This window comes from Bicyclus anynana, chromosome 9, assembly GCF_947172395.1.
Source record: "Bicyclus anynana chromosome 9, ilBicAnyn1.1, whole genome shotgun sequence".
NCBI lineage: Eukaryota > Metazoa > Arthropoda > Insecta > Lepidoptera > Nymphalidae > Bicyclus > Bicyclus anynana.
The window spans coordinates 5,765,017-5,837,105 of record NC_069091.1 but is presented as its reverse complement, the minus strand read 5'-3'; the positions used below and the strand labels follow the sequence as shown (position 1 = coordinate 5,837,105).

Below are 72,089 nucleotides of genomic sequence, written 5' to 3'. Positions count from 1 at the left end.
CCATGGATTTTTCCGGGATGAAAAGTAGCCTATGTGTTAATCCTGAGTAAAATCTATTTCCATTCCAAATTTCAGCCAAATCGCTTTAGTAGTTCAGTAACATCCAAACAAACGTACATCCATACAAACTTTGGCGTTTATAATATTAGTAGAATTAATAAACAAAAGGAAAAAAATTGAGTAAAAAATGTCTTATTATATATATTTTATTAGTCTTTAAATAAAAAATCACCCTCCTGCTACCACTTCTGAGCTCTGACCATACCTCCGATTTCGGTTCCGACTCCGTTAAATTAAATTTAAAAACTCCGACTCCGCCTTCGGTTCCGATAAAACCTCCGTCACATCCCTGGTCTGTAGTCCCACGCAAGTAGTACAAAAGCTGCACAATGGCTGAACATGTTTGCAAGTCGATAACCTGATCAAGTTTGATTTATTAGATTACATACCTGCATTGCCATTCAGCGCGCAGACTGTCTGCGAGCGCGATTTCTATCAAAAGTTGTACCTACAGGATATGCGATGTTACTTTGATAACATTTTTAACGTCTTTTTTATATTCTTCGAATAAGATAGTTTTATATTCTTTTCGAAGACAGCTTGACGGCAGCTATTAAAGTAATGTTGTCACCTTACTAACAATAAGAGTGTCATTTTCAAATAAAAGATATACCTTTCGGAAATGAAAAAATAACCACATTTTTTTTGGTTTTCTTGATTGAACATATAAACTGATGATATAACATCATCATCATCAAACAAACAATCAATCACTCACTCATGTTAATGATAATGGTAGGGAATATAAACAATCACTGTCGCATATTATATAATATCACATATTGATAATCATATGAACAAACAATTACTTACCTACACATGTTTTTGATAGTGATATGTACAAACAATCACTCACACATGTTAATGACAGTGATATGGATAAACAATCACTGTCAGATGTTAATGATAATGATACAGACAAACAATCATTCACACGTGTTAATGATAATGATATGGACAAACAATCATCCACACATGTTAATAATAATGATACGAACAAACGATCACTAGCACAAGTTTATGATAATGATATGAACAAACATCACTCACACATGTTAATGATAATGATGTGGACCAACAATCACATGTTAATGATAATGATATACTCTAAACGTCTACACATGCTCTTTGAAACTCTGGACCTGGAGTAACACCACCAATTTCCCCACACTGAGCTGAGAATTATCACTGATCATTTCTGGGAACAAAGAACCTCAATCCCTAGTCCCTAGTCACATAGATGCGAATAGTCCCTAGTCACATAGACTACTACTATCAACTTTAGAGATAAGGACGCCGTTACACCATTGTTTCTATTTTTACTTGGTTTGTTTTTGTAAAATTTTGTAATTTTGTTTTTGGTGTAATAAAGTGTTTTTATTATTATTATAGACTTCAATCCCTAGCCACACAAACTTCAATCCCTAGCCACATAGACTAACCACTGGACCAATGAGGCAAACTAAGTACATTTATTATATTGGAAGATACGTCATACTTAATAAATACACAAAGGCGAGATTTATTTATTGTCTGGCATCCATCGAGATAGCAATTAATCTCTCTGTGGTACAGACTGCACTCGTACATTATATCAGACGCGTTCGTGCGCGGAGCCAAAACGCAATAACTTAGTCTAAAGGATATCGAGAGCTGCTGCAATATATTATTCCATTAAATAATAAAATGAGATGGTTTTCTAGCTTACGAAAACATTTTGTAGGTATCACAAATCCTACTAATAATATACACGCGAAAGTTTGTATGGATGTTTGGATGTATGTTATGATGTTTGTTACTCTTAACGCCGCTACTACTGAAGGAATTTGGCTGAAATTTGGAATGGAAATAGATTTTACTCTGGATTGACACATAGGCTACTTTTTATCCCGAAAAAATCCATGGTTTCCCGAGATTAATTAGTAACACTTCTTCCTGTTGTTTCTGCCCGCGTCACCACATGGCTCCACGGAAGACCAGCGTTGCGCTGGTGCATCCATCACTAGCGTAGCACATGCTGAGTGGTGACCATTTTGGTACCACACACATCATTTTTTTGGATTTAATTTAATCATGAGTTTAATATCTTTAAATTATTAGTTTACTATATTTTTAAAATTTCTTTCTTTTGTTTTAGGTATTTGTTGTCTTTTGTGTATTATATGTGTGTGTCCAAATAAAATAATTTTCTTTCTTTCTTTCTTTCAGATTTGCGAAAACTGATGATTTAGATGATATGAATGAATATTTGTTACTCTTTCACGCCTCGACTACTGAACGAATCGAATTAGCTGAAATTTGGTATTAAGATATATTATAGCCTGGAATAATACATAGGCTACTTCTTATCCCGGAAAAATCCATGGTTCCCGAGGGATTTGTGAAAAACCAAATTCCACGCGGACGAAGTCGCGGACGTCCGCTAGTATAATATAATTTAAAAAATCAAATATCTGTAAAATCTGTCTGTAAAATCAATATATTTACAGACCACATTGTGAACATTTTTAAAATGAACTATTATTAAAAAATGTTATTTTTCTGCTCTAACATAAAGCATAAAGTGTGGTACCAGACATATAATGAGAAGACGCTACATTTTTCTACGTATGGTTTCGTAAGCCGGCTATCGACTACTTTTAAAATCCATCACCACTACATTATGACCGAAGAATTCAAGTATGTACTTAAGTTAAGTGAATTTGAGTCCAAACAAAGATCTCAAAGTGGAATTTAGTTTCTACAAGATGGTCTACGATATTTATGAATCTAATACGTACGTTTTACCGGTAATTAGCCGGGGCCGAAGCCTCCTACCAGCTATAAGAAGTGCTTTTCTGAAGTCGATTTAAAATAGGGAAAAGCGAATTACAAAGCACGCTGAGCCATAAAGAGACAGTTTCAAAAGTACTCTATCGGTGCAAATTATAAAGTGCAAGAGCTATAAATTCTTGCAACTAGTGCGGAACTCACTCCGAGACTCTGAAGTAATTATCGAACACTGTCAAACTTTACTATCAACTATGGCGGGAATAAATTATCTTTTACGGCTCACTTACCTGTCTAGATTAATGTAAAATGCACTTCGATAATACCTAACTTTAGTTTCAGACATTTTGAGGGAGATAGCTAATGGTATTTACGGTAATAATAAATGAGTAGATGATAGTCAAAATTAATTTGAAATTTTATAAAATATTTGTTTGTTAGTAAAATAAATAGTAGTTCGTGATCATCATGGAAGCATAAAACTGTTTTATGTTCTATAGTAATCATACGTATTGAAAATAAAATTAATATTAATACAGGGCAACTTTTTATACTCGTCCTCATCAACCCATATTCGGCTCACTGCTGAGCTCGAGTCTCCTCTCAGAATGAGAGGGGTTAGGCCAATAGTCCACCACGCTAGCCCAATGCGGATTGGCAGACTTAACACACGCAGAGAATTAAAATAATTCTCTGCGTGTGTTAAGGTTTCCTCACGATGTTTTCCTTCACCGATTGAGACACGTGATATTTAATTTCTTAAAATGCACACAACTGAAAAGTTGGAGGTGCATGCCCTGGACCGGATCGAACCCACACCCTCCGGAATCGGAGGCAGAGGTCATATCCACTGGGCTATCACGGCTCTCACGGTTTTTTTATAATATTTTCGCTTAATTACATACATAACAAGTGTAGAGACGAAATCATCATTAACACAACCCATATCCGGCTCACTGGCGAGCACGAATGTCCTTTAAAAATTCGAGGCTAGTCTACACAGACAATTAATTAATATAATACGGCAATTTCTAACGCAATTCTCAACATAACCAGTGTAGAAACGAAACTATCATTAACAACCTATATTCGGCTCACTGTTGAACACGAGTCTCCTCTTAAAATGCGAGGGGTTAGACTTATAGTCCACCACGCTGGCTTAAAGCAAATTGGCACCTGAGGAATTCCTTCACCGTTTGAGGCACGTGATATTTAATCACTTAAAATGCAACTGAAAGTTGGAGGTGCATACTCTGCACCAGATCAAATTCGAACCTGCGCCCTCCAAATCGAAGCCAGAGTTCATACCTTCTGGGCTATGAATTATATTACACAGACACGAAGTAAATTACCGTAATTCTAAATTCTAATCTGCAAATAAACATCGACCATTAAGGTAATAATTTGGACAATTAATTAGTATAATACGGCAATTTCTAACGCAATTCTCTAACTTAAAATGACTTATGTTTGTTCTTAAAGAGTTAGGCACCTTATGAACGCGGTGATAAAATTAAAGCATCCTCTTGTCGCACTTAGTAGTACTTAAGAATTTCAAAGTTGGGTGATTATATTTTTAAGTTGCGCAGTTTAAAACTTTTTTCGGTATCTTTATAAACTTTATACGCGTCTCTATGAGTATTATCTACTTAATGAAGTGATATTACGATCCCAGTAGAAGGATAAATAAAGGCTTCTAAGTATATTAATATGTTTTAATAACTTAAGTTTTATTTGTAGATCATCATCATCATCATATCAGCTGATGGACGTCCACTGCAGGACATAAGCCTTTTGTAGGGACTTCCAAACATAACGATACTGATCCACTCAGGTGGCTCAGTATCGTGATGCGAAATCGCCCTGCGACTCGCTTGATGTCGTCAGTCTACCTAGTGGGGGGTCGGCCAACACTGCGCTTACTAGTGCGGGGTCGCCAATCCAAACTCGTTGATCTATGTCGGTGACTTTGGTTCTTCTGCGATTCTCCACATTTCTGATTATTTGTAGATATTTAGAATGTATTGTAAAAATTGGCTAATGTCAAGCAATGTTAAGCATGACTTACCTATTATGTATTCTGTGAGCGCTATATTATGTATTCGCACGAAAGCCTTTTTAACGAACGAACGAAAAAAGCGTTCATATACAACAAATACATTTCAAAGTATATGCTCACATGACAGCGTTTTTAAAACACTGAGCAATTCGAACAACATCAAATCAGTAAGACGTATCTTACTTAATCTTTCACTCTTGACAGAGTGGTCGTGGTTGCAGCGATGAGCGACGCCTTCTGTGCAATGTTCCTCCACTTTTGGCGATTGGCTGCATTACGAGTACTGCACTCCACTAAGGATGATTGTGTAACACGTATTACTGGGTAATGACTAGTTATATATATACGTTAGTGTGTACGCCGTGACGTGTAGTATACCAGCCAATTCTCTCTAATAAGCAGCTTAAAATCCTTGAGCTCACTAGATGCAGCAAGATATATATGACTGGGCCGGTAGAACACGAACGGAGTGTTAACAAGTTAAGTAAAAACTCCTTAACTCTATTTTCGTGGTCACAAATCACGGAGTCTGCTCGTAGGTTTTCTTTCTGTTACACGATGGACCCGACAGCCGCACGGTGATTCCACAGAATGCTAAGCTATTTATCTCTATAAGCTAAGGTATTATGAGAAACTTCTTTCTCAGCAGGTAGTCATAAGACGAAAAACACCGCATTGACATAGGTAAGACGCCTATATTGTATACCTGCTATTGTTAAAAGAAAAGTCAAAGTAATTTTCGCGTGGAAAGTAGTATTGGAATATTCTGAATGAAGACGGCATGCCCTCTCGTAATTAGCTGTCCATATAACAGAGCCTGTACCAAAGACCACGCCCCGTGGCGGGCGAGACATTAAGTTTTTACGAGCTGAATAGAGGCGAAGATTGGAAAAAATTCAAAGCACTTTTTGTCGAAATTCGTAAAAAAATGTTTTGTATTGTGAGTAGCGTACAATGGTGGATGGAGGAAATGAGAGTCTGGGATCTGGGCGGCGCTCAATTTAACTCGCACGCGTTCCCCCCCTCGCGCCTCACCCCGCTGCAGTGTTAGGGCGCCCACAAACAACGCTAATTATTTTTTTAATTGACCACCAGGGCGGGCGTTTCGAAACTAATCTCCTATAACAGCTCTGGTGGTAAGCTAGGTCTGACATAGTTTTTAACAAGAAGTTCTTTTATATGGCTAGCAATTGAGTGAAATATAGCTAATTATAGTTTACACGGAACTTTTTAAATATAACTAAGAAATAATACATTATGGAGCTTAAGTTAACTTATCCTAATAACTATACAAATCATACCCACGTGGAATAGTGGCAAGAATACTGGCTACATTTCCGCGCTGGACAGCCAGGCTAGTCCTTTGCGCAAAAAATGAGCCAGCCCTTCAATCACCAGTCGAGATAACTAGCCGCGGTGAAATGATTCGGTGAAAAAAAAATATACGACTTATAGTTCTTTATTTAGAAGCGATCTAATCTAGTTTCTTCCCAAACACTTGTTCTAACGACAAATAAAGTTTCAGTACGATGTCCCATTGAAATCAATTAAAGGTATCAAATACTAGTCTTATGAAAAGGTACAGCCGATGTATATCAATAGACCAAAATGTCCCAGAGAAGTCGTACATGAGCCTATCGCTCGTTCGTGCATTACCTATTTACTTTTTTATATTTTGAATTGTTATCTGCTCATAATCAATAATATTGTTTTTTATTTGAATTGTTTTTTATTTGAAAGCTTCTTAATATTAAATAATAATATCTAGTAAAATCATGTGTAGTAAAATCTGTGGCCCTCATAAAAGGCACTCACATCAGACGATGGAGCGAGTTATGCTTGGGGTTTCTCTGCGTGATCGAATCAGAAATGAGGAGATCCGTAGAAGAACCAAAGTCACTGATATAGCTCAGCGAGTCGCGAAGCAGAAGTGGTAATGGGCAGGCCACATTGGCAGAGCACCGGAAAGCGTTGTGTTGGTCGACCTCCCACTAGGTGGACTGAGGATATCAAGCGGGTTGCAGGGAGGCACTGGATGCTCGCGGCTCGAGATCGTTTTGTTTGGAAGTCCATGCAAGAGGTATATGTCCAGTAGGGGACGTTCATCGGCTGTTAATGATGATGAGTAAAATCATAGAGTATGTACCGAATTTTTTTTTTTTTAATAAATTAAATTACGTGCAATACATTCACGTCCACGAAAGACCTTAGTAGGGTTTGACTATGCACTCAATAACCACTAAAGATATTCCCGCTCTAATTTGAATACGTCGGTATTTCAATAGCCAGAACTAATTTCGTTTTAATATAACTAACAGATGTACACAGCTTTAAAATTATACTACATAATACAAATTTACACGTAAATAGCCATTGTATCTGAAGGTAACTAACAAAATAAGTTGTTTAAGGTAATATCTAATTACCTTAAACAACTTATTTTGTTAGTTACGTTCTTAACTTACTAAGAATATAATTACCTGACTTTTCGAAAGTCCTTGTAAACTAAGCCTCATTAAAATCAATGAATTTTGACTTTGACTTTCGACAACGATATATATTGGAGGTTATGTTAAACTTTCAAAAGGAATCGTACCAAAAATAGGTTCGATTAACAGCTCGGATCAATTCACGATTATTATTTACTAAATTGGCTCAAGTTTGCAGTCCAATTCACGAACTTTGACGTATGTTAGAGGACATATGTTTTTTAACTAAAATGATTGTTTTAATAATTCTAACTATTTGCATATTTTATGTTAATTACATCATTTATGTTACTGTACCTATGTATATGTACCTAGGGAAGTCTTGACTGGCCCTTAAGACAAATGGTGTAATTGTCATTTGAATCATTAAATACTTAATAAATCATTTGCATGCCAAATTGGCAAGATACATTTACCATATACATCTACCGACCACCTGTATATATATAATGCATGTATCTGCAAATAAATAAATTGATTGATTGATTGATTGATTGATTGACACGGGATTACCTAGTTTAAGGGCCAGGACGTCATTGTAATGTGTGTACTGAGTTTTTTCAAATAAACTATTCTTATTCATATTCTTCTTATATACTAAATTTACCAACTAGCTATTATATTCCTCGAATTCTATAAAACAGAGACTTTTATAGAATTCGAGACAACAAACAAAACTTCATCCAGATGAACCCGTGAGCAAATGTTAGTCTAATCTATTCATTTTGCACGGGCCATGCGAGTATACGGTGCTGTATAGCACACGCCTCGTTGAAATTTAATGTTTCGCCCCCACACAACCCTTTGAAGGCTTCCATATTAGCCGGTACCTATTAGCATAAAATCCATAATGGCACAACCTAAGCTTTTAATTAATTACTGACCGGGTGCGGAAGCATCGGCAGCGTATGAAAATTCTCATCATCTTGTCTTTTATTTGTATAGCAACGTATAGAAGATAAATTGCAATCCATTACCAATTTTCAAAATGAAAATTTCTTATGATTCTTTTTTGTAAACGTATTTATCTTATGGGTTGCATCACTAACCTGTAAATAGTAATATTTGTAGCAAAATCGTACTTAATTAAGGTCACACATCACGAAATCACGAAAACCACTTGACGGCATATATTTGGCAGGGTGGTAGTTTATAGTTAATAGACGTCCGCTAAGAACGGAATTTGTGACAGGGCCGGATTAAGGAGGTCTAAGGGCAGACGAAGTCCACTTATTTATAGTCATATTTAAAATATCTAACGACGGATAAGATGTCTCGCAAAGAAAATTGAATTCTTTTTTCATTAGATTTTTTATGTTACAATAAAAATCTTAACAAACAAAACATATTTTTAAAAAATATCTATACGCATGTTATAGTATATTTTAACCCTCGCCCGAGCAAATGTTTCACCTTTATTATAAAAAGTGAAATGTTAATTATAATTTAAAATTCACACAATTTATAATTTTAACACTGCCACTAATTTAAAAATTAAAAGCTAGCACTATTATTTTTCAGAATATAAAGTAACTGAATTCAGTCTCTACCCTAACTTTTGGTACATAAATAAAGTTGACTTTTAAAACAGACTTTTGTAAAAAGTTCGTCAAAAATGCATTAAATTCTCATATCGTCCGTACGTTACTGTTGAATAACCAAACAAACGTTTTCCACTAGAGCAACAGCGCACGTCGAAAACCTCATAAATGTTAACGTAAAATAAATAAAAAGGCATCCACTAGACAAACAATCTCCGGAAAAACTAATTTATGCGGCGCATTCGCTGAGCGAAAGTAAGACGCGCCAGGAAAATCTCTCTTTTATGTTTGAAAGATTTAATATAAAAAATTACTTTCCGCATTATCATGTGAGCCTGGTAGGTGGGGCCGAGGGATCGGTAAGTCGTTTTGAGGGCACGCTTTCCGCTTTTGAAAGATTATCTCATGCGTGACAGTTGCGCTGAGCTCTGTCGCCCTGGTACTTATATCGGGATTCATGTCTTTATTATTTTTTCATTAATCCAAAATCATTATTATTATTTTACTTCTTTGGTGTCTATGATGTCTTAAGTATTAATATTTTTTCATTTGTTTTAGTATAATGTTATATATAACTTCTTAAGTTAAACTGTTTCAAGGCGTTCAGTAGTAGTCGAACATCATCACCCATAATGTTCGACTTTGTAGCAATCATTACCAATGTTAATGATAATGATGACCAGGAATGACGGATTAACGTGCTCTCCAAGGGTAAAATTAAATCCCCAAATCTGCTTCAGAGAAGAAAGAAATTGTCAATAATTTAAACCTTGACCAGGCTAATCTAAAGCTAACTGGATAAACAAGAAGAATACGAGTACCTGCATTAAGTAATCTTAAATAAGATTCATTAAGAAATTATACAGACAAGACAAACGTTGAGAGATCAGATTATGTATTTATTGTCAAAGTGATTGCCGTTAGTCTTTATATCACACCCTTATACGACCCCGATTTCTCGAGAGCTTGCTTTCTTTTATCGCCATACGCATATGTTTGATTCTTGTGGAGCCCCTCATATTCCTTTGATTATTGTATTAGGAAACGAGGGCAGGCGGAAATGTGTACTGTGCACTTTTTTGGGACTTGACGTATAATCTATATTTAAGGTAAACGTAGACTCTAGACAATTCTGTCGTAGCAACTTATTAAACGAGGTTATTTATGGTAACGTTGTCAAATGTGTAATACAATAACGTTTAAATGTTTATTAGATTCTCGGAAGGTAAATACTAAAGAATTTTGGCTGAAACTGAAGGTAATAGTAATGGGCCTTGTGCAGATTGTGATTAAAATGGCCTTGACTGTTTTACTCATTTATCTTGTATTTTCCAATGATATTATCTTGATCTTGCTATTCGCTTTTTAGGATTACGCTCCAAAAAAAGATCATACTTACAACGAGAAGTTGACTTTACAACGTTCACTTGTGATTTCTAAGTGATGTCGGAATTGATCATTGTGGATAATAAAGCAAAATAAATCTATAATTCACTAAACACAACCAACTTACACAAAGTAACGCTGGCTTCGAATTATTAGCGATATGTCACGTCTAATGTCTAATGTTATGTTATGTCTAATGTCTACGTTGCACATTTTACATTTCATGACGTTTAATCTATTTATTGTCAGCGGGCGTATAATAAATGCTTTGCGTTGTTGACGTTACGAGTGTTTCTGCTTGTTAAAAATCCGCCCCGGATATGAATGGAAGTACGCACCCACGTAGAGTACACGAGATGAAATTAAAATGCAATTGGAATATTTTTTAGGAGCACAAAGCTCAAATGTTTTAACGAAATTGGAAACCATAAATGAAACTTTGGGCGCTTTTAATATATCTATATTCCGTTGCCGCTGGGAAACCAAATAACTAACTAACTAAAAAATCTATTATAAACGTAGCTGGCTCATTCACTAATTTGGTATTTATTAACAACCTATTAAAAAAACAGCAAATCAACTGAGAAATGTCTTCTTCCTACCATCTGATATCCACGAAGAGTTGCCAGTGGTAGCGGGTGACATCTGTTATATAGAATCTCAATTTTTATCTGTCAACTAGTATACGTCAAAGTTAGTGAATTAGCCTGCAGGTCAACTACAGTTAACAGTGTTTAAAAAAAATTTAATAAAAAAAATTCAACCGACTTCCAAGTCAAAAAATAACTAACTAAAAAGCAAAAAATAACATCTTACCTATGTGCTACCTTCTGATCAGTTTGAAGGCGGTGCCAAGCCAGTGATGTTTTTATTCAACACCATTTAACTACAAAATTTCTGTGGTTCTTTCAGAAACAGCTTTAATTAAAACACGACACTGGCTTGGCACCGCCTTCAAACTGATCTGAAGGTAGCACATAGGTAAGATGTTATTTTTTGCTTTTTAGTTAGTTATTTTTTGACTTGGAAGTCGGTTGAATTTTTTTTATAAAAATTTTTATTTTTTTATTTTTAGTGTTAGCATACCTACTGCGTGTGTACCTACAGTCACAACATATCTAAGTGGAAAGTTCCAATCAATACAAAATTATCAAGTCCAAACCCAAGGTAGCTACTGTGAGCCGTCGAGGAGTTCTCTTCACTGTGCTTCGTCTTTATCACCAGACCCTTAATACAGTCACAATCCATCTAGGTGGAAAGTTCTCATCAATACAAATTTATCAAGTCCAAACACAAGGTAGCTACTGTGAACCGTTGAGGAGTTCTCTTCACTGTCCCTCGTCTTCATCATCAGACCCTTAATACAGTCACAATCCATCTAGGTGGAAAGTTCTCATCAACACAAATTTATCAAGTCCAAACACAAGGTAGCTACTGTGAACCGTCGAGGAGTTCTCTTCACTGTCCATCGTCTTCATCACCAGACCCTTAATACAGTCACAATCCATCTAGGTGGAAAGTTCTCATCAATACAAATTTATCAAGTCCAAACACGAGGTAGCTACTGTGAACCGTCGAGGAGTTCTCTTCACTGTCCCTCGTCTTCATCACCAGACCCTTAATACAGTCACAACCCATACAGGTGGAAAGTACTCATCAATACAAATTAATCAAGCCCAAACAAAAGGTGACTGCTGTAAATCGTTGACGAGTTCCATCGTCTGTGTTTCGGCTCCATCATCAGACCAACTCCAAACCTTCATAAAGTTGTAGTGGTTTAAAATACCTTATGGAAACACTAACAAACGCACTAGCCGTCTCTACAACTTTCGAAAGTTCCCCTCAATTTCTCCAGGATGCCACCATCAGATCCTGACATGAAAAAAATGGGACCACCCTGGAAGTAAACCCTTTAAAACAAAAAAAGAATTTTCAAAATCGGTCCATAATTGACGGAATTATCGCTGGACATACATAAAAAAAAAAAAAAAAAACATACATACAGCCGAACGTAGAACCTCCTCCTTTTTGGAAGTCGGTTAAAAATGAAAAAATATTTATGTTTCACCAACATCTTATACCCATGTAGATGGTAGAAAGCGTAATGCGAGTTCGTCAATTTTTACAGGAGTATGCTTACTTACAGTGAATGAATTATTTTTACAATCGACAGCGCTTTAATAATTTAGACAAAACAATAACTACTAGGTTCTAAGACTTGTGTTTTCTTTTCATGCCTGCACATCACAGTTTCGGGAAACAAACTCATCTGCTGTCAAGAAATCGACAACTGAGAGCCACAGATTAATCAATAATAGGACGGTGTCGTACCTGTCACAAATATGAAATTCAAAAACAAATACATTCTAGAGTCAAAACGACACAAAGTGTCGCATTAGTAATTTTCGATATTATTCAAGAAAAATAGCATCTTATGTTTCTTGTAAAGACTCACTCTGTATCGTCTTAACTAAAGTCAAAAAAATCAATAAAATAAGCAAGAAAGAAGACTTATTTAGATTTAAAAACGTTCAATTAAAGGAGAGAAGCCTTCAATTAAATAATAAACTTAAATAAAACCTAGACATTTGACAAATACATATAAACCACTACATCAATACATGTTTCACGTGTAATTCGTATATAAAATGAAAATATAAAATATAATGAAGACGAGAACCGTTCTTAGACAGGCAATTTCGCCGTGAGCTAAGAACAAATAAATGTCAATCCTTAAAAACAAATCAGTGTTCAAAAAAACGGCACGCATGTTTTTATGAAGGGGGATAACGTACAAAGGAAAGCAATTTAACAAAAATAAAAAATGCTATATTGGAATTGGGAGGAAACAAATGATACGGGAAATACTTAAATCACAGCTATTGATGCGAAATTGGAAATTATGGGGAGGAATCATTTGCGAGAATTGTGGATCGAATACTAGAGTCGGCTGGAAAGTTAAATGGTAATTTTTTGTTTCTATATTTTTTGGTACTTTTCGGCTTCTGGCTTTTCAAACGATTGGTTATTCTACAATTTTTTTATGTTTCATAAATATTGCTACTAGTAGAGTAATTTAGTAGAAGTGAATCTGAACTGTGTATCTGCCACAACTATTTGCGGAGATACAGCAGATACAGCAGATACACAGATTCAGCGTAAGCCGTGATAGCCCAGTGGATATAACCTCTGTCTCCTCCTCCTCTGTCTGTCGGAGGGTGTGGGTTCGGGTTGTGTGCATTTTAAAAAAGTATCACGTGTCTCAAACAGACAAGGAAAAACATCGTGAGAAAACCTGCCTACCAGAGAATTTTCATAATTCTCTGCGTGTGTGAAGTCTGCTAATTCACATTAGGCCAGCGTGGTGGACTATTAGTTTAACTCCTATCATTCTGCGAGAAGACTCGAGCTCAGCAGTGAACCGATTATGGGTTGATAATGATGATGATGATGATGATGATGATGATAATGATGACGATGATGATGAATGAGTGATAATTTTAAATGACTCTGTAACTTTCACTGGTAATGATCCGAGGCCAAAGGCCGAAACACCACCAACATCCGCACTATGGCCTGCTACTGATTTGGTTATGAAACACTAGAATTACTACTAGAAAACCTCGTGACTGAAGTCCCATAGGCTTTCCACTTCCAATAAAACAGACTCCTTCAATAATCTTCATAATGCCGCAAATATTTTATTTTAAATCAATAGGAAATATTACATTACTTATTCGAATCAACAAATACATCCATTTCAATCTATTGACAAACGGCAAATGCAAACCAATTTATGGAAATTGATTCAAGAATCGAAAAATTACTGCTTCCATTTTATCTCGCTTAAGAGCACTATCGAAATTGGTACCGATAAATATTTACGTTACATCCCCCAATCGAAGATATATTTCACATAATTGCTTCTTTAATGCGACGCCCTTAAATAAATGCTTTGTTTTTTGTATACATCGCATTAAATTACAATTTTTATCAACGAATGCTGTTTATTATTTTTATGAAACTGCCACTGGCATATGATAATAAGGCGCCCGAACGCTTTCATCTTGTTCAAAGAACTTCTCACATTTCTAGACAACTCTGAACGAAACTAAAGTCATAAAGTCTTCATAAAGTTTATGCAGTGACAACATATTTCACAAACATCGGCCCTTTTATTAGACGCAGCCAGATGATCGTTGGATCCCTCTTTCCTCGGAATTTAAACTTGAGCCGGGCGCTGGTATTGCAAAAGTTTTTAGCTCAACAAAAATACACAGGAACGCTTTCAAAAGAGTAATAGTACTGGGAGGTTTTTTTTCCAATTCAGTCGCTAGCGGATTACGTTCACATGTCGAGCGTTTACCAATCAGAAGCCTTTCAGCAACTTTAGAGAATATTAAAGGTCCATCCTTATGTGACGATCATTGAAATAGGATACGCAGTTCTATTGTAGTGCGAATCCCTTTAGTTTAAATCCTTTAACAATGCAATGATAAACTTAATATGGTTACGTCTCGTAAGCTTAAGTTATATGCAAAGGACATGTAAATTAGTTGGTATAAATTTATGTATTAAGATGATCCTTTATAAGCATTACAAACTAATTATCTGATTACACAATTTTTAAATTATACTTTTTACTGATTTAGTGCACACCAGTGATTAGGTACTGAAACACTTTAATTCAAATAATGGATATAAAAATTACATCGAAAAACGCATCGTATTTACGCAAAAAAACAAATATTTTAATTGATTTAAAATCCCTTTGCAAATGAAAATGAGAAAAGAAAAACAATAGACATACTTTTTCAATACGTATAATAAAAAAAATAACTGTTATTTCTTAATTATCGTTCCACAACATCGTGAAAACAACGAAATGAAGTCATACAATTTAAACAAACAAGTAATACGAGTATTTACGATTCGAAAAAAAGACGTGTACAGCATGTTTGCATTTTATGATTGTAGTGAAACAATTTGTATTCCACATCGGCTTTGGCTGTAAAATACGCTAGACACGGTCTGCATTTGTCCAGGTGTTACAATCAGCTGAACAAGCACTAGCTAATCAGATGGACTTTGTTTGTGATCTTTTACGATTCTTTTGTAAACAATAAAGTTTATTTATTCGGAATAATGAAAATATATCAAAGAATTTAAGAAATATAGAAGAACTAGCGGACCCGTTCAAGCTTTGCTTTGACTTATAGATATGCACTTTTCCCTAAATCTACCTCAGCCCTACCCTTACCCTTCTCCTACCCTACCCTACCCTTACCCTACCCCTGAATTCATTTGTTACAAAAAATGTGACAAATGAAGAACCGCTCGACCGATTTTGTGCAAACTTCACATAAACCATCCACTAAATAGTACAAACAAAGCCTTAAACATTTGGTTTTGATAGAGCCCGTTCTTGAGTTATAAAATTACAACGAAATGTGGCACTGATTTTATATAAAAGAAGATGTATCAAAGAATTTAAGATAGATAAAAAACTGTCAAATTTTCATATTCCCTTCCGTATAAGAAGGGGTAACTTGAAGCCTGTAAAATAATTTTCAAGCGTCATTCTACAACTCGTAGATCCTATAATACCTTTATATTTCAAAAGCTCAAAGTTAAGTAAGTAAGTACAGTACTTTAGTACCTATTTTGAACGTGGTGACTTTGGGAAGTGTCGTAGTAAGTAGATACTTACCTAATGTAAGTAGACTTGAAACCTGATACTTCCCAAAGTCACCACAGATTTTATTCAGCTAGGTAATATAAGGTATGAATCAATTCCAATGTTTTAATCTCTAATGTTAACATCATCTTCTTCATTATGAACGCACTTTTCTTCTGTCTTGCATTATAAAGGCATTACACGCAATCACAGTTCCAAAAATAAAAAGAACGGATACCAAATGTATTTTACAAAAAAAATCAAGTTAAAAACGTATGAGACGGATGTCACATACTATTTTTATTGAAGAAAAATCACAACAGCGAAAAATAATGAAAAACAAGACATCTTGGCAACCGTGCGGCGCCTTCATAGTTCTCCACGATAAAGAAACTGCCTCGCAAATTGAAACTTTCTCTTAGACAGTTTCTAGTTTTAAACTGTTCTATCTTCAGGATTTATTGTACGCCAAACTCTTTCGAGCTTTTTCTGAGAGTTTCGGTTTTTTCGCCTGTTGTTGGCATCAAAAAAGATGAATTTAATATTTTTTGTTCGGTGTTTGTCTTTGTCTCAGTAATTTGTGCGATCTCTAAGAAAGTTGGACTTGTATTTCAACATTTACGAATACATAGTTATCTTTTTAAGATTTACGTACCTACTTATCTTCTTTCTCGCTATACTATGTTGATTAAACGTCTACGGTAGCCAGACCTTCGTCACTTTATAAAAGTTTGTCAGCTCATGTCAACAATGGAGTGGGTGGTAGACCCAGTCCAAGTATTATTATCATCATCATCATATTAGCCGATAGACGTCTACTGCAGGACATAGACCTTTTGTAAGGACTTCCAAACATCACGATCCTGAGTGAATCCCTGCAACTCGACATGATGTCGTCAGACCACCTGGTCGACCAACATTGCACTTTCAAGTGAGGGGTCACCATTCCAACACGTTGGGATCCCAACGTCCATTAAGGGAGGATGGCGAAAGTGGGAGTCACACTCAGAAGTGTCGTACACTCATACATTAATTGCATTAATTAAAACTATTATTTTCTAAGATGCTTGTAAAAAAAATATTGAGATTTTACAGAACGGGAATCAAAATTACTTCTATACTTAGCATAGTAAAGTTGTTCTTCTTGTTGCCTGAGACCGAAACGCCTTGTCGTATTTATAAAGCAATCACGCAGTTGTATGTCAGCGTCAGTGTTTTACAGTATAAAGTTCACATTTATTCGTATGCATAGATAGGTTACCTTCTAATTTTGAGGTATATCTTTTTTCTCCCTGCTTTTCAAGATTGGTTACCATTTGCTTTTTTCTTAGTTAAATCACGATTGATTACTATTAATGGGTTTCCACTATGTACGCTACTTCTGCTAGTCCCAAAATTCATGCAACCTCGCGATTCTCCTTTAAAACATTGAGTTTAAAAGTAATAAATGAGAGAAGACCTGGACTTTCATAATTTTAGAGTTTTAAAGAACTTAATGGTTGGCAAGTACCCTAATACAAACGTCTCGTAGTTTAAGTCTAGACAAAGCGAGGAAGGTTCGCTGCCAATTGCACACCCGAGAATCTCCCACAATTCCTTCACAATTTAAATATTTCCTTGCAATTAATTTAATTTAGTTAACAAAGAAACGTTTTACGGTCCACTTTGTAAGCTCTCACATCGACTGTGCTATCCAAATTCATGTCTTTAATTAAAGAAGATTTTAGCACAACACTGAGAGAATGGAAAATTAAAAGTGATGCTAATTAGATTTCTTTAGTTGTAGTTTAATTTATTAATACTTATATTATAGAGCTGAAGAGTTCGTTTGTTTGATTGCTTGAATGCGCTGATCTTAGGAACTAGGTCCGATTTGAAATATTATTTCAGTGTTAGATAGCCCATTAATCGAGGAAGGCTATAGGCTTATAGGCTATATATTATCCCCGTATTCCTACGGGATCGAGAACTACGCGGGTGAAACCGCGCGACGTCAGCTAGTCACACTAATATTAAAAAGGCGAAAGTTTGTGTGTGTGTATGTTTGTTCCTCCTTTGCGCTGCGGCTACTGAAGCGATTTGGCTGAAATTTGGAATGGAAATAGATTTTACTCTGGATTAACACATAGGCTACTTTTCATCCCGGAAAAATCCCGCGGGATTTGTGAAAAACTGATTCCACGCGGACGAAGTCGCGGGCGTCCGCTAGTTTATAATAAATAAAATGTTTATACGAAATACATACGATCTAATTGTTCACCCATGGTCAAGGTACCCAATACGCTGGCGCTGTTACTTCTCTGGATGGCAAGGCCTTATAAACGTCAACTCTTGGGTCACCTGTCGCATGGATCAATTTCTCAGACATAGAATTGAAAAATGTTTTGCTATCAGGGCCTAAAGTCTAAAAGCAAGCGCCGCATATACATAGTCATTAGATATGACTGAGTATTTACAACTGTTCCTTGCATTTCAGAAAGCGTTATTTAAAAAAAACAACTAGGTTTAGTCGAATTTGGATGAATAAGAACTTCGAAACATTACTCCTAATCTAAGAGAAAATCGTACATATCGTAATCGTATAGTTATTACAGAAATAACTGTTATTATGGCGATATCTTTCACAACTATAGTTAACCATACCAAGAGCATTGTCGAGCATACTCAAACAATAAACCCGAAGGTACAACAACGGTATACAAAAACCGATGCTGAAAATGTGCATGCATTTCAAAAACTCTTTATCATCATTCCACTTCAATCGTAATTCCGGTAAAACAAAGGGGAATTGGGAAGATCAATGGGTGGCCGTCGGCGCGTATTTACAGTTTACTGCACCGTAAATCCAACGATATCGCGATGCCTAGGGCGGGCGGTATTGCCTGGATGTTTCAAACATGCTTGTAGCTAACACGGTTTGAATCATCATAATTACGTTTTCATTATGTTATCATTCAGTTAGCGATTAGAATAAATAAAACATAAATTTGATTTGGAACGAAGTTATTGCATGCGGTTCAGTGGATAAAATGAGCTCGTCTCTGTAGAAATAGTCATGTAACGCTAAAGAGTCAAAGTAGAGTTGATATAAACACTCACTACAATGTTTTTTGAATAATATTAGGGAAACTTTTATGCGGCTTACAGTAAATAGAATGAACTCGTCTCGGCAGAACTTGTCATGTAACGCTAAAGAGTCGAAGTACCACGATACCAGCGAGTCTTAGAAGGTTAATTTATACACTTAATACAATGTTTTTTTAATAACATTAGCGAAACCTTGACTTTCGGAAAAAACATTGTGGCGTAAAGATACGTTATATCCGAAAAATCAAAAAGTTTCTGTGAAGTCTTCTTGGGATTTAATTTTATCTCCAATATTATTTCCTATTTTATGAGATATGATGAACAAGGTGTCAATAAGAGCGTGGCTCCAGTCATCTACTTAGTTTGCCTGAGAAAATGTTAGTTTTCTCAGGCAAACATATTTTATTTTTTCATCATCATCATTATCGGCCGATGGACGTCCACTGCAACGGTCTCGAGCCGCCAATCCGCAACCTGCAACCCGCTTGATCTCCTCACCTAGTGGAGGGTCGACCAACACTGCGCGTTCCGGTGCGGGGTCACCATTCCAGCACCTTGAGACCCCAACGTCCATCGGCTCTTCAAACTATGTGGCCTGCCCATTGCCACTTCAGCTTCGCGACTTGCTGATCTACTTATATCAATGACTTTGGTTCGTCTATAGATCTCTTTATTTCTCTTTAGATCACGCAGAGAAGCTCCAAACATAGCTAATTTCATCGCCCGCTGAGTGACTTTGAGCTTATTAATAAGGACCACACTGTTCGAAGACATCCATCTTCAGGCACTGAAGAATTTTGGATGCAAAGATGTCGCGGAGTTTTCCTAACGTTGCCCAGCTGAGCTGGATTCCGCGATACGCCTCTTTCTCGAAAAAAAATATTTTTTAATAAATTAATATTTTCATTTCCAAAATACGGTTTGCCGCTTATAATTTTGAGCTCATAAACTGTAAGATTTACAGGTTTATATCAAACAATGCCCAGTTATCAACAGGATACATAAAAAAAATGTTTATGCCCGTGGTAGAAAAATAAAAGCATCCAAAATATAGGCGGAATACGCTCAGTAAAACTTCTTGCAGTTAAAGATCATCTATTATAATATTTTTATAGACACAGTATTTCATATCTTTTTATGACAGATCCTTTTCATATTACGATCATCCCCATTCATAAAAATCCATTCACAAGCCAAACAATGACCGTCTCTAGCAACTTGGTATCATATTACATTCCACAGAAACACTAATTGCTTTTCTTCTATTGTAATGAATACAATCAGCGCTTTCTTAATACCGTTTTTATTGTCCAGACAATAAACGCTGTGACGCTTATTATTTTCCCGTCGTAAAAACAAGAAAATAATATTGTAACAATCATCTGAACCCCTCTAATCTCGATGCGGCGTATTCACATAGTACAACGTTTTATAGCGCATTGTAATTCAACATTATATACCACACGCGGTTATTTTATCGTCGAATGAAAAGGAGACGCAGTAAAATTATTATGTTCGGATTCAGACTAATCCGACGATGTACTTATATGAAACACAATGTTGACTGTTTTGCGTCATTGCTAAGTTATGGGCGGTTTTCACAGGGGTCTGCTCTTGCTTTTACAGTCTTGATAGTGAACTTCAGGTTTATATAAGCTGCTATTTCTGTCTTGCATAAAGTACAAAAATCAGCATCCTAACTAATATTATAAACGCCATTTTTGTGTGCATTTTTGGATATATGTTTGGATGTTTGTTACTCTTTAACGCTGAAGGAATTTAGCTGAAATTTAGAATGGAAATAGATTTTACTCTGGATTAACACACAGGCATTTTATCCCGAAAAAATCTATGGCTTCCCGAGATTTGCGAAAACTGATGATTTTGGTGATATGAATGTTTGTTACTCTTTCACGCCTGGACTACTAAACCGAATTAGCTGAAATTTAGTATTGAGATATATTATAGCCTGGATTAATACAGAGGCTACTTTTTATCCCGGAAATATCCATGGTTCCCGAGGGATTTGTGAAAAACTAAATTCCACGCGGATGAAGTCGCAGGCGTCCGCTAGTAAGGGTTAAACAATATTTATTTGGGATAAGAAATAAACTATGGAAAATACTCACACAGTTAATTGCGCCCGTGAGTATTAAATGATTAATATTTTATTTCGTCGTCTTCGTATAATATACCCAACAGAATTGAAAACGTAAAGGTTGCCTGCATTCACACTGCAACTGTGGGGTTGCCAGTTATAAACAGTAAATTAATGTTATACAAATATCTTCATCAATTATTTACTCGTATAACATGTCAAATGAAAGCTTACATTTTATTTTATATATTACATTAGTGGTTTTTGGTATAATTATACCAGTGTCGTAATTAAGAAGATAAGCTAATTATGCAAAACAACAGTGCTCTATATTTACCTACCTTCATCCGTAATTCGGTTACGGGCGATAAAATTTTCTCTCGTAAAAGTATGCACGGAACCCATATACCGTAGACATTTGGGAGGAAAGTTAATGATGCCTAAAGCTTGGACTGTCCTGTAATTACAAATTAAAAAGTTCGTCCGCTGGACCCCGCTTTTTTCTCATCTATTCGAATGAGGAGGATATTATTACACCCCAAATCTGTACATAAACTTCAATTATGTGCTCTATGATGTGTATAGTAGAGTTAATTTCCGTTTGCCGTCTTTAGCAATTACATTTAAAGTTATCTTTTCATATACGACATGTTTATACCAAGACTATTTATTTAAAGTACCTGCACATACAAATGTATATTGTTAATGAAATTATTTTTTATGTTAGTGTCCATTTTTATAAAAATCTAAACGTTAATTTAAAATCAAAATCAAAATTCGTTTATTTTAGGTACCTACGCTTAGATTACTTTTGAAACAAGTGACCCTTTGTAGGCAGGTTCTGCTGAAAAGAGCCGGCTAAAAATAAATATTGGAATCAAAATTAATTTCAAGATTTCAATTTACATCAAAGACTAGTTACGGAACATGAAGATCCTACTTACTATGCTTAAAATAAGAAAACAATATTGTGAGTCATAAGAACATAAAATATAAAAGGTTAAAGACCTAATAAATCTTTTTACTCTAGGAGTAGGTACGCTCCTACCTAAAATGGCGTCAATGTATAAATCAACTTAGAGCGTCCCAAAAAGCTAATATTAGCAACTATGTAGGCCCAGTGATTTCACTTGCGGAAATATTATGGCGTATAAATGTTCCTTTCTTAATTAATAAGTTAACGAACACTGAAAGAGTTTTTAAATTCGAACTAGTAGTTCCTGAGATTAGCACAGTTTTATATTAGACTAGCTGACGTCGCGCGGTTTCACTCGCGTGGTTCCCGTTCCCGTAGAAATACGGGGATAATATATAGCTTATAGCCTTCCTCGATAAATGGGCTATCTAACACTGAAAGAATTTTACAAATCGAACCAGTAGTTCCTGATATTAGCGCGTTCAATCAAACAAACAAACAAACTCTTCAGCTTTATAATATTAGTATAGATATTAGTATAGATATTAGTATAGATTACAGCCATGAAGCTTCAAATATAGCTAGCAACCTATCAAATTTGCAGCAGGGATTCGCTGGATGCAGGCAGTTCAGAATCGTGATGTTTGAAAGTCCCTACAAAAGACCTTTGTCCAGCAGTCGGACGTCCATCGGCTGATATGCTGAACGAGTCATTTATACTCCTACAACTCAGAGGGCGATTTCCTCGAGCTTTGCTTAGGGTTTCTCTGCGTGATCGAATCAGACATGAGGAGATCCGCAGACAAACCAAAGTCACCGACATAGTCTCAGCGAGTCGCGAAGTTGAAGTGGCAATGGGCAGGCCACATAGTTCGAAGAGCCTATGGACGTTGGGGTCCCAAGGTGCTGGAATGGCGACCCCGCACCAGAATGCGCGCTAGGTGTACCGAAGACATCAAGCGGGTTGCAGGGAGCCGCTGGATGCTAGCGGCTCTAAACCGTTTTGTTTGGAAGTCCATGCAAGAGGCCTATGTCCAGCAGTGGACGTCCATCGGCTGACAATGATGATGATGATGATCAAAATGTTTCTGTAACGTACGATATCCTGCCAAACAAAGAAGTTACATTATTAAACATTCAAGTTTCAAACACGTAAAAGCACTTTTCTACATATTCCGCACAATCCGACACACTCTTTATCAAATTTTAATCCGCCGCATTTAACTCCGAAACTCAAATCTCGAATTTCAAAGTGCATCGTTAGCAGATCTCTTCTTGACAATTTTATTGCGGACTGGCGGCATTATTGGAGGAGTCGAGTGCTCTTCACACCTCCCTTACGCTAGTTATCACATTTTTTGATGCGTGCGGCTTTTTCTGTCCACTTTCCAACCGTCTTTTTGAACGTGTGTACTTCATAGATTATGTTTCGCTTCGCGTGTAAGTCTGAACAGAGAGTAACAGAGACATTTAAAAGATTACATCCTTGATAACATCAAAGTCATTCATCACATTTTTTTAATAAAAGATGTGTGTAGATGATGTGATGATGTGACTTTTGACTTCATTACGTAGGCGTCGCTCGGTGTACGAGTCAAAATATAAGACACTAATTTAAGTGGCCATGGTTTTTAATCATTTTATTGAAATAACCAAATAAGATGATCGTAAAATTGAAAATTTCCTGCCACTTGATGCAGAGATTTAGAATACGTATTTTTTTCATAATGAGTTCTTAATAATAAATAATAGTTCTTTTGTACGTTCTTCTAGGAAGATATTTCTATGAAAATAACTCGTCTCATCTACGAGTAAAGTCACTAGTCGAATCTTTGTAAACACCAAATCCCCAATTTGTCAAAGGACAAACCTTTCCGAGTGCTCGCTTTGATTTTTTCCTACGACATTTGGAGAGCTGTCCAAAACATTTCTTCTTGAGAATTTCTTAGTAACTTTTAGTAGTAGCTTATTAGATGGTGGCTTTATACTTTTGGATAGAATAATAAAACTAGAACGACCAATTTATTTCAATTTCAATCAATCATTAATGATAATATGTTTTCTAATTATTTATTGAACAACGGTTGATTCCAATTATATCGTTAAGGTGATTTTATAAGAAAAATTAAAATTTAAAGCTTATATAGGTAAATACTTATTTATCTTACAGTCTAAATAAATTTCGAATTCATCATCATCATTATCAACAGAATGTTAAGTTGAATTGAACTATAGTATCAATAATATTATAATCATTATAATATAACCAGCTGACTTCGCGCGGTTTCACTCGCGTGGCACCTGTTCCCAAAAAAATACTGGGCTTTATCTAGCACTAAAAGAATTTTTCAAATCGGACCAGTAGCTCCTGAGATTAGCAACCAAACAAACTCTTTAGCTTTATAATTTAGTATAGATAACGGTAATAAATAAAGTCGTTACGTAAACGAAACAAAAAATATACTGAAAAATATTCTTGGTAGGTACCTGCCTACCATCTTATTGATTTGATTGAGTCAAATGTACAGCTAGTAAATTAAACCATAAAAATACAGTGAAACTATAACAACCCTAAGCGTTAGCTTTAACGTTTTCTATATTCTGTGATAACAACGATTTTCTTTATAGGACCTTAAATTTAATAATGTATTTTCCAAAAAAAAATAACTCCACCTAGTTATTACAATCATTATTTGTATACGAACACTTCAACAAAAATACAAAGTTCTTTTAGGATTCCATCATACTCAATCGTCCAATATTTAGAAAGGTCAGTAACTAATTGCTCTCTCAATGTTAAAACTCAAATAATACGCCACGTAAAAATAAAGAGTTATTTGAATAATATTGTAATTTGAAAACGTCGGGTGTTATGCATTTGCATATTTTTGATTCACTCTAAATTATGACCTCTGGTATATTCTCGAATCTCGTAGATAAAAAGAATATATTTCTAACTTTGTTCAAGTAATACTTACTAATTGAAATTTATCACAACACTTTTTTTCTAAATTATGTTTAATTTTTTTAATACAATTTTTGATTGTTGTGGGCTCTTCTCGAACCAAGGCGCTTTTGGATCCCTCGTAACTTTAATTTTAAATTTTCGACTATTATTACCACCATTATTATATATTAAATTATGACATAACTTGACGTTTCAAAAGTGCTTGTAAACTAAGCCTGATTCGAATTTTAAAGCTTTTATTCTAATTAGAATTATGTTTTATTTACGCAAGCTTATAAAACAATTGTATTAGAATAGGTAAAAATCTTGGGAATGAACTGTTGTACAGAATTAGATACAACGTATAACAGTACAAATTAAGAAGTTGTGATGTCTCCATCTTGGTTTGTTGATGGCTTTAGACCTGATACGTTTGGGATACTCTTAGGGTAAGTTGATGTTTATTTCAATTGGTTTTTAATAAAGACCAAATTAGAGAATGGGCCAGCAGCTGAAACCCGGTTGATGTCATCGGTCAACTTAGAGGAGGATCGACCAACACTGCGCCTTCCACTGCGTCGCCATTCCAGCAACTTGGGATTTTAGGTTTCAGTAGTTCATCAACTCTTGTAACTATGTGTCACTTCTGCGTCGTGATTGGTTGATCTGTGTTAGTGACATAGGTTCTTCTGCGAATGTCCTCATTTCTGATTCGATTCCACAGAGATACTCCAATCATAGCTTGCTCCATCGCCCTGAGTGACTCTGCTTCCTTATTCTGACTTCATATGGTATTTATATTCGAAATGAAACAATACAACCAAACACAATCAATAATTAACAGAACATTTATTCACATGATACCTCTTCAATTGCTACACCGATTTCATAACACGAAATGGGGGTTTCAATCGTTCCTATAGATACTTCCACGATGTAGTCGCCACAAAATTCATGATTTAAAACATTTTTTGCAAATTCAAGAGACATCACCAAGTTTTCCACAGGATAGACTCCCTGCAAAAATACAAAAATAAAATTTATTGATTTCAAAAAACATAAAAATATGACAAAAATAAACTTCAACACAAGATTTGAATTTAAATTGTAAAATAATAAGTATTTATTTATATACTAAATCGTCTTACTACTGTATGTATATATACGGTATATTATAGTACAGAGTACTATATATATATCCATTCTTTAACCTCACTTTGTTATTAATATATACAGTAATTAAAGAGACAGTTGTGTTACAAGTTCCTCAATTGCGGGTAGTATTAACATTAATTATTTATGTTTTTGTAGAGGGGAGTTATCAGGGTTGGTGTAAATAATAGGGTATATGATGACTTGAGCTCAGTTGTTTGTTAGGCTGCGTAGACACCGTCACGCTGCCAGTCGCGTTAGTGATTCTGTGCAATAATGTTCTGTGTTTTAATTATTGATCATAAATTGTTTAGAGTGGGCATTGAGAACATCTCTGACAGGGGAGGTGAGTGTTGATGCATTCTAAAAGGATCCCTTAAGTCCACTCTCAAGGTCAAAAGTCCTGCAACTTACTTGAAATGTTTCCTCTGCCACAAAATGATGGTACATTCACTGTTGCTGCTACCCGTTACGTCACACTTGTGAGCTGTTTATGATTAATTTATTATTTTAAACAATAAATGTTACAAGAACATTATTACCTTTTTAACAGGACATTCAGTATGTAAAGCTTGTACTAGAGGGTACCACGGTGTGTCATTCCGTTTCATACTTTCACATAAGTTACCTTCAATGTTGTACATAAATTGTTTTCCAGCTCCTATATCCTTCCAAATATTCAATATAACCTATGAACACACATAAAACACCTATACTGCAGCCGTACTCGATGTTTACTGTTTACCAACATACAATAAGTTAAGTTTAGTAATGAAGGTAGAAAACGCATGTCATTTCATTATCTATTTATTTTAAATTATGTTTTGTTTCTTCTAGTTCTATATCTAATTGTTCTAAGCTTATTAATAAAATATAATTTTATTAATTTCAGAACATGTTATTTTAATTATTATTAGGTGTACTTACAGTAGCGATTTATATATACCCTCATTTTAAATTTGTTTGTTGGTAAACATTACACATCGAGTACGGCTGTAGTATAAATATTGAATTTTATTCCATTCTTTATCATCAGCCTATTTTAACGGCTCACTACAGGGCTGGGAAGTTGGTAGTGATACATCTTCGTGCTTTGGAGAGGACGTTAAGCCGTCATAACTTTCAACATTACCACTCTAAGCCCGTCAACCCAAAATGGAGCAGCGTCGTCGATCGAAAGCTATCCATATCACTTCGGCTAAGACTAATTCAACATAAGAACTAGTATCGCACCCAAATTAACGAATAAAATTGTGTGTTTTTTTTTTGAGGAAGACGAGCTTAGTTGAAAAGTAAAGTGTAACACGGGGCTAAACCCATTATACACTTGGTTTCTATTTATCTAAAAATACCTCGTATATTTTGGCCCCTTGTATAACAATTTATTATTTTACGGAGCTCTTACTATGAAATATCGATACTATAGTATAGAGACAGTTTATATATTCGCATTAGATCGTTGATTTTTTCTCTTCTGTAGGAGTGCGACCTCGCCCTGTATTAGGCCGTTAAAATAGGTTATTGTACATTGAAATTATTGTAAACAAGCGGATGCATGCGACGTCGTCCGCGTGGATTTCAGTCAATGTCAATTCCAAATTTCAGCCAAATCGCTTCAGTAGTCGCAGCACAAACATACACACTTACACACAAACTTTCGCCTTTATAATATTAGTGTGATTTTATTATACATTGAAAGAGGAAATAGTATTGAATAGATTGGTTGAATTAACTCACTGCGTAATCCTCATCAAAGTCTTCCACCACCTCCATTTCACCAGATAGTATCAAACCACTCTCCGAGTCCTCGCTTTCAGGGGCAATATCGACATTTAAATCGCAGAGAAAAGCCCCATTTTCAAAATCGCTGCAACCTTTAGTACCTTCAGTAAATATCGCTGCATAGCAGTTCTGTTAAGCAATGACATTGTTTTAGAGGTTCTTTCCCATTTATTGATAACATGGCAACGAAAAACTGTTTGTTTTTATTTAACTACAACTTTGGATCATCCCTATTGTTGTTAACTGATGCTGCCTTAGATTAGTCTTAGTTGGTAATAGTCTAACTTTGAAGTTGAATGAGTACACAAGTCATTGTACTACTTCTTCTAACAAATTTTAGGCAACCCAACACAACTTTTGGGCGGCAAATTTTTATCTGTCGATAGGGTACCTTTGATTGACCCATTTAAGGCCGAATGAGAAAAAAAAGTTTCTTTATTTACATGATATTAGGAATACAAATAAACATAAAAGAAGAAAAAATAATTGACAGGACATATTTCAGGAATTACAGGCATGTATTCAAATTGGCACAGTGGCCACTTATGAATAAAATTTGGCAAAACAAGTTTTTTCTGTGCAAATTTTATTGCTCTTTTTTCAACCCCAGTGACTTCTATTATAGTAGATAACACAACGTACTCCTTTCGGAAGCTTATCAGGAACATATTCAGCACACTCTAGTTGTACACTCGATGTCCAATGAAGAAGGTCGAGCAGTTACTCTTTGTAAAGTCTGTTTTAGTTAAAATCTTGTAATGTTTCGTCGAAATAGCAACTGTTCCATTACCTCATCTTCTCTTGGATTGGGTTAATTTGCAGGTTGTATTCAGTGGCGTGCACTTCATAGATGCAATAATTCACTGCCTACCCTGAAGACTCATTACGAACATAGATTAGTAAAACAATCATCAATTTTGTACAACTTGTACGTATAGTGCATACCCTAGTTAAACCTAGTGCACGCCACTGTGTATTAGATACTTGTATGGTATACTTACATCATCGTCTACTTGTGCTAAGACACCATATAAACGCACAACGCAAAACAAAAATATTTTCAATAATAAATTAACATCTTCCAGTTCCATCATTATTGTATGTATAATGTAAATTGAAATGGCTACTGTTGATTTTCCAAATGATTTTATACGTAGCATGATAAGAATCTGGATCCTCATGATACAATAGGAGTGTTGATAGCATTCTCATCATAACAACATCGCGTGTAATTCATTTATATGAAAAGTCAACACGCATGTCATATGTTGTTGCATTTTTATGTTTCCTATCAATGTTATTATCATATAGAAAACCTGCAACGGCAATTATCTACAAAGTATGCTATCTACTTGGTTACAAGATTTGATCCGTACAACATCACGATCCAGAGACGCCTGCGTCCAGCGAATACCTGCGACTCGCTTGATGTCGTCTGACCACCTGGTTCATAGTGCGGGATCGCCGTTCTAGCACCTTGGAACTCCAACGACCATCGGCTCTTTGAACTATGTGCCCCGCCCATTGCCACTTCAGCTTCGCGACTCGTTGAGCTATGTTTTCTGATTCGATCACGCAAAGATACTCCGAGAATAACTAGTAGTTACTTAATACTTAAAAGTAAATCTTTGTAGCAAATTATTATTTATTTTAAAAGAAAAAGAAATCATCGGGATTTATAATACGAATATCAATAAAACAATTGAAATCGTAACTATTAATCAATATTTTAGAGCGTTATATAAATAACTACTTACTAACTATCATATATAAATATAATAAATATTGAATAACAATTGAAAATAGTCCAACATACCTTCAAATACCTAACATGCAAGCGACATGCGTTTCAAAAACCAAAAAACAATGAAAACATGAAAGTAAATTCAGGCGATAATTTTGAAAAAATTGAATAACAATAAATATGACTTTCAAATTAGTCCAACCTACTTTCAGATATGCGAGCGATATTTTTCGCATAAAACAAACAAATGGGCCGCGCAGAGTGTATATCATGTCGGAAATAGTAGTTTTATGTAAATGCTGCCTACTTTTAAACTGCCGTAATTTTTAGAATCCGATTGATACTCCCCCTTTTCGTATATGTTATCTCTCGGGTGAAATGAATGAATGTATTCCCAGTTGTGATTTACTATCTGTTTTTTTGTTCAATTCATAACGAAAAATATTTTCTCCTAAATACTGACGGAAAGTAACTTGAATAAAAGTTTTCTGTTTAATAGCGATTGTTTCTGTTAATTGAAAAATCTTGTTAAATAAAACTATTTGCTATCACAAACTATCACAAAAGCTGTGTTGAAACTATTACGCAGTTATCAGAAGCAGTCACTTTACAAGTACATCGGAATACATTAATGGGACCTTAGCTGCGTCACTGGGGGTTTTAGCGAGCCCAAAAGCATCGCCTGATGGGGCTCCAAGAAGTAGAGATTTGAAACTTGGACGATTAAAAGTCTTCCTTCTGTAGTGAAATCAACACCTCCTGAGGAAGATCCGATTTCAGAGTGAAACGTACGTAGAGGATTTTCTGTCCAATCTGGATGACGCTGTCGCTTGGATTCGTGTATTTTTCGGTGATACCATAACTAATTAGTCAATATACAATTATATTTAATTAGATTCATAATATAGGACGATAATATCCAAAAAAAAATATCCTGTCCTAGTTTGGATACGTATGTCACCCAGATTTTAACTATCCTATGTGTTGTATATCATTTAACTGTGCATATGAGCTTAATTTTAACAGAAAGACTTTTAAAACCTATCCAGCTTACTTGATGTTATCCAACCTGATCAAGAAGCCGAACCAAAACAAAGGACTGATACCATCAAAAAGGGTCCCGAAACAAATAAAATTTTAGACACCCATATACGTTTGAAAGGGTAAATGATTTAATTATGCGCATAGAATTGTCGGTGATCCACTTAATTTGATTGCCAGCGACACCTATGCAAATGATTCGCTACGACTAATTGAATATCTCTGTACAGGGTATGGAAACTTCAGATGACTGTGGAGTCCCATGTGGTGTTACTTAAATTTCTCATCTACCCATTTAATTTGTTTACTTAATTAATTATTTAATCATCCATCAAGTTGCTCAGGAATATGTTTTCTGTGCTCAGAATGTAATTTTTACCCAACTACGGCAAAGCCAAAAGGAAGGGTAATAATTTTGGCAGTCTATGTATGTATGTATGTATGTATGTATGTATGTATGTATGTATGTATGTATGTTTGGTCCACCGTAGCGCCGAATTCAAACCCCATATTCTAACCTTGAAAAAAATTAAACCGAGATAATCACTATGTGTTTGGTATCAAACAAAAGGTCTTGACGAGCACATTACAAATCTGTATCTATATATCATATTGTTTAAGTCAAAATATATCTTTAACAGTCGCACCGACTGTGTAGGGTCTAATGTGATTATGCCAGGAACACTTGTATTTTAAACATAGGTACTGGTACAAGTTAGGTAGGTATATGTATAATGGGTGCGACCACGGGTATACCATGACCATTTTTGTTCATATGCATGTCTCTATTTAGATCTGAAATATTTTCTTGTTTCGTTCTTTTTAGACCCCTTTTTACGTAGTCGGTTATAGTTCTTGAACTTTATTTTTTATTACTTGCATGTAGGTAAGTTACATTTTTGTTTGGGGAAAAGTAGATTCAAGCCGAATTGAGAGAACATTATGTGCATGCAGTTATGTGTTGTACTAGCAAACAAATGATTTATATACTACTCTTTATTAGTGTAATTAGACATTCGTGTCTTTCCTTAATATTAATAAATAAGTAGATATATCGTACACTTAAGTTGAGTGAAACATCACATACGTAGATATAAGAAGTAATATTTTATAATATATGTCCATTGAATTGTCTGTTATAAAAACTATTTTTAGGCAACTTTGGAACTTGCGCTAATGCGATATTTTTTTTAGTAAAACAAATAGGCAAATAATACAGATATATAAGCTTAAAGGTGTAAGAAATTAAACAAAAATTTAAAATATGTAATTTGTTTTATTGCAGTGTATTAATTGCAAAAACTTTAAAGTGTTCTCTCGTTATCTTTTAATTATTGTCGATGAAAAACATCGTTCAATTGCAAAAAATTGTTTACAAAAATAGAACTTTTATTACATTACTGCGGCAGATTTGTTTTTATTAAGTAGCAATATTGACTGCTGATAACAAAAAAATTATGCATATTTCGTATTGCGTCAGCAAAACAATTCAATTTATAACTACAGGCAATGAAACAGTCGAAAGTAAAATTATGGCAATAGTAAAAATCTTAACATTACATAATATGTAATAGGTCTACACATTGGATCTAAGCATAGTGTCCTTTATCCAGTCGGTATAATGTGATACTGAGGTGTAAACGCCTGGCCAACCGTCTCTACCACAACCATAGCCAAAGGAGACAACAGCCACGGTTTCCCAGATTCCTGAAGGAGTCTTCCTCATCAGAGGTCCACCCGAGTCTCCTCTGCATGCATCCTGAGCGAACACTCCACCAGCACACAGCTGATTTTCAGTCAATTCTGCTCCAAGCGATCTGTACTTCGTTGTGCAATCGGATTTTTGGAAAATCGGTAAATTGAGCTTCAGCTTGATTGGACTGCTCTTGCCTGAAATGGAAGTTAAAAATTAGTTTCAACTATACGTAAGTTAAAACAATTTATTACAATCACATCTCACTAATATCTATTCTAATATTATAAAGCTGAAGAGTTTGTTTGTTTGTTTGATTGATTGAACGCGCTAATCTCAGGAACTATTGGTCCGATTTGAAACATTCTATATATTATATATTATTCCTTCGGGAACGGGAACCACGCGGGTGAAACCGCGCGGAGTCAGTTAGTTATGTATAAGTATGATGTTTGTTACTCCTTCACGTCGCAACTATAGAATCGATTTGGCTGAAATTTGGAAGGAAGATAGATTGTATCCTGCATAACACATGTTTTTATCCTGGAAAAAATCCATGGTTCCCGCAGGATTTATATAAAACCTAATTTTGATAAATCGAAAAGTCATGTTATTTACGTACGTTACGAGTTGTGCCAAATTCATTAAGATAATGTTAAACAGAATATTTAAGTGGATTTTATTTCTGAAGATCTTCTGTAGGTACATGTTAACTATATGTTGCTATATTTGTAACTGGACTGTTAAGGAAAAAATAACACATAATAACGCGTAATCAAAGTCACGGTTACACGGAAGGTCAAAGGCGGAAATTACGTATAAATTATTGCAACAACCAACAGCTATTGATAACTTCGTTAAATAATAACATAACTTTTGATCACAAACAACATGTTTTAGTTTAATTTTATGTTCTCGTGTTAATAAAAATCAAAAACCGAATGAATAAAACGTATCACTACAACTATATAATAAGACTAGACAAGACGATTTTTTTTGTATATTTAAGTGAGACATCTCCTCCCGAGAGGTCAGGGTATGGGCCTCGAGCCTTGGCCTCCTTGCCCGAGTAAAATGTGGAGAGCCCACGCTGGAAGCTGAGGCATCTTGGCCTATGAGTCGTGTATGCTTGTTCACTACCCCTGCGCGGACTGCGATTCCTCGCCATTCAGCGCTGGGGCGGTGTCATATCCGTTAGTATGTCCCATGCTGGTAACGATTTTTGTGAGCCTCTTCGTTAGTTTTATGCAATAGGACCCGGTAGGTGGCGTTGTAATCAGATTCACGTGATTTTAAATTTAAACTTGCTGTTTACAATTAACTTACGGAAAAATATGGTTTTTCTATGAATATTTGATAAACTGTTTATTTATATCATTGTCATCAAGTTTTGATAATTTTTTGTAGATATGAGCACTTTAATTACTATTTAAATATGTATTTTAATAGTTGCGTACTTCCTAAATCTTTGTTATTAAATAAGTTAAATTTCGTAAAAATATGTACCTTCTTTAGTAACTTAAGAATTGTAACTATTTTAAAGCTTTTATTTTCAAATAACGATAGACACAATTGTTAGTTGAAGCTAACCCTCAATGCGGTATTAATAAATAATGAACGTAACAGGTTTCTTAGAATTATTCACAGTAAGGCGTAAAATCAATAAAGCAGGAATCGTACCTTCTAGGGTTTTTCCCCATCCAGCCACAAATACGTCATCACCGGCACTCAAGCGGAGTCTGTTATCTATAAGGCAGATGGGTTGGACAAAAGCTGAAACAAAAATAGATTCCTACTGTAGGTACGTTAACATATAACTGACAATTTGCGGGGCACACAGTTCGAAGATCCGATAGACGTTAGTGTCCTAAGATTGACCATTGGTTGATGGATTGGAATGACGACCCTGCGCCGTCAAATATAGTTTTAGTTGAATTAGCAACATCAAAAAAAGTCTCAATCGTCGACCTCGCATAAAGTTGAACGAGTTACTGGATGCAGACGGTTCAGGATCGTATTGTTTGGTTCTATCTACAAAAGTCTATGTCCTGCAGTAGACGTCCATCGGCTGTTGTGATGATGATGTTAATGATTATTATCATTCTTACTTTGTTGTGTACCTGCTACCACTTGTTTGTGATGCAGAACAAAGGATCAGATTATATTGTAAATTGGACATGGCCAATAAAATGGTCTTTCCCAATCCAATGTGCTAATCCCGATTGAAGAAAAACTTATGACCAAAAAATAATTGGTTATGTTTTTAAACGACTTTAACCAGCTTTTAAACATGTATGCCAAATTTAATTTATGTCGAGATGAGTTAGTTTTTATATTATGTTATATTCTGTAGTAGTTGATTATCCACGAATATCTCAGACTGTAAATCAAATAATAATTTTTTGGAGTTTACTTCTTAAGAATCGATTTTTCATATACATATAGCCACGGTACGAAATATGGGCAGAAAAATTCAATGAACGAATAACAGCCTTTTGCCGTGCTGTGCCGCCAACAGCGTGCACGCCGCGGCCTGCTCCTCGGTTGCGCACCTTTCACTTTTCAGGCGTAAGTATTGAGCCGCACATTGCTGCGAGGCGACATACACCTATTTAGACGGTCGATCTGAAAGAGTAAACTCCATTCGTGCGTCGGAGCTGACACACACTTTTTTTAAATGGTCTTTTTTTAAATCTAGAGACATTCCAATTTAGGGAACAGTGTAAGTTTCATCAGAAGCGATTCAGTAGTTTCAGATATACAATTAAGTGTGTTCGAAGTTTTTTTTTTATATTATGCTTGTTCTTGGCTTACTTGTATAAACTGCTCTTCTAGCGAGTCTAATAACTGCAATGTCGTCTTTCCTGTTCTTGTTTCTGTCTGAGAATCCAGGGTTAGGGTATGAGGAGTGCACCAGGATCTCTTGCGGTGGGTCGGCACAGTCGTTGGGTTCCGCGCAGTCTATGTCCGTCTGAGTATCGTATTCTCCCAAACGGGCTGAAGTTCTATTATGGAAAAAAATAGAATAAGAATTGGAATTACAAGCTAATTAATTTATAAATAACTGTTTTTTTTAATTTTAAATGTTTATTGAGCGGTCCCTTAATACATACTATAAGATAATAGGTATGAAGTCTTTTTTTGAGATTAGTGAACAAGAAAGTTTTTAAAAGACATTGCTATTGTGATGCACGAAGAACTTCAACACATAACTTCGAAGAGAAATTTCGTTTATTATTTTAATAATGAATAAGAAGTTACGAACTACTTTACTTACAAATTGTTTAGACAGAGTTTATTTTCGGTTTTCAAAAAATCATTTTTTGTGTATTAATTTGCTTGCGGGCATAACGCATAAGATGCATGATTTTGTTAAGGAAGGTCAGAAAGCATTTGAAAAATCGCTTTAGACGGTGGGAAATCTCTACCACAAGCGATGTAAGTCCTTTAGGGACTGAGCTTGAGATGGATAGACATTTTTCTCCTAAAGCAACACTTGAGCACTTCAGCAGTAGGTTAGGAACGGAACGGAGAGACAAAAGAAGTACTTTCTCTGGTCATTAGTATGCGAGTCGAGAAGCTCATTCGACTATCAAATGCACCTAGATATTTGGTTTTGGGTTACCAAGTTTTGGGTACTCCGTAAAGGTCAAGAGCCAAACAAAATACTACCATCTTAGAATTGACATCAGTCATGACTTAAGATCAAATAAGACCGCAGGCAGACGTTTAACTGTTCAAGTATGTATGTCGTACTGTAGTCCTTATATATTTAACTTACAGTTTTCCAACAGCCGTTTCAATTTCTCCGACAACGCAGTGAGCAGCTGACAGTATGTAGCGATGATTGATCAGCACTCCCCCGCATTGGTACGTCAGTGGTCCATTGTTGCCTAAAACATTCAATTAAAAATATTAAATAAAAAATAATCTGTATTAATTATTATCGACCCATATTCGGCTCAATGCTGAGCTCGAGTCTACTCTCAGAATGAGAGGGATTACGCAAATGGTCTTCTACGCTGGCTCAATGCGGATTGGTAGACTTCACACACGCAGAGAATTAAGAAAATTCTCAGGTTTCCTCACGATGTTTTTCCTTCACCGTTTGAGACACATTACTGATAAACATTCACTTCATAAAGTAACATTTTGACAGTGCTATAAAAATCCGTGTCATCAATTCATCACCAATAATAATAATTAGGGATAATGTTTACCTCTATTAGTCCTCTGTTAATGATAATTATAATTATGGATGGATGGATAAATAATCATTATAATGATAATTATGGATCCTGGACCCACCACTACTCATCATCAACAACCCATAGGACCAAGTTAAGGGCTTACTCCAAACCCCCTATCCTATAAGGTGGAAGGCCCTGTAGTAGGCCGGTAAAATCAGCGGTTTATGATGATGATGAATAATAATAATTATATCTGTTAAGACTTCAAGACAAAAGTTCCAGGTCTCCTAATGAAGTAGGTATGCAAAAATCTTACGTGGTCGGTATCCTAGTAGTGCCATCCAGGGGAACTCATCCAGCTCCGTAAACTGACCGCCATAGATTCGATCAGCACCAGTCTCTTTACCACATACGTCACGAGACTCGGGGTACGAATCTTCATCATATACAGGGTCTTCGCCTTCAATAGGTCTGGCGCTAGATGATGGTCGTTTTGTCTATAAAAATATAATAAAAACATGAATAAAATTCAAGACTCTGTCTGTGATTTCAAAAAAGCTGCCTTTGATCAGGTGCTTATAGTTATTTACACGACACTAAAAGAAACAATTAAGTTATATATAATTTATTAACAAAATAACTGATGTTACCTAGAAATGAAAGTGGGCAGGACAATTCGAAGTAAGAAGGATAAATGGTCAAGAGACATAACAGCTTGGTGCCCAAGGCACTACAAAAGAAACAAAGAAAGACAGCGTCGTAGATGGAAGGACGATCTCAGAAAAATAGCAGGTGTCACTTGAAATCTCAGACCAATTATTGTATAGGACCTGCCTCGCTAGATGTTACTTTTCTGTCAAAGTATATGATCAACCATCTAATGCGATTATAAAAACTGACTCTATATAATCGGTGTTAAATAGTTGTAATCGTGTTCATCGGTTAAAGAGCTCCGTAAAAGCTCCTTTTTGTGTAATAGAATTGTGTAAAAATCGGACAAAAACTTCTAGTTTAGTATAAGATATATACCAAATCTAAGCTCGTTTTCCTCAGAAAATGACAGACAATTTTATTCGTGACTATGAGTGCGATACAGGTCCTTCTATAATTGGTCTGAGCTTGAAATAGACAGACAAATACCGTTCAATGTGGCGGGCTCTAGGGGAGGCCTATGCTGAAAAGCACGACAATCTCAACACGCCAATGTCAATGAAATAAATTTATAAAAAAATATTTATAAAATTGTGCATCTTGTCTATGTATTTATATATTATTAAAGTAATGTGTTTGTGTGATACACCCATGTCTTCGTCAAAGATAAATCAATTAATTTTTGTTGTGGATCTATTGAAACTATATGATGTTTTGCGTATTTCTGGCAGGTTGGTAAGCCAGGTGAAGATACAAACACGATGTAGAGCCTATGAAATGTTTGAATGGTTTTCCTTTCAAGAAATTCTCAGTAGTAACCCGGATTTGGGCCGCTTAGCTGCCAGTTCCAGTCATCATGATTAATATGTGATAGTCATTATTATAAAGTCAAACATATTTAACCTAATTTCGATAAAAAATTAGTTTGGAGCAGACCTACCTACTCCGACTATCATAAAGAGAGAGTGAAAGTTTACATAATATACCCTGAAGAAGGTCACTATAAACTATCTACGAGTATAGGTTGGTTATAATGAATGAAAAAAAAGAATGCACTAAAATATTTATAATAATTAAGTATATCAAGCAAAATGGTTATTTATGCCACTGTCATTAAATGAGAGCCATCGTAACACGAGTAACTTTTGTGCAATGAGGCGAACCCGAATAGACAGAACGAGTGCTACAATGGCAAATTACGTGCAGTGGCATACAATACTTTTCTACGACCACGATAAAAGAAATAAAAAAATTAACAAAACTTGTTAAAAAAATTAAATTACGAAAAGTAGATTACGAAATTGGAGTAAAAAAATGTATATTATACATACTGTTGTTTGTCCACCAGGTGATGCCGATGGGATGGGACCACAGCACACCCTTGGTATGTACCCCTCGAAACCACATTGCGACAGCCTGAGGAAGTTGATCACGTTACTTGGCAGAGGCCTCTGTTCAAAGGCAGTAAGTAGAGGTGGGCAATCGTAGATTGAAACGCAGTTACTTTGCCTTCCCAATGGAGTTCTACACGACTCTGAAACTATAGAAACCGAAGTTAAATCGAAGTTTTTCTCACACAGCACCATGCGTAGAACTAATTCAACCCCCCATTTTCTGGTTGTCAAGAACAGGCAGATTTACCACGTATCAATGCATGGTTTGCAACTCTAGAAGCACTTTCTAGAGTTGCAAACCTTGAACATGGTTTTTTTTAATCAACCTATACTTATACTAAATATTATCACTATCTATTCTTCTAATAAATTCTTTTTTGTCCACGACCAGATGTATGTATTGTATGTTCTGTTTGTTTATTTTCATTTCATTACTTGTGTGTGGACAAATAAAGAGATTCTATTCTATTCTATTCTAATAAAACTGTAACATTTTTTTGTTCCATTATTTTCAGATATTGAAAAACTACATTGAGTGCATTTCTGGTTTATCAGAAAGAGTAGCGCTACTAAACCTAAACTTCAACAACTTCAAGGTTAGTCTCATACAAGCTTATGCTCCTACGGACTCAGCAAGTGACGAAGATGTAGAGAAATTTTATAACACTATCGACGAAGCTTTAGCACTCTCAAATACGAATAATATAATAGTAATGGGCGATTTCAATGCGAAAATTGGCCAGCCAAAACCAGAGGAATGCATAATAATGAAGAATAATGGCTATGGAGAGCGCAACAGTAGAGGTGAAAGACTTGTCGAATTTGCATACGAAAACAAACTGGTTATTGTCAATACATTTTTCAAAAAAAATGCAAAGCAGAGGTGGACTTGGAGGTCACCAGATGGTAAAACCAAAAATGAAATAGATTATATTTTAACCAATTTACATAAAAATGTCTCAAATATAACAGTGATAAATGTACCCTACCCTTCAGACCACAGATTAGTCCGGGCCACATTCGGACTGCAGAAGATAAAGCCTAGTAGAAAGCAGTATACCAACAGTTCAAAAAGCATACTTAAGTCAGACGTAGAAATATCAACGTATAGAGAGCTATTAAATATTGCCAATATCGATTTACTTCCAGACAAAAACGAGGCTGTCCAAACATACTATGACAGAATAATCGGAGTAGTTGAGGACTGCCAAAATAAGGCAAAGACGCCCAAGACTCAAAACACATATAACTATATTATCTCCGAACACACAAGAAATTTAATTAACCGAAGGCAAAAACTACATAGTATTAAGCCAAAAACACGCGCAATAAAAAACCAAATTAAAGCTCTTTATAAACTTATAAGTAAAAGAATCAGAAACGATTATAGGCATTATCGCTCAAATTTATTTGAAAAACACTTAAACGCTACCGGTAGTCTTAAAAAAGCTTACAGACAGCTTAATTCACACAAAACCTGGATCGAAGGACTACAAGGGACAACAAAAGCCTTAAAAACTAGATCAGACATACTACACGCAGCAACAGCTTTCTATAGAGATTTGTATAGCCTACAGGGTCAATCACCAAACAGTGTTGTGTGTGAGGATAATGATGTAGCGATAGAGCTGATTGACGAATTAGAAATAATCAGAGAAATAAAGAAGCTAAAAACAGAGAAGAGTCCAGGCCCTGACAAAATTACCAACGAAGCTATTAAAACAGCAGGGGAGCTTCTGACTACACCACTAGTTCATCTATTCAACATGATTTTAAGATCTGGTAATACTCCTAGACAGTGGTCTCAATCAAACATAATTTTATTATACAAGAAGGGCGACCCTAAAAATATTAGTAACTATAGGCCAATAAGCCTACTCTCCACAATTTATAAACTTTTTGCTTCACTTTTAGAGAAAAGGATCAGTAAATCGCTAGAAAAACACCAACCAATCGAACAAGCCGGATTCAGGAAGGGTTTTTCAACGGTCGACCACATACACTCATTAGAAATGATTATAGAGAAATATCAAGAGTTTAGGAAACCAGTGTACATGGTCTTCATAGACTACCAAAAGGCGTTCGATACTGTACTCCACTCGGCAATTTGGGAAGCTCTACATTCTCAAAATGTAGAGCCCATATATATTAGAATTTTAAAATTTCTATATAAAGAGTGTACTAGTAAAGTGAAACTAGAGAGACTAGGGCAAACTATACACATTAGTAGAGGCGTAAGACAGGGCGACCCTTGCTCCCCTAGAATCTTTATAGCTGTCCTTGAGATGGTGTTTAGTAAGCTAAATTGGCAAAATTATGGAGTAAAAGTAAACGGAAAATACCTGAGCCATTTAAGATTTGCTGACGACATCGTATTGCTATCAGAAAACAGCAACGAATTAAATTTAATGCTGCAAAGTTTAAATATAGCAAGTAGAGACGTTGGCTTAGAAATTAACCTTAGTAAAACAAAAATTATGACAAACTTTGCTGAACACCCTATATATCTCGATAACATGCCTATAGAATACGTAAGCAGGTACATGTACTTAGGCAAACAAATTTCCTTTCACAGCCAAAGTAATGATCTAGAGGTAGAAAGAAGGATTAAGGGTGGATGGAAAAAGTTTTAGACACTTAAGGAAATTCTAAAAAGTAACATGCCGATGAGAATTAAAACAAAGGTCTTAAACACTTGTGTGCTGCCATCAATAACATATGCTTGCCAAACATGGAAGTACAATGTTCGTACAAAAAACAAAATTAGAACTTGTCAAAGAAGTATGGAGAGAAGTATTATGAAAATTAAAAAAATTCAGAAGATACGACATTCTACCATACGTCAAAAAACCAAGGTTACAGATGCTCTTCAATACTCTCTAAAACAAAAATGGCGATGGGCAGGCCATGTAGCAAGGATGAGTGACGATCGTTGGACAACAAGACTGACATCGTGGTCAGGCCCCCCGGGTTACAGGCGAGTTGGCCGACCACTTGGTAGGTGGTCCGACGACATCGCAAAAATCGCTGGCAATACATGGGCTAAACTAGCCAAAGATCGGCAGAGATGGTCTGAACTGGAGGAGGCCTTCACCCTCTCCTAGAGGGGTTCTTGTACCTATTACTTTTATTAATCTGTCTATAATATTATATATTACTTGTAAGACAAGAAATAAAAGGCTTTTTTATTTTATTTTATTTATTTAAAACTGTAACAGGTCAAATTCTGTACATTGAAGCTATTTTAAAATTTTCAGTTCGAACTAAAGGTAAGTTTACATCCAGCTTCACGCGGTCAATGTCGCGGGCGTCTGCTAGTAATATTATAAATATGTAAAGTTTGTGAAGTTGTAGGCAGTAAAATCTGGATCTACTAAAACGATTAAAAAAAAATATTTTACCTACAAAAAGCCACGTTATTTGCGAGTGTCATATAGTGTTATGTCATATATTATGCCGTCAAGGAGAATTGTCTCTGCCTGCGACACCAAGAAGAATTATGCATTGTCTCCGCCTGTAAACTTAAGGCATAGGCTTAATACCTATGTCTCAAGGTCTCAAGCGTAGGATAGAGCATCGTAAAGAATTATCCTAGCGAGGAAACCCATAATACTCTGCTATAGACAATGGTTAAACCAACAATTAACAATTAAGTGGGCAATTTTCTTGTTCTATTAGTTTAGTAAAAAATGCATAAAACCTGTAATACAACGTACAAACGTGTTATACGTTTTATATCACGTTTCTTCTCTAATTTATTCGTTAGTCTAGGTAAAAAAACATACATACAGCCGAACGTAGAACTTCCTCCTTTTTGGAAGTCGGTTAAAAAGGATATAAATGCAATTCTATATTTACATGTTATTTATTTACGTGGCGGTAGGACTTGTTCTACAATGAAAGTGTTAATTGTAACATATAACAAATATTTATTACGCAGCGACCGAATCAAGAAATTCCGTAACGAAAATAAACCTAACACCCAAGCCGTGTTAGGTTTCAACATTTCGACGTTGTCATATCGATTCAACTGGACATATGGTGTGAAACTAAGGGGCAAACTTATTAAACCAGAGTTCGATTCCAGCCCAGCGTAAAGACATTTTTTATTTTTTTTATTTATTTAGTACCGCCAAGTGATTTAGCGTTCCGGTACGATGTCGTGTAGAAAACGAACGATTTTTATCCGCCTCCTAACAAGTTAGCCCGCTTCCATCTTACATTTCATCACTTACCATCAGGTGGGGTTATAGTCAAGAGCTAACTTGTAACGAATAAAAATAATAATAATAATAAATCAAGTTAGCGTGGTACCAGTTTTCACTACATCATTACTTACTCGTGATAGGGCTGCCACCATTTTTTTTGAAAAAATATGGTATTTTTCAGATTTAGCTATAAAAAATATAGTAGTACGTACGTTTAAATAAAATATACTATTTTATAGAATAAGCAAAAATCGACATTTATTAACCGACTTCTTTTAAAGACAGTTTTTATTTCTGAAATACGATGTATGCTTTTACACATTTAATTTTATAAATTTTTGAAAACCAACGGCTTTTTTTTAATTTGTTCGTTTTATGTTTAGAACTAAACAAGTTCGGATAGGCTAGACGCTATTGCATTTGTCAAAAACTAATATTCATAAGGTTTAAAATGAAAACTTTGTTTGTTAGATTTCAGTGTTGAAAATATAGTATTTTTGCGTACTATATATTTCTTCAACAGTATATAGTACGCAGACCGGAAATATAGTACAATACTATATATTATAGTACAGTCGACAACCCTACTCGTAACATCAGCTGAGGCTTCAGGCAAGCGTAAACTGGTCGACGTATAAAAACGTGTATACGAAAATATTTATAATCCAGTACAACAACCGCTTGTTATGCATAAGGAAAATACAAGAAAATATTCATCGAGCAACGCGTTAGCATTTTTTTTAATAACCCAAGGTTATTATTTATTAGCTATTAGCTTGAACTGCAAGATTGGTATACCTAGCTGGTTTAAAATTGTTAATGGATTTTATGTTTACCAAGTATTCAAACCAGGTAAAATTACGCAGATAACCACAATAATTAAAAACAGAATGAAATTAGAGGTATGTTATGTGAGTAAATAAGTTATTTACGGGTTTTAGATAATAATGACCAGACTTAGTCTCAAAATACAGAATTCACTACACCAATAGTTTAAAAAACAGTGTGTGTCAGCTCCGACGCATGAATGTAATTTACGCTTTCAGATTGACTGTCTAAATAGGTGTATGTTGCCCCCGCAGCACGATAAAAGGTGCGCAAGATAGGTTGAGCACAAAAAACGTAACGCTGTCATTCGTTCATCGAATTTTACTGCCAATATTTTTTTCATACCGCAGACTATATATGAAAAATCGAAACTCAGTACAATATTGACCACCGCCATATTTAGGTGATTCGATTATTTAGATATTTCCACTAATTTCAATAACCCGTTACCTGTTTATCATGTATTACTATATAAACATAATTACGTGTAAATAATCTTCGCATTAGCAGAAAACTGTTTTCTATTGTTATCTACTAGGGGTATCAATAAAGTTCAACGTGTATTTTGTTAAGAGAGCTACGTTTATCGATTTATCTACATACAAGTGCATGCCCGCAACTTCGTCCGGCCTTAGAGCTTCTTAATCCGGCTCTCTTACAAAATCCGTTCCTATCGGACGTCTAATAACACATCCAGCCAATGGAATGCCCATTCCCGGCACAGGCATGCCCTAACCACACGGTAATTTACTTTTATGTACAAAAAACTTTATCAAAAAATTTTGCTACAACGTTTTACAACATTTTCAGTTCATATTAATTTGTCCACAACGGGGACAAGCTAAGATTTTGACCACACAACCTGAGTTATACGATATTATTTGAAGACTTATGATTGGTTGGTTTGTTCGTTTTCCTGTTTGTTAAACTTGTTGGCATTAGAAAAAAATAATAGAACATCAAATGTTACTTCACTCCTTCGGTACATGGTCATGAAAAAAGGGATTTTTCTTCAAGAAACATACTTTTATTAAGTCAATTATTTAACCAGATCCTTATTTATACATCATGTTATCATCTTCATATTATACTGTTATAAGAGAGTATACCTGGATTCCCTGGGCCGACGTTGTGTGGGCAGGTCCTCCCCATCTTTATACCTCAAGTGGTTTTCCTTTCGCATTTATGACTTTTGTAACACTTTATCACTCAAAACGGGAATATCCATTTCAGGAATACTAACTATTTAATTTCTTAAGGATCTTTTGTTTACTGCCTTGGACTCACTCAGTTATTGTACAGTTATATAGCTCAATGAGTAAAATAGAACTTTAATAAATATTTTTTTTAATTTTTCGCATACCTACATATATACAAAGTGGTGCCAGGAATACGACCTTAAATTAATACACGATCGCTAACAGTCAATCAAAATACGATTAGGTGATTAAATTAATTATTGTATAATAAATAAAAAAACTAAATTTTCAAACAAAATAAATTCGGAAATAATCTAAAAAATTCACAACATCCTTTATAATAATATAAAACTAACCTCAAGTGACCTGTAGGTAAAAGCGGCAACATCGCGTCTCCTAGTTTTTGGTTATTTGGCGGTCCGTTTGTAGTGCGTAAAATTCTTTCATGCAACTCGTAGGTACTTACTTATCTACATAAAAATCATCACGCCGGGCGGAAGCGCCAAAATTGAATTAATTTGTATTTTGTACGCCGCACGAGACGAGTAGATACCTATTGTTCTTGTCACTAGATGTCATTGTTACAAATGTTACTAATCAAAACTCAAACATTTTAAACATTATAGGTATAGGTAGGTACTCGTACGTATTTACAGTACCTACTTAGCTTAAATTTTTAAATGCTGGAAATGTCCACCATTGATTAAAATACACATGTTACAACGTCGCGAGATATCGGTATAATACTCAGTAGCAGTATTACCGAAACGTGGCATTATGTTTCAATACCAAAACACACTTCACAATAAAAAAAACTACACAAATCACAAGAAATGTTTGATTTGTATAAAACAATGCGCAAGGGTAGCAACTGGCTATCACTCACTGAGCCACTATTCAAAAGACGCCGCCCGCGCCGGGAACCAAATCTAGCAAAAACACTAAATGTATTTCTATCCTATTCCCACTTAGTAAATCTTCCAAACACCTACAGTTAGCTAAAAACAAATGATATTGAATGAAAGCCCTTATAGGCCAGGATCCGGTGAATATTTTAACAGTTGATGACTGTCAAGTTAATTTTCCATGAGTAGCTTCGCCTTGATGAGGCGCCCAACTTTTAAATTTTCGAAAATTATTTATTTTGGTAGCTAACAGAGTTACTAGATAACAAAAATGTCTGAGCATAGGAACGAAATAACTGACCACGCTATTTGTAAGACAATATGGCTGATAAGTTGTATAACTATTAATTTATACAACTTTTCAGCCATATTGTCCTACAAATTCAATGTTATTTATGCCTCATCAAGACAAAGCTACTCACATAAAATTAACTTGGTAGTGATCAACTGTAAAAATGTTCCCCGGACCCTGGACTATTAGTGCCCAATTGACAACGTCGCAATTTTCGTTTGTTTACATTAAAAATAGGTACAAAATTTGTGATGCCGAATAATTATTGTAGGTAAGTATGGTAAAGATAATGAGAATTTTTATTCTTATGTGCATTAGGTCTAAATTTCAATAGGATTTTTGTTTTTTGTAAGTTACCAATATTTTTTAAAACGCACATTTTAAATTGTTATTTTGGTTTATCAAGGTGAATGACCTAGTGAATTTTCGTGAGGTATTTGTAATACATTTACAGCGTGTTCAAAAATTGTTTAAGTGAAAAAATTATCCTGTGGCTAAACCGCTGCATAGAAATTAATAAATATTGGCGTGCAGACTACTTACACGATACCCCATATGTGGGTGAAATTAAGGTCGTAATCGTTTCACCACTTTGTATAGGTACTTACCTAATCAATCAGCACTAAGCATTAATTTTAAAATTATTATAAATGGTATAGATTATGATCTTTAACATATTGGATTTATCTTAAATCCAAGAAACATAATAACGAAAAAATTAAAAAAAAAATGTTTTTTTTGCACATTTTTGATGATACTCAGTAATATTTTGTCACAAACATTCACCTTAAACCTTTGAGTTGATGATAACTTGAGGTTATAAAGCTCACGTTCCTGACATCATCTGTGAAATCCTTTTGTCAACAACAGGAAAACAAAACAAAATAATACATACGTGCACTTCTCCACAGCATCCCCAAACACAGCAATACTGTAACACACTTCATTTTAACTATTTCCTCTATCACTTTTGAGTGACTATAAAAATGTTCTATTAACACTAGGCATCAAACATTGGGCATCACTTTAACGACTAGATGCTAAAACCGCGTCGTTCACTTCACTTGTCCGTCCGCTTTGCTATACTGGATCTTAAAGGTCAACTAAAGTGTATTTATACGTATATAGATAGCACGATGTACAGTACGGTTCGCATATAAATTAATATACCTATGTATGTATATACTGTGTCAGTTTATGTTGTTTTTAGGCAATTTTGAAAATTTTTGTATTTTATATTTAGAACGGAAAAATTAAAAATTCTTAAAATATTTTTTTTTATATTTACTTCAAGCACGGGCTTCACAAAGTAAAATCAGAGTTCTCTAAAAACTGGCTTTTGAGAAAATTTAAAATAACATTAACTTGCAATACTGTAAAAGTAAACTGAAGTTAACTTATGAAAAAAAATATTAAGTTTGGTTAGGTCCTATCTGGTTATGTTTAAAATCAAGCCATTTTAAATTATTTTATCATAAGATAATGAAAATGAAGTATAAATCTTTCATGAAGCTATGAATTTGTTATTGCAAAAAGATTTTGAAGTTTTTTTTTTTTTAAAGAATATTCGCCATATTTTTTTTTGTTAATATAACCAATATTCCCATTCCCCTCCAACTAGTCGGGAAAGACTGTATTAGAAGTGGATATAAAAATAGACTAACGGGGCGGGGATCGAACCATCACCCCTCGGTGATGAATCCGACCGCTCTTACCGTTGAGCTATTATGGCGAAAGTATTTTGTTTCTCTTATTAACTTGTCTTTATATAACTTTTTTGTTAACCATACTTACCTACATTAAATAGCTCGCGATGATCGTATGCGTCATCTGTGGATTTACCAGTTTCTGTTATGCCCATACTTAATTATTACTTGAATTTTCCTTTATGTTGTTGGTAGTCGAGACTCGAATAATTTTATTTCCAAATATAATACAAGCAATCAATAAACTTGTTGTAGGCGGTAGTAATTTATCTAACACTAGCTAGCAGAACTCTGCGGTTTCTCTCGCATGTTTCCCGTTCTATTAGGTATACGGGGATAAAATATAGCCTATGTTATTTGGTAAAGATGTAGCCTTTTTAATGGTGAAAGAATTTTTAAAATAAATTGAGTTTTTTTAGTTTAATAGTTTCAAACAAACAAACAGTCAAATCTGCCCTCTATATAAAATAAGTTTAGATTTTGTTACGTAAGTATTTAAAAAATTGAGGCTAATTTAGTTGTTGTAGTGTGACTACCTATCTGCCTCAATTACGTATGCTTTACAGTAACTCGTACAAATGTGTTTACTGACTACAAAAGTGCTTACTGACTACAAATACGCTGTTTTTTTTTATTTTGAAGATGACTGTAGTGCTTGACTATCCTACCTGACGTTAATTAACAGTAATTGACGTTAATTAAAATTAGACGGCCGCGTGGCGCAGTGGGTAGTGACCCTGCTTTCTGCATCCACGGCCGTGGGTTTGATTCCCACAACTGGAAAATAATTGTGTGATGAGCATGGGTTTTTTCCAGTGTCTGTATTTATACATTATATAAGTATTTATATGTAGTATATAAATGTATATGAATATTATAATATCAACTATCTTAGTACCCATAACACAAGCTACTCTGTATGCTTACTTTGGGCCTAGAGTGCTATAGTGATGTGTATTGTTTAAGTATATTTATTATATTTATATAAAAAAAAAGAAAAAAAAAGTAATATAAAAATGACGTTTATTAGTTAACATACACGAAACGGAGATCCTATGTGACAAATGTATTCCGGTACTTACTGCCAACCCTTCGTGTATATCATACACTAGGTAGATGACAATTCTCAGTTGATGTGATGTTTATTTTAATAGGTTGTTAATAAAGACCAAATTAGTGAACAAGCCAGCAACAAGCTAATTCACTATCTTTGACGAATGTTAGTTGACATATACGAAATTGAGATTCTGTGTAACACTAGCTGACGCCGCGCGGTTTCACCCGCGTGGTTTCCGTTCCCGTAGGAATACAGGGATAATATGTAGCCTATAGCCTTCCTCGATAAATGGGCTCTCTAACACTATAAAAAAATTTCAAATCGGAAAATCGTCTATAGTCTATGCCCCGTTTGTGGTCTGTGCAGTGAAGACTGCAGAGACCACAAACGACCACAAACAAATATCGATGTATCAAAATATCGATATTTTTAGAAAATATGTATAGATAGATACATTTGAAAAATATCGATACTATATATATCGATATATTTTATCTGTTTGCCCATCCCACTGTGACATGCCACAGATATATCTATATAGGACGATGCAACGAATCGTGTGCCCCCGCTCTTACTCTTGTATAAAATACCTAAAGATACCTACAATAGTAGTTTAAAAGTTAGAATCGCTTGACGTCAACATGACCTGTCCTCAAGCAATTAAGTTCGATAGTGTCTGACGTATTTACAGACATTTATTAATATAATACGTAATAGGTATATCATACTCATATAGATGTGGAGGAAGTTCACAACATACAGTTGGAGGAAATCAAAGATCCTGTGGTTGCCAGACCTTCGTAATTTTATAAAAGCTCAAAGTTTGTCCATACTCCTACCATAGGCAATGGACAGAGTCTGGAATAGCCTGACATGCCTCAGAAGAAAACTATGAAGATTGGACCATGGGTAGCAGCTTTCAAGGACTATCCTCATTAAGCTAATTTTAATTTTTTTTTTAATTAATAGTACTTAAATCCTATATTAGTATAGGATTTAAGTACTTATCCTATACTAATAAAGGATTTAAGTAAATCCTATAATACTTCGTTTTCGTAGTACTTCATCTACCAAAGACATTACGGTCCAAACTTATTTACCGTAATAACCTAAGTTATGACCAAGGACTGACAAACTTTATCTTTTCTAAAATAACAAAGGTCTGGCGATCACAGACTCGCATTTTCCTCCAAACAACTTCATTATCATTAACCCTATTTAATATATTTGTTTAAATAACTTTATAATATGATTCATAATGTTATTTAGCAAAACCACGCCCTTAAGATAACAAAATTCAATGTTGATGAATGAGTGTACATTTTTGGGCACGTTTTTAATGTATTGCAGTGAGCTTGGTTGATAGTATAGTTATAGCCGAGTTACTTTACTTCTTTGGCCATAAACATTTGGTCAACAGAAATAAAGAAAACCATCTCCAAATAGAGGTAACATAAAAAAAATTTACTAAATTTAATAAATTTGAATTTTAGTACAGTAAGTAGTGTAAGAGTTAAATACTTACAAAGTTAAGTTAAGTTAATACTTACTTAAATTAAAATTTGCGTGACTTAACTATTGAACTATACCTGAATACTCTCATTTGTCTTTATGTAAATAAAAAATGAGAGTAGGATAGCGAATTTCAAAGGTCAGTAGGAGGCATGTTTGTAAATCCACCACTGCCTCATTCAAATTACAATACGCAGTTACTCACGTTTTTTTTTTATCGAAAAAAGGTAAATCAGCAGGTCGCTAGTTCGCTAATCGTCCCAGTGCCCAATCAAGCAATTCGCAAGGAAGTAGGACGCAATTTCCCTCGCAATTCGCTTAAGAATTAACCTCATTCGCTTTCGTGTCTCGTCTACTAATTGTGTTCAGCCCCCAATTTTGTGACGTCATTTGATTATGCACTCGTTATGGGTGAAAATACTATTGCTGACAAACAGGTATCTAAAGATTTTAGCAGGAATTGTAAGTGTACGTGACTTGTGTCATGTAATTTTACCATGATTTTAAGTAATTTTCCCTTACAGATTACTTTAAAGTAATTTATGATATTACTTTAATAATTAAACCATTCTGGTCGATCAACAAATGGTTGTGTTATGGGATAAACATTTCAAAACGGAATAAAATACGCGTCCAATTGAGAACCTCGCCCTTTTTTGAAATCGGTTAAAAATAAAATAAAGTCAAAATGGAAAAATAGAAAAAAGAAAAATGGAAAATTATACAATATTATGTAAATATGTACTAAAAATTTCATGCGATTTTAATAACAGAAAAATTGAAAATTTAAATAAAAATTACAGGTTTTTTGTTTTTCTCTTTGTATTTCTTATGACCCGATATCGATACAAATCAAGTATGGATTTAATTATTAGATAAATGCTTGAATAAACTAATACTATTTTGTACGAAATCGTAATATTGTAAGTAAAGCACGTATTCAATGGAACGCTCGGACGGAGCGATTCTTGAAGTGTGTTAGCAACACCTATTTTATAACTGCACGATAAAAAGCAATGTGTTGAAAAATATTTACTTGGTCGAGGTTACTACACCATTGATGAGTTCCTTAATGATAAAGGTGCTTGTTTTACTTTTTGTGTGAAGGTGAAAACTAATCCAATGGCCTCCATTGCTAAAACTATAAGAAATTGTAATGTTGTCATCAATTGTAAACTTTAATACTGTATCTATGTTTTTTTTTAAAAGAGCAACTGTTGAGTTTCTTGACGGTTTTTTCTCAGCAGAACCTGCCTTCCGAACCAGTGGTAGACAAATAGTCAAGTGACTTACTTGAAATAAATGAATTTTTGATTTTGATTTTGAAAATGGGTGCTAAAAAAATTCAAAGCACTTGTAGCAATGTGAATTTCAATATTTTTTTCTTTATTATGGTAAGGGGACTCAAATTACGAGTATACGATTAATAAATGTGTCATTCAAAAGCTAGAAATGATTGCAAAAGTATTCTCAGAAACAGGTAAATCCTCAAAATCAAAATCAAAAATCATTTATTTCAAGTAGGCTCAGTTTACAAGCACTTTTGACACGTCAGTTGACTATTTGTAATTCTACCACCGGTTCGAAAGGCAGGTCCTGCTGAAAAGATACCGGCAAGAAACTCAACAGTTGCTCTTTTGAAAAAGTCATACAGTATTATAATTTACAATTGATAACAATTACTGTTTACATTTGTTATAGTTTTACTTCCTGTGTGAAGGTGGAAGCTGATCCAACGGCCTCCAAGCATTTTTATTCCTTTAAAACATGTTATATGAACGTCAACCATATTAAATTGTATAAAGAAAAATACCGCAGTTAGCAATCATTATGAATTAGATTAGATCACAACTATGGGATATGGGAATTTTAGTTTGATAATTAATAAAAAAACATTATAAAATGTTACTTATTTTTGGGTGGCTTTTAGAAATGATTATCAAATTATCAGAATTAACTAGAGTTGGTCAGTCAACTATCGAAGAAGCCTTCATAAAAGTATGAAAAATATTCACATAATAGGGATGATGTCAGTTTTTTAAACTGTATATAAATTAAGAGTATACTAATAGTAAAGCAATATTGTAAAAGTAACAGGGTATCTGCGATCATTACTTTCGGAGCTACAGGGATTTAAAGGGTCAGATTTGCGGCGCTGCCGCGGATCCCTGAAAATGCCCCATACAAAATGGTACAAACTAATGACGTCGTAGGCAATTAATGATCGTTAGATTTGTATGGGCGTTCAAACAAAATTACTTATATCTTTGTTATTTCTGCGTTTATGTTTATAGTTCATATATTAAAAAATGTCACTTTTAATGTAAGGAAGCTAAAATTGTTTTTTCAAAAATTTTCATCTAACTACAATAAAAGATTTTTAATAGATTTTGAAATTTTACAATCTTATTTATTTTGCGAATATCCAGTCAATCTTTGCTTTTTATGTATAAATTAGTTGACATTGACCTTATTTACCCGAATTTATTATAAAAATCAATATATTCAAACCTAGTCATCATCCCCATTTAAAACACAAACAAAGTACGACGCAATTTTCGAACACTTTCAGAATAATCTCCACGTAGAGATGTCATGATAAATTGGCGATCAGAGCTTGGAGAGGTTGTGGCCTCTCCGACTGTCTCGAAAGCTTACTTAAATAATTCCAGAGAAGAAAGAGCCCCGATAGGGTTTTCTTAACAAGACGCTTTGACATGAGAGGTAACCTTTTGATGAAACTTGTTACTTATTTATTTGAAACTTGCAGCCAAAGGATTGTTGTTTCTGAGAAAATGGCAAAATATGTTCTTACTTTTCATCCTTTTAGGAGGAAAAAGTTTGTATCAAAAATAAGCACTCTCTGTGAGTGATGAGTCGTTTCAAAAATATGGTATAGAATCCCATATCTTATTATGACCTTAATGAGCTGGTTATTAGATGAAAACATTTTTTAGATCAAATGAAATATATTCAATGAATACTTACTCGTATATCGCTAATGGGTAGACTAAAAAAAATTCAGTCCTAAATGTATATTCTGGACTGAAATTTTTCGAGCGTGCGAGAGTATGAAGATATGTAAACGTTATGTTGACTATTTCTTCCTGTCACAACTCTTGGATAGATAAGTGAAGTAAGATAGATATATAGATAGAACAGGTACCTAGATCGACACTAATGACTAGCACTGATAATAGTTAAAGACTGGCAGTATTGCCACGTTGTATGGCAATACTAATGATCATCGATTCAGATGAATTCTACGACGCCTAAGTCTAGATATAATTTTTATTTTCTTTTTTTTTTAATTTCCTTTTATTTTATTTTTGTTATAAGTTTAGGTTAGGTTGGTTACTTAGTAATTTAAATATTATTGCATTTAGTTATATATGTATAATTGTAATTACGTGATCATAATAAAATAAATATTATTATATTACGATCATGGTAGTCAAAGATCTATCCTGAATTCCGGACACACAGAGACCATGGCCCATATCCTGGATTGAAGTTACACATTTAGCCATCCATTTGGAATATATGTATTGACATATTTCATTTGATATTAAATACTTTTTATCTAATAAATAGCTCGATGAAGGTCGTCGAGTAAACTGGGATCCTAGACCAATAAAGTAAGGATACTCAGTATCATTGGAGAGCCGAAGACGGGATTTTAGGAATTACTCGAGCAAGTCAGATAAGGCCTTAGCTTATATTAAGGAAAAGATTGAAATCATGAGCAGCATGAAACTTAGGAGGAACTTTTCATAATGTTGACTACCTCTACCAAGTAGGAACCCTCGATATTGGTGGGTACACTTCGTCATCCGTCATTAACAGCCGATGGACGTCCACTTGGACATAGGTCTCTTGCATGGGCTTCCAAACACAACTGTCTCGAGCCGCCAGCATCCAGCGGCTCCCAGTAACCCGCTTGATGTCTACGGTCCATCTAGTAGGAGGTCGACCAACATTGCTCTTTCCAGCACCTTGGGACGTTTGGGGTCCCAAGTTGCAAGGTGCAAGGCAATCAAAAAAAATATCAGAAATAAATCAACCATCAGGTAAAGTGGGTTAGTTAAAAACTGAAAGGTGAGCATTTCAATAACCTATGGATTCGAAAAACGAAGTAGGAATGTGTTTCTTACAATGACTAATGTAAGCGATAATATTGTTTTTGGAAACTATTATTATTATATACTAAAGATGATAAAGCATATAATTTGGGTTTTCCATTTTGATTTCATAAGAATTAAAATGTTCGTTTTTAATCAAATTATACATATTATTGTGATGTTATTTGCGAACAATAATATTTTATTTCTAAAGGTCACGATATAACTTTATTGACCTTAATTATTATCTGTCCGTCTTCCATAGCTGACGCCGCGCGGTTTCACCCGCGTGGTCCCCGTTCCCATAAGAATACGGAGATAATATATAACCTATAGCCTTCCTCAATAAACCGGCTAACTAACACTGAAATAATTTTTCAAATAGGACCAGTAGTTCCTGGGCCATTAATCAAGCAATAAATATAAATTGAACAAGCAATAAATGAACCGTTTTCAATATTTTAAACATGCGGCTCTCTCGGACTGCGTTTTGCGTTCTTTGCGATGTGTACGGTAATACGCAATAAACTTTTAAATCATCATTATCAATTTATTTGATGGCACCTTATAGGAGGGTTATGGAGCTGTGACCCACCATTCTGCTCCAATGCGGAATTGAATGATGGGGGGAAATATGAAAAGAATATATCAGTCGCCTACGGTTGCAGGTGCCAATTGTGTTCCATTATGGCCAATGGCGGAGACTGTATGACCATGTATATATAATAAAATAGTTATAGAAAAGTTTGTATGTTAAACTAACACGTAAAGCGGTAGGGATCATGGGATAACGTTGAAATATCGAGGCGATCTTGAAGCTAAGCGTCCTCTGCAGTGTCAAGACGTTATCGATGGCCCCTAAATAATATTTATGCTAGCCAGCTCGGGTAGGGTTACCTCACATTTAGCTACGAGCAGGACAGTACCTGGCCAAAACTATATCTTAACGAAGTCGCTTATCTGTATGTACTTACGCTAATACGCTTTTAAACTACGTAGATTACGGATTTACACGCCTAGATATTTTTAACTACGCCACGGATTTTTCCAATTTTACCGTTTTCGTCAATAAATAAAGTAATGCAAGAGATTTACATAACTAGGGATTCCATGTGAAATTGCGAGTGTCCGCTAGTTGATATATTCGCTATTATCTAAACTATATTCAACTTGTACCTCAAAATATTTACACATTATGTTTGTACGTAAGTTTGTTTATGTGTCTATGCATGAACACTAAAAAATTTCATATGCAATTTACACATTGTGTAAACGTGAAAGATGCCAAGTGAAAGTGGCAACTGTACTCTATTAAATCTATCCGATAAAAATAATTAATACGTAAGTATTTGATTTAATTTTTTACGTCGTAATTAATAATTTAATTTCAGAATTGACAAAAGTAAAAAAAATAATAGGATGATTAGCGAACTATTCATTATTTAGTTTTAATAAGCGTTTCCGTTAATTAAAGATCTGTTTGAGTTATTTTTAAGAGTTACAGATTTACACGTCATGGTCACCCTACCCGAATGGCCAAAGCTATTTACACTAGCATCAATCCTTGATTTATGACTCCAAATATTATTTTTCACTGCTAAATATGACTTACAATCTTTTGTGATATAATATTTGCCAATATCGTTATCGTTAGAAAAATTGATACCTATCTTTTTATTTTTGGAGATTCACGTAGGTTGGTACATATCAGCTAACAATTGACAGAAGTACTTTCTTAAATGAATATTCTACATCCTACCACAGTTATTACTTTTTTTTATTTAAATCTACTCCAATATGGGTTGGTAAGCTAGACTCTGAACGATATATTTTTTCATCCATCCACAAGAGCTGTGTTCTCCCCTGATCTTTAGTAACGATAAAAAATAAGATATTTCCATATATATAGGTACGGCGATACAATAATCGCTTTGGGTACCTACGCAGTTTCCCTGTTAATATAATAAATATTTTGGCTAGTGATAATTGTACCACTAACCATAATAACCAAGCATGACTATACTTTTTTTTATTCTTTACAAGTTAGCCCTTGATTACAATCTCACCTGATGGTAAGTGATGATGCTAAGATGGAAGCGGGCTAACTTGTAAAATCCACACTCACTTCGGTTTCTACACGACATCGCACCGGAACGCTAAATCGCTTAGCGGTACGTCTTTACCGGAAGGGTGGTAACTATCCACGGCCGAAGCCTCCCACCAGCCAGACCTGGACCGGCCCAGCCGGCCCAGCCGGAGCTCGAACCAAAGGACCTCCGTCTTGTAAATCCCACTCACAAAACGCATTCCATTGCGCCACGGAAGCCGTCAAAATATTAATACTAATAATCTTTACCTAGTATTGCAATTAAAATTGTTATGAAAACACACATAATGGCCTATATAGTCATGACGTTCTCCGTTTCAACGTTTGTGTTACTTACGAATATATTACAGTGCCCAGAACGCAGAACACACTACAATTATTTCAGTCTGCGCGGGCTCAAAAAACATTTTTGTATCAGTAACCAAAAGAAAAACAAAACGGCTCACAAACTTCGTATAAAGTCGTAATTACAAAACCCACGCTTTAATGAGAATAGTTTGAATAAGGCCGTTAAAAGGTTTTTTCTTAATCCTATGTCAGAGATATTAAAGGTATTATATTCGTAACAGATAGGACATAATGACAAGATTAAAAGTAGATAAAAGAGTGTAAAGTAGAAGCTATTTGAGTTGTTTAAAAATATTTTAAGCTTTGTGTTAAAATAGAGCAATATGTAAGAGAGTTTATAAATCTTTATTTATATAAATTTTTAAGTAATTAAGTAAATATAAAACATGTTTTTTTTTGGGTTAAAGATATAAATCATTTCATAATAGAGACTAGCGCGTCATAACTATGGCGAACAAGAGCGGTAAACGAAAGTTATATAAACAAATAATATCTAAATATTGTATACAATGATAAGATGTGTGTTTAGGAACTGTAAAAACTGTGTACATAAAATATATAATGGAATTCAACATAAAATAATAATGCACAAGCAAAGCATGTGTGCGCTGTGGAGTAAATATCGGATCACTTTTTGCAGTGGTTTTGTAGGCACGTAACATATAATCTATAGTATAAAATATCAATTAATTAATCTATAGTATAAAATGAATTTTAATTAAAAAAGATACAAAAATGGTCGAGCAACTATGGAAGACTCTGATCTAGTCTAGAGAACTATTTCGATTATTAGCCGCTCGTCTGTTTCAACTCTCTCCGTACTTGCGCCTATATTGATACAAATGGCAGTCGTCGTCGTATCCAGCGGCTCGATAAATCAAGGGCAGGGAGATACATTAATTTGGACTCTTGTTTGTTGTCCACGGTAACTAACGACCTCGATTTCTGATCATTTTCTTTATCTAATGTTCTACATGCCTACTATTAGTCACTGGTGTGTTGTCGATACTTGCAGAAATGCAAGGCCTAGTCTCAGATCTCTTTTACACAAATCAAAGGTTCACATTTGTATGTAAATTAGCCTATACATCCAATCCAGCTCGGCTTGGAAGCGTTCGGGAAACTCAGCGCTTGAAGATGAAAGTCTTCGAACAGTGCTTGAAGGTCCATACAAGAGACCTATGTCCAGCAGTGGAAGTCTATCGGCTGATAAGGTAGAATATCTATACTAATATAATAAAGCTGAAGAGTTTGTTTATTTGTTTCTTTGTTTGATTGAACGCGCTAATCTCAGGAACTACTGGTCCGATTTGAAAAATTCTTTAAGTGTTAGATAGCCCATTTATCGAGGAAGGCTATAGGCTATATATTATCCCCGTATTCCCACGGGAACGGGAACCACGCGGGTAAAACCGCGCGGAGTCAGCTAGTACCTGATAATTCTAACAATACACCTACACTAGCGTTGCTACACTACCTATCTATAAACACCAAATCAATAATTTTTATATTTCCCCGCTGTCGTCAAAGGGTTAAGTCATAGTTAGTGAATTAGCCTGCAAAAGCTTAAAGTTGACCAATATTCGCTTTCCCTCCAGTTAGTCGTATAGGTATATTTTGCTACCGGTTGGAGACTCATCAATTATCAAAATAGTCCTACGAGCAGGGAACAACTCTCAACAACGAGTTGTTGTGGTTGTGTCCTGCTAACCGATGAACTACCGAGGCTTGATAGTAGGTAATATATTCATTTATCATAATATTTATGTCGGGGAATGCCTATATCGATTCTTATAGTGGCCAACTATAAATAAAGTGGAATTGCACGCTGGAAAATACGTTTGTGCCGACTGTTGTCAAGTCTGTACCTAAAAACGACTTCGATTACTGACCTTTTCTCAACCAGTAATTGAAATATCTTTCTATGCAAATGTACGACACTGCTCAGTGGCGCTAACATGCGATTAACGAGATAATCTTGTGAAGAGAAATTGACAAATTCAACTAATGGCAGTGCAATCGGAAATAACTCTTTGATTGCGTTGGTACGAAATGGGACTGGGACAACTTCACAATTTTGTTTATTTTTTCTTCACTTGGTCGCATGTTAGCGCCACTGGTTCCTTTTGCTGTGAAGCGAATAAAAATTCCAAATTATTTCACCGCAATTAGTTGCCTTGACTTGTTTTTTCATTCTTTACAAGTTAGCCCTTGACTACAATCTCACGTGATGGTAAATGATCATGCGATAAGATAGAAAGCTGGCTAACTTGTTTAGAAAGAGGATAGAAATCCACACCCCTTTAAAATTCTACACGACTTACCATATTGGAACGCTAAAACGCATTGCAGTATGCCTTTGCCAGTAGGGTGGAAACTCGCCACGGTCGAAAACTCGTACCAACCAGACCAACTAAGAAAACCTCAATCGGCCCAGCCGGGGATCGAACTCATGACCTCCGTCTTGTAATTCCACCGCGCATACCACTGCGCCACGGAGGCCGTCAAATTGGTTAAGACAGAAATGACTGGCTCATTATGGCCTGGCCTTCCAACGCGGTAATGCAGCCAGTTCTTCGACATTCCATGATCGTAACTATTACGATAAGCTAACCAATGTTTCATATTGTATTCCTTTTCAGATGATAATAGTGAGCCATTAAATGAGAGTTAAATGAACTAATAATTGTCAAACCCAGGCCCTCGGTCTTCTAAATCCACCACGCATACCACTGCGCCACGGAGGCCGTCAAATATTAGAATCACAAGCTACTTTTTGTTATGTATTATTTTAACAAAGGCCATGTTGTCCCATAGTTAATATTAAAACGTCTTTTACCGATTCTGTGTCAACATTTGCAGTTCAAATTTCCATTTCCAACCAAGTTTCGCGACGGAAATAGAAATCATTATTTAATGTCAATGTTTAACTGGGTTCTCCCCGCAAATGGGCCGGTAATGATTGCCTCCGATTCGACCGGACCAATATCGAAGTATAAATTAACTCACTTCTTTATTCGTGTCAATTTATTTCGTACGAACTTTATTTATTAAACCAACCAAATTGAATGCCATAATTAGGTAATTGAAGTTAAAACCATTTACAGAAATGTTTAGTTACTCCTCGAATTTAATTATATTGTACTAACGAACTAACGGGGCACGTAGTTCGAAGAGCCGATGGACGTTGGGGTCCCAAAGTGCTATAATGGCGACTAGTAAACACAGTGTTGGTCGATCCCCCACCAGGTGGAATGACGACATCAAGCGAGTCGCAGGGATTCGCTGGATGCAGGTGGCTCAGTATCGTGATGTTTGGAAGTCCCTACAAAAGGCCTATGTCCTGCAGTGGACGTCCATCGGCTGATATGATGATGATGATGATGATGACTAGCGAACCCATTCAAGCTTCACTTTGACATTCACGCAACCAACAAATCGCAAGAAAGCTATCGGCGATAAATTATCATTTGTCCTTTCACTACACACAACCATAAATTAAATCGTAATACACGCACGTGTAATTTTAACGCAATGAAACATCGAATCTATAGACGCAGTTGATATGAACACGTTAGATCATGATCATATAGTTTTGACAGAGGGGTAACAGCGCGTAAAAGCACGTAAAAAATGTATTTTATGATCATTAATCATTATCACCCATATTCGGCTAAATATTGACCACGAGTCTCCTCTCAGAATGAGAGGGGTTTGGCCTTAGTCCACCACGCTGGCCCAATGTGGATTGGCAGAATTCACACACGTAGAGAACTAAGAAAATTCTCAGGTATACAAGTTTCCTCACGATGTTTTTTTCTTCCACCGTTTGAAACAAGTGATAATTGATTTCTTATTTATTATTATGATTTCATAGTTATTATTAGTTTTTTATGAGAGTACCAAATAAAAGGAAAATTTGCAGCAGTGCGATGATAGAAGAGAAGAAAGTGGAATTATACTTTTGTATAGAAATATTTATATCCTATCCTATCCTATAATAAGTATTATAAAGCTGAAGAGTTTGTTTGTTTGTTTGATTGAACGCGCTAATCTCAGGAACACCTGGTCTGATTTGAAAAATTCTTTCACCTGTGTTAGATAGCCCATTTATCGATGCAGGCTATAGGCTATATATTATGCCCATATTCCTACGGGAACGGGAACCACGCGGGTAAAACCGCGCGGCGTCAGCTAGTATCCTATAAAATATCAACAAACTATCTCTGAGATTACTCTACAATTTGCAGAATAAAGGATGCTTGAACGCATAAACATACACTAAGCCTTTAGAAAGTAAAAATAATATTGCATAGAGAGTTTATTTAATATCATGCGACTGAAGGACATCAAACGGCGCATCTGAGAGGATATTGAAGTTTGATAGCTATTGGATGCGAACATAAGTCGCTTGGAGCTGTTTATAGGCATCTTTATTTTTCATTTATATTGAATCTGCAACAAAAAATGTTATGGTGTCAGGTAAAATATTTGTTTTTTTAACGCTTGGGTAAAGTAAATTCCAAAAAACATTCTAGGTATCGCCATTGATATAAATAGTTGGGCCCCTCCATACTAAAGAATGCACAATTTTACGTCATTACCCAAAGACGTGCACGCACATCTTATCTTAGTAAGTACGTAACAAGCGCATGCTGTGAGTGGACGTGGACTTGTAAGAATATTTACAGTTTTTTTTTATTTTAATCCCTTAATTATGACTTCGTGCTCATTTTGGAAGTGTAAAAACACAAGCCACAAGATGAATAAAGAGAAATGTGTTACGAGTGACGGCGTACTCAATGTGCGAAACCAATGACAGTTCCGCGACGCTTTGTGGCCCATCTAACGATCTACGATCGATGGGTATCGCTTTCAGACACCGCTTTCGTGAAATCTCAAATGACAGCCGACGGTACAGAACCATTTCAGTTATAAGAGACAACTATATAAAAACGAAATAAACTGGAAAATCCCGTCTAAAATCTAACAGATCCATGCAGCAACGCCCCACAGATCCGAAGAAAAGTCTCTCTCAATTTTAGCATTATCGGAATGTGCAATGAATTTGTCGGTTTTTACCGGAGTAACATTTATTATTCATTGTACACCATGAACCTCCGTAAAATAACAATCGCACCAAAAACATTTTCAGGTAAAGTAAAGCCAAGACTCTTGCACTGTAAAAAAACTTATCAGGTCTGATGGAGAGCTAAGCTTTAGCTCTACACGCAAGGAAAAAAGCATATAGTAACTACTACACTGCCTACTCATTTTCCTGAAAATTTGCATTTTTTTTTAAATAAAAGAATGTATGCCATCTTTTATTTTTATAATATGACCAATATTTCCATTACCCTCTAACTAGTCGGGAAAGACTGTGCTAGGAGTGGGTACGACAATAGACCAACGGGGCGGGGACTGAACCACCACTCCTCGGTGATGAGTTCGACCGCTCCTACCGTTGAGCTATTGAGGCTTTTGATTTATTAATTATCAAGTGATTAAATATCACTTGTCTCAAACGGTGAAGGAAAAACATAGTGAGGAAACCATATAAGCATACATGAGGATTTTCGAAATTCTCTACGTGTGTGAACTGTGAAGTCTGGCAATCCGCATTGGGGCAGCGCAGTGGACTGAGATCTAACCCCTTTCATTCTGAGAGGAGACTCGTGCTCAACAGTAAGCGGAATATGGGTTGTTAATGATGATGATGATGAACAGTATCCACACCTTATTTGTAAGAGTACAAAAATATGACGAACCGGTCTGAGCAAAGCTAAGTTGCTGCGGCAAGGCAAAACCTTTTGCCGCTTTTGCCATAACTTGGCATAGGCAGAATGCTCCAAATTCAAATGTAAACAATTGACAGAAATAACAAGTCATTTGAATCATAATACAAAGCAAGATCTTTCGTTACCCAAAGTTAGGAAACAAAGGAACCGTTCCAATTACTCCAGACATCAGGTGCTAGGTCGACGACAATTAAAACGAGATATTACGTTTAGGGACGTTTTGGTGCCGTATCTTTACTTTATAGTGGCATAAAGAAAGCTGCTGCTGTAAACTCAACGTAAATCGCTTATACGATCGTGTGTGCTCTGGAAGACATAAAAGGGAATTAATAAGGCCATTCCGAAGAGCGCTTCGGCAGACGTATCAAACCTTACAGTTGAAGTAAAGCTCCCAAGATATATTAGTGATATTGAAAGTTATCGATTCTGGAATCTTCGTCGTCGATTTAACTCCGATACAAGATTTTGTGTTTATTGAATTAGGATTTGTATGTGATATGAATTGATCCTTTCAATTGTTTAGGTGCTCGTACATCTAGGTTCACGTTTAATCAATTGTTCAAACTATAAAATCTAAATATAGTTTAGCTGCTCAATAGTATATAATAGTAATTTAAACTATTATTTAAAGATACATTTATACCTACTGATTTATAAGAAATTAGAAAATAGATGTAAATTTTTATTGTACGCCATATTTCAGAAGATAAAATGTGTATAGTAAGTTATCCATAAAATAAACTTTAACTTTAACACAATAATATAGGTAGCTACTTACACGAAATTTTGATAAATGAAATACCGAAATCTTCCTCTTAAATCACTCTATCTATTGGTGAAAAGCGCATGAAAATCCATTTTGTAGTCTTTGACTTAATCGAACAGACAGACATGAGACAGATGTGGCGGCAAACTTTGTATATTGATTGCAGTCTTCAAAATTGGCATGCTTTTGTTTTTTGCCTTTTTAATACTATATTTAATTTAGAAAATATGTACAGTACCTACATAAAGTCTTTTTCACACGTCAAAAGTTTTTTTCACACATCAAAAGTTTTTTTCACCGTTCAACATCAATCAAACTGTAACTCTAAAAATGAAAACAGTACTTCAACAAACTTCTGTTACTTACTTAAATAAATCTATACAACGTATAAGGTAAGAGACTTGGTTAAAAATTTCTGCTGTCTTAGCTTAGTGAAATTATTGCCATGTTTCAGTGGTTCTCATTAAGTTAATGCTGCAGAAAATCGACCACCTCCGTGCAGTCGACGTAATAAATGACTTGCCTGTCGTAAAAAATTGGACACCTACGCGATACTGTCTCATTGCTTGACAAAATGGAAGGGCGTTTAGAACAACTGGTTATTTACAAATTGACAACACAGCTTGACACTGACGAAGTTCATTGAACTGTGGTGTGATTCCGCTATTGTATACTCATCGATGTTATGTTCGCCTGTAACACACTGTACTAGAATTTGAACTTCACGTCTATAGTATACCAAAAATAAAATGTCACTAACAACGTAGTTGCCATAGTAATAAGCGATTTCACATCGCTGTAACTTCACAGAATGCTGATTTAGTGATTATAGTAAATATGTTAAAATAGAACCATTAATATAATAAATGCTGTAACTTGTAGCACCAGAGTAATGTCCAAAAATTAGCTCTAACACCATATATTTATCTTGTTTAGATAGGTTCTAAGGATAGGATTAAAAGTTCTAACCAGAGTAATATACAAAAATTAGTTCTAACACCATATATTTATCTTGTTTAGGTAGGTATTTTTAAAAGTTCTATTATGTTTACAGCTCAACTCTATCATACCTGGTATGGTGGTAGATATAGTAACTATTATTAACTAGTGCAACAGCTATAAGAACTCGGAAAAAACACAGTTATATTGAAATCACTGACAGACATTTTATTTTTTAAGTACTTATTGATTTAATTCGAATCTTTTGTTATAGTTAAGTAAGTACTTATGCCAATTACTAAAAATAAAATGTTTACGAATCTGGAAAGAGCTCTTAACACAAAGGAAATTTAAAGGTGCAGTTTTATCGATACCATAAAAGTAAAAAAGAATCTAAACCCAACCCTACTTTGGAGGCGTCAGTAAATTCGAACTCTTAGATTTTGCTATCAAAAGCTCGGGGCACTCAAAAATCCATTTGAAAAATACACATTATAGCATACCTTAGTAGCATAAGAGAATTGGCCATTTGGAAGGGGTGCGTTTATTTTGGTCCTTACTCGAATGGCACCCTCCTGCCATTAAAATATAAGGTGGTATTACCATTCAAATGTGAGGTGGTGGCGATACTCAAACGTAGCGACTCCGTTATGGAAGCCAGAATTGGCTATCAGCGACATGTTAGTTTTCTTTTTATGTTATTAATGCAAAATCTTAAAAGAAAACTCTATTGGTGTTATATAAAATTGGTGTTATATATAAATTGGTGTTATATAAAATTGGTGTTACATAAAAATTGGTGTTATATAAAAATTCGGTGTTTTATTATTAGACAATAATGCGAATAAAGTGAGCAACAAACTGAATTTATAATACTTTCTTGTTATTTTTCTGCAATATTTTAAAGCCTAAAATATTGTAAACCTTTTATAATGGCCTACTCCAGGGCCAGGCTTACACCCACCACATTTCTCCAATGCGGCTTAGCGGGATTAGGATCCATAATGTTTGAATTTGTAATGATCACTACCAGATGTCAATTATAATTAATAATGTCTGGGAATTGCCTGCTCTTAAAGGCGCGAGAGTCATTAACTTCGATTTGAGAATTTTTACTGAAAATTAGAATAACAAATTTCCCATAGCCTCCCTCGTGATAGGACCTCGTGATCTATAGCCACATAGGCTTACTAACAGCTAGTTTCTTCATGTAAAGCTGAAGTAACAATAAAAGTAGTAAGTAGTAAAGAAGAATTTTTCCGTGATTAAGACCGTCAGTTTTGCTTCATGACGTTACTGTGACTATTACTTACGATGAAGAAACTGGCCGTAGGCCAATAAAATTTCCTATGACTAAATAAAATTTATAGACGATTGCACTAACAACACTAATAAAAAAATCATTATTCATTGCATTAAACTCAATTTTTCCAAAATAGGGACTGTTTGTAGTTTCTAATTATACACAGCAACCATACATACCTCTGGACTCTAATAGTGTCACGTTTAGATAAAATGGTTTCTACGTTTGTGCTATGCCTTAGAGCTACTGGCAGATATAAGGGTTAGCTATACGTATAGTAATGGCGACTTTACGTCTCATCTCGGCCGATATTAGCCATAAAGTAATGTTATGCCATTGTGCCACAAACATTGTCGTGATATAACTGCGTCGCGGTTAGTTTTAATCGCGCGTCGTAACAGTTTACAATCACAATAATAATTTAATCCTGGTTTAACTTGAGACGGGGATCAAAACATGTTACTTACTGAAACTGTGCACATTAGCGATTACTCAAAACTTCTAGATTTCTGGTACATTTTGACGGCCTCAGTGGCGCAGTGGTATGCGCGGTGGATTTACAAGACGGAGGTCCTGGGTTCGATCCCCGGCTGGGCAGATTGAGATTTTCTTAATTTGTCCAGGTCTGGCTGGTGGGAGGCTTCGGCCGTGGCTAGTTACCACCCTACCGGCAAAGACGTACCGCCAAGCGATTTAGCGTCCCGGTACGATGCCGTGTAGAAACCGAAAGGGGTGTGGATTTTCATCCTCCTCCTAACAAGTTAGCCCGCTTCCATCTTAGGCTGCATCATCACTTACCATCAGGTGAGATTGTAGTCAAGGGCTAACTTGTAAAAAATTAAAAAAAAAAAAACCATACAATAAAACAACAGCTACGTACAGATAATAGTTAGAATAGTAAGATTCAATTCGGTGATATAATAAACAAATGAAAAAAATCGTATATTTTCCGAATAAGATTAAATCACCTACTTACAAATAAATATCTTTGGAGTCCAACCAAATATATAATAGGATTGTGAGTTTTAATAAATATATATTTATTACAATAATAAATAACTCGTTATTTTTAAAAAAAGATACTGTTGAGTTTCCTGCCAGCTCTTCTTAACAGAACCTACCTTCTGAAACGGTGGTAAAGTCACTATAGTCACAACAAAAACATAAACCTGACATTCTAAAAACTAAGCCTACTTTAAAATTGGTATTCCAAAAGCGCTTGTTATCTAAGCCTACTTTAAAATAGACGAATTTAGAATTTTAAATACATTATCTACTACCTTACAACAATATGGCTAGCTAGTTTAATAGATTTCTGAATATCCTCATTTTACCTAAGACAAAGAACTTACCTAAGACAAAAAGTCTTCAGTGTGCAAAAGTCACCAATGTGAGTTCAAACCGTACTGGCGCTAAAATTAATGCTGTCGCGTTTAATATTGTTATTTGATTTTAAATCCGTACAAGCGGGCCTCAAAATGGGTTTTATATTTACAACGAATGCAAACAACATTTCGCAAATGACATTTTATATCCGGGTCGGAATCAGAAGTCGAAAATTTTACATCGTCAATGTAATTTATTTATTCTGTACTAGCAGACACAGGACAGTTTGTTATTTTAAATATCGAACACCAGTAGTGCTAACATGCGACCAACAATATTATTGCGTGAAGAGAAATGCACAAATTTCAACCAATAGCGGCTCAATCAAAAGTACCCCTATATCTTTTTTTCTTTCTTTTGGTACTTAGATAAATCTAGGACAACTCCAACGCAATTGGACGACGCGTTGTCTATTTCTCTACAATTTATCGCATTCATTACAAACTTTAGTATAAATAAGGTGTAATAATAGCTAAGATATCTATAATGATAGCCTAAGATTGAAAGAAATATGAAACATTTTGCCTACTCTAAATCAGGGCCAGCAGGACTGGACTTCCTCTTTAAAGTACAGGAGTTATGGACCCGCCATGCTGCTCCATTGCGGATTGGCGGGCTCAAGGTGACAATGTTAGAGTATTAAACGTTCGTCGAACCCGTCCGTTTTACGAGCTCTTCTAGGAACGGTGGTGTAGTAGTAACATCACCAATTTCCCAACTACGGGCTCAGAAATTGCACTGAAAATTTCTAGGGAGAAAGAAACTTAGTAGGTAAATCTTAGCCCGACCCAAAAACTAGTTACCATAAGGGGTGTGGGTTTTCATTCTACAGTCTACTCCTAATAAGTTAGCCCGCTTCCATATTAGATTGTATCATTAATTACCATTAGGTGAGATTATATTCGAGGGCTAACTTGTAAAAAATAAAAAAAACCTCTTCGTGATTCGTAAGCTAACCACTAAACCAACGAGGCAATCTAAACGACCTTTTCTTTCATTTCATTAAACAATAATTGGATCGTCCTAGTATTTAATCTATACTAATATTATGAAGCTGAAGAGTTTCTTTGTTTGTTTGATTGAACGCGCTAATCTCAGGAACTACTGGACCGATTTGAAAATTTTTTGCAGTGTTAGATAGCCCATTTATCAAGGAAGGCAATAGGCTATATATTATCCCCGTATTCCTACGGGAACGGGAGCCACGCTGGTGAAACCGCGCGGCGCCAGCTAGTAGCAAGATAAGCCGCTAAAACAAAACGCCTGTACTATTTGACAGAGCAAAATAGCACTTAAGAACGATGATCTCATTCTGCAGGGGTAAGCTATGACGTCACACTCCACCCTAAAACTAAGTCAGCGGGTCACATTGGGCATTAGAGCACTTTGTTATGATTTATCCGCGCTTTCCTATGTTTAAATATTTTATTTTCCCCCATATTTGTGTTACTTAACCTTACAAGTTACGTTTTACTTTTAATGTCGTCATATTGTTGTGGCTTGTGAAATATGAATAATATGTAAATTAGGGGACTAACTAAGAATAAAGTGTGCTTTGTTTTTTGACATTTTTACCTTCTACCACATTGTGTAAGGGGATTCAATCGAAGACCATACAGATTCCAGACATCAGACTTACCTATGCGTATTTTTTAATTTGTCCTTCTTATCTTAACTGAATTTTCAATGCATTTTAAACTGATAATAAAGCTTACTGCTTACGTCCAGAAAAGAAAACTTAAACAATAAACAAAAGCCACTTAAGTATCTATGTATACACTTTTGACGGCCTCCGTGGCGCAGTGGTATGTGCAGTGGACTTACAAGACGGAGGTCCTGGGTTCGATCCCCGGCTGGACCGATTGAGGTTTTCTTAATTGGTCCAGGTCTGGCTGGTGGGAGGCTTTGGCCGTGGCTAGTTACCACCCTACCGACAAAGACGTACCGCCAAGCGATTTAGCGTTCCGATGTCGTGTAGAAACCGAAAGGGGTGTGGATTTTTCATCCTCCTCCTAACAAGTTAGCCCGCTTCCATCTTAGATTGCATCATCACTTACCATCAGGTGAGATTGTAGTCAAGGGCTAACTTGTAAAGAATAAAAAAAAATGTACCTATTAGTACGGCTTGTTTAACTGACAACAGATACTACTCTTGGTATTATTTCCCGGATGCATCGTTACGGAAATGGATGAAAATTTTCCTAAAAGGGTTCTATTTTTAAAAAACTTTACGCGTATCCGATAGTCTGCATATTGGATATTCGGCTGAAAAGTGGCCGCCGAAATTACTAAAACGGTTACCTCAGGCATACCTATGCGAATTGTTCTTGTCCAAATATTGGCTTTGTTCTCATGGTTGGGCAAGAGCCTTGCGGAGAAAATGATTTATTTGCTCATCCTATAGCTTGGTAGGGCGCATGCAAAATTTTAAAGTTTCTCTGCGTCCGTATAATCACTTGGGTACACTGGTTACGTAATGTGTGCTTTATACATTACAATGCACTTTAAAATGTTTACCGTAGTCCGTAGGTCCAGAGGACTATAAATTTCTCGGTAGAAAGAAAACTCAGTATATCAGTCCGATGCAAGACTCGAACCGAGAACCTCATAATACGAAGTCTCATAAGTTAAACATTGGGCCTATGAGGTAGTTTATTACCCGACTTCCGAGAAGGGTTATGTATTTCGCGCGTATGTTTATTACCATATCTTCCAAACCGCTAAACGGGTTTACGTATTTAAGATATCGTTAGATTCGTCTTAATAACCCCTGTGTTCTTAGATAGGTGAAATCATAAAAAAACTAACACGATGGCTGAGACGAGACTTAATAAACTCGAGGCAAAAAAATATAATACTGCAATATGGGTATCAAATTAAACAGCCCATCGTGAGGATTTTAAAATGGTTTATTATGACCATATTAAAAAAATACAAGCGGAAAACTTTATTTATCTTAGTAAGGGGTAATCTCTGTATCTACTGAACTGATTATGAAAATTCTTTTATCGATAGAAAACCACGTTATTACAAATAACACTCTATAATATTTAATTTAAATAAGTATATGTACAAGACGGATACCGGGGTTGTTATATAACTTACTCGTATCTATCGACTTTCAACTTTCAACTTTCAAATATCTACAGAATCCTTTGAATTGCTCTTCAACAGACCCTAAATCCACAGTTGACAACTAATTCATCCACACGTGTCTAGAACACTCGTCGAAAAGTTTGTAAGTATGAGATTTCGCTGTCCACTCTAAGTGACAAACGCTTGAGACTTTGAGAAACTTGTTAGAAAACTAAAAAGAACTCGTTGGGAACATGTTAAGAGAGTCCCGGGCGAATCCCAGCCATTCCAGGGCCTCTGGCTAAGTTTTCCACGTGTCTGAAGTTTCCAGGACTCTCCCAGAATGTGTTGCTACAATCACTTATTAACTATTTATTATTTAGGACCCAGGTTATTTTGTTACCATAACCCAGTGAGTATTTTTCAGAAAAGCAATCCCAAATAGGTACAAATCAATGGATTGGAATTTCTAGATCACAAAATCTACGTTTTTTTTTAATAATATTATTTACCAGTTTATTTATGACAAATACATCTGTTTGGGCTGTAATTTTACAAACTTTTTTCTCATTTATGCGTGGTTTATTGGTGATGAGAACAAAAATTATTACTGACTAGCTGACGCCGCGCGGTCTCACCCGCGTGGTTCCCGTTCCCGTAGAAATACGGGGATAAAATATAGCCTATAGCCTTCCTCGATAAATGGACTTTCTAACACTGAAAGAATTTTTCAAATCTGACCAGTAGTTCCTGAGATTAGCGCGTTCAATCAAACAAACAAACTCTTCAGCTTTATAATATTAGTATAGATGTGTTTAAGAGGAATATAGGTAAATTTTCAAAACTTATTAATATTGTCGAAGTATATTATAACCACCAAAATAAAATGGTTACCCTCAATAATGTAAATTAGTCAAATAATTGCATATAAACATGCACATCCATGTACCTACGCCTCCGAAAACGCAGCACTTTAATATATTAAAACAATTACTTCGAATCGAACCCCACAGACCTGCGGGCCAAGGGTGGTACATTGATTGTTTATGATTTATGTCATATCTATTATAGTATATCAAAATTAAAATATTCCAAAAATTCAACCTACATAAAGTATAGCATTCACGTTAACATTAAGTTCAGTTAGTTTTAATTTTTCAATTGTAATCTTTAATTAATTTCACTTCAAAACTCAGTTGTATTAATTTTAAAATGCACGGATAATGAAGACACGCAAAAAAAAAAAGAAACTTGCAATATGGCGGAGGTGTTCCAACCAACTTTTCTCGTTGTTCAAGCCAAGCTTGCGCAACATCAAGAAATGCATCGACTTCCGTATTCCTCATAGAGAAAGAGTAACTGGAAGCCGAGAAGAGAAGGGCACGTATGGTTTTAGCTTGATCTCTTTCACACCAAATAAATTGTAACTGTAACAATTTAAGTATATAATATTAAAAAAAAAAGTTACTTTAAATAGCAACATTAAAATAATAATTGTTACAACATAATTTTATTTTCGTTCTTCAAAAAATAATATGCAAAATAAAACAGATTGAATTTCAGATAATGCGTCCCATGAGGAAAGTTAAATCCCGAAAAAAAGGTTCTTTATGTGGTAACACTATCCCCAGCCACTCGATTTAATTTACATCTCAGCTCGATTGTTCCAAGTTTCAGTTCGACGAACCCAACAACGCTGATTTATTTTATATACTAAAATGGAATTTAGTTCCTTATAAATACCTACTCAGCTTTAGCCTTTGTGGCTGTTAATGTCTAGACGGGAAATTAAGTGCTAATTGTTATCATTATGAATTTTTAATTGGAAACCCGAGTTGCTTTCGTTGCTTTGATTGGCAATTG

General features: G+C 35.2%; 2 protein-coding genes across 2 annotated transcripts; both read right to left on the bottom strand.

The window, feature by feature from the left end:
• Window positions 1-25,689: 25,689 nt before the first annotated feature.
• On the bottom strand, window positions 25,690-28,108 carry LOC112058340 (uncharacterized). Its single transcript, XM_052883409.1, has 3 exons — window positions 27,919-28,108; window positions 26,724-26,870; window positions 25,690-26,046 (listed from the first exon to the last, which is right to left on the bottom strand). The coding sequence occupies exons 1-3, from the start codon at window positions 27,952-27,954 to the stop codon at window positions 25,879-25,881; spliced, it is 351 nt and encodes a 116-aa protein (XP_052739369.1). The 5' UTR covers window positions 27,955-28,108; the 3' UTR covers window positions 25,690-25,878.
• Window positions 28,109-32,004: 3,896 nt separating this feature from the next.
• LOC112058314 (phenoloxidase-activating enzyme 1) lies at window positions 32,005-47,199 on the bottom strand. Its single transcript, XM_024099036.2, has 7 exons — window positions 47,004-47,199; window positions 38,614-38,822; window positions 36,948-37,128; window positions 36,223-36,334; window positions 35,256-35,446; window positions 34,122-34,214; window positions 32,005-32,638 (listed from the first exon to the last, which is right to left on the bottom strand). The coding sequence occupies exons 1-7, from the start codon at window positions 47,053-47,055 to the stop codon at window positions 32,325-32,327; spliced, it is 1,152 nt and encodes a 383-aa protein (XP_023954804.2). The 5' UTR covers window positions 47,056-47,199; the 3' UTR covers window positions 32,005-32,324.
• Window positions 47,200-72,089: the final 24,890 nt, after the last annotated feature.

Bases quoted from the DNA above. Each gene is read 5' to 3' on its own strand.
- LOC112058340 (XM_052883409.1), bottom strand. From the start codon at position 27,954: ATGGAGGTGGTGGAAGACTTTGATGAGGATTACGCA. The intron at 26,871-27,918 runs GTGAGTTAATTC...GTGTGTTCATAG, and splicing joins ACTTTGATGAGGATTACGCA to GTTATATTGAATATTTGGAA. The intron at 26,047-26,723 runs GTAATAATGTTC...GTATTTTTGCAG, and splicing joins CTGAATGTCCTGTTAAAAAG to GGAGTCTATCCTGTGGAAAA.
- LOC112058314 (XM_024099036.2), bottom strand. From the start codon at position 47,055: ATGAAGTGTGTTACAGTATTGCTGTGTTTGGGGATGCTGTGGAGAAGT. The intron at 37,129-38,613 runs GTATGTATAATA...ATATTTTTATAG, and splicing joins CACCTGGTGGACAAACAACA to ACAAAACGACCATCATCTAG. The intron at 36,335-36,947 runs GTAAGATTTTTG...TGAATGTTTTAG, and splicing joins ACTACTAGGATACCGACCAC to GCAACAATGGACCACTGACG.